Source organism: Corylus avellana, chromosome 9 (assembly GCF_965113065.1).
Source record: "Corylus avellana chromosome 9, dhCorAvel1.hap1.2, whole genome shotgun sequence".
NCBI lineage: Eukaryota > Viridiplantae > Streptophyta > Magnoliopsida > Fagales > Betulaceae > Corylus > Corylus avellana.
In genome coordinates this window covers 17007770-17064960 of record NC_142498.1, presented here as the reverse complement: position 1 = coordinate 17064960, position 57191 = coordinate 17007770, and the positions used below count along the sequence as shown (strand labels likewise).

Below are 57191 nucleotides of genomic sequence, written 5' to 3'. Positions count from 1 at the left end.
TTGAACTACTAAGCGATTTAAAAAGATTTTCTAAATTTTAAAATCTTTCAATTTTACTTCATGAACTTTCAATTTGATACAATCTACACCCCTCTGTCCGTTTTTGAACGTTAAATGTGATGAAATAGTCTTTATATCCATTAAAATTTTATTAAAATTCGAATTTACCCTTATTTCAAATTGAAAATTAAAAAAAAAAAAAAAAAAAAAAAAGTGAAGGGTCATTTGATTTTTTAGTGGTTTCTGTTAAGGTTTAATGACAAAAATTGACTGAGGGAGTCAATTGTATCGAATTGAAAGTTCAGTGAGTGAAATTGAGAGTTTTTGAAATTTATGAGTCTTCTCGAAACGTGTGATAGTTTAAGAATCTAGGTGAAGTTATTAAAAATAAAAATAAAATAAAATAAGTTACTAATGGGCTAATAGGATATCTGCTTTACAGGTTAACGCCTAGGCTTGGACAGCTGGACTTGCCATCACTTGGGACAGGCCTCTTATCCAAGCCCAGCGATAGAAACCCGGGCCTATCAGTTCGGATCTGTCGAAAAAAAAATAGTTAAAAAAGTTCAACGCACGTGTTTGAAACAGAAGGTTTGACCCAAACAGTCCGCTGATTCGATTATCTGCGGGCGGTCGCAGCATGCGTTTGCCCCACACGACTCTCGAGTCTAAAGTCTCGAGGTCTGACTCTTCACCGCAAAGTTTGAGTGAGCTGCTAAACGACAAAGGGGAGCAAGCATATACAAGGTGGGACCCATATGTTAAAGATGGGACTGGAATCTGGCTATGAGTTACTTTGTGGGCCCCGGCCTCCTGACGTTTGTCTTTTTTGTTTTTTAGCCAGCAATGTGAAGTACTTGAAACAAACAAGTATAACCACGTCGGCCATTAAGCCCTTAACCCCTTCCTAAAGATGCATGACGTGCATCACTGGGTCCTGCTGTGCCATTCATAATAAATAATATTTTAAGGTTTAAAGCTCAGATTTTCTTTTTTCTTTTCTTTTCTTTTTCTTTTTTTAAAGAAACTTAAACTAAGTTATATGTATAACTTTTATATATAGTCATTCCACCACGTGTCTGTTGGGTAGGTGATCATCGGTTTAGGGATTGTCAGTTGAACCATCTTGAAGAAGGGATGACCCAACAAGCGTAGAGATGACCAGTCGAGTGCAGACCGTCTTGAGGGCTGAATAGATCTTCCAAAGGTTAAGAGATTACAAGCTCTATTGAGCTTGACTAAGTTTTTGTGGGCTCGAGGACCTTAAAAATTAGCGGGATGTGGAAGTAGTCGTTGAAAAGAGGATAATGGTGTTGATTGCCAAGTGCCTACCACCTCCAAAAAAGACTTAAAAAGAGAGGTAATATAATCAGTTTTAACATTAATTAATTAATTAAATATGCAACGAATTACAAACATGTTCAAAGTAAGATTAGTAAAGCCTTTACTGATAAATTAGGATCATCTTTATTTCATTTAAATTAAAAAATATCTAATTAATTATAGTAAAGAGGCATTTTTATCCCTTTTCAATTCATTTTCAAATAAACAAGAGAAGATCTTATTCCTTATAATGACTGATTGCCCATAGCTCATATGCATTGCATGTCAGCAAGAAATTCTCCGAATCGGAAGACCTTCGAATCCTTTAGTGTCCTACAAATATCTGCACATTATCCTAAAATAATTAATCCCCAATTTGTAGGACATTAGGATAATTAGGATAATGAATATCTGCAGGATAATGTGCAGATATTTGTAGGACACTAAAGGATTCGAAGGTGTTCGGGAGAATTTCTTGCTGACGTACATTCAATGCATACTAGAACTCTGGGCAATCATTCATATAGTACATATCAACGGCTCACAATGCATCCTTACACAATCTGATTAATTATCCAGGTAGTGGGTACCACAACATGCATGCTAATGTCTATGAGAAATGCTAACAGATCAATACTAACATGAGGTGAGGATTATTTATTAGTATTATAGTTCTATTATGGTTTAATACCCGCTTTCCGCTTCAAACTATCACATAATTGATAATATTTTTTAAACTTTCAATTGTAACAATGTCCCTCCAAATTACCAATCAATTGTCAATACACCCACTAATGACGAAAGAAAAATGTTAGTTTTACAAATAAATGTTACAAAAAAACTTTTACAACATGATGTGGCACAATATGATTGGGTTTCTCAAAAATTAAATTTATCTCATTTCTAATCATGTTGTAAAAATTTTTTTGTAAAATTTATTTGTAAGTCTAACATTTCTCATGAAAAAAATACCTTTAATAATTTTTTAATAAAAAAGAAAGGAAAAAAAAATTGAAGCTCGGCTACTTAGACAAACTCCCCCTCAAGATCATTCACAAACTCAATGAAAGCAAAAAGAAAACAAAAATCACGTCGGGTACAGTGCTTAAAGATTTGTCTGAATTGCCAATTAAAGCAATCTATTCATTAGTTAGTGTGATTGAACTCAATTTTCTTGTGATTCAGTTTGTTCAATCCATTGAATTGATGAAGAAGTATTCAAACGTCTTTTTTTTGTTTTTTGGATGGATCTCTGCTATAAATTTTGGCAGATTATGAAGAAATTTTCATTATTCTCATAGAAGGATACAATTACTTCTTGAATTTCGTTGATTTCTCATGGTTGTTTTCCGAATTTCAAAGCCAAATACATGAAAATTGTGAGCTTTTCTTGATTCAAAACCATTTCACCGAATGAGGGTGATTCCCCACCCTTTTTTTTTTTAAGTTTTTAAATTGTTGTTTCTAATTTATAATGATATTTTTGTCTTATAAAAATATTTTAAGGCCATTTTTGTCTTTATGCTGGCTTTAGAGGGCAAAATGACAATTGATTGATAGTTGGGGGGGGGGGGAGGTGTCAATTTTTTTTTTTTTTTTTTTTTTAAATTTGGGACATTGTCAATTGAGTAGTAGTTTAAGAGTGAATATATGAACTTTTCCCTAATAAATAATATTTTAAGGTTTAAGCTCATTTTTTTTTTAAAACATTAAACTAAGTTATATGTATAACCTATTAGAAGTACCTTTCCTTTTATATATGGTCATTCCACCACGTGTCTGTTGGGCTAGTGATCATCGATCTAGGGATTGCCAGTCGGGCCATCCAGAGAGGGATTGAGATCCCCTCCAATTACTCAAAATTGAAGATTTTTATATTACGAAATCATGTCCCTTCATTTTAAATTTAATGGTCTATAAAATCATTTAAACCTCGGTAAAACAAAAGTCAACTTAAAATCAAAATTTAATGCATTAGTTATACAAAAGCAGCTGGCATTTTATAGACTATTGGATTTAAAATGAAGGGCCACGATTTCATAACATGAGAATCTATAATTTTGAGTAATTAGAGGAGATCTCAATCCTCTTGAAAGAGGGATGACCCAACAAGCATAAAGATGACAAGTTTGGCACAGATTGTCTCGACTCTCGAGAGCTAAATAGATCTTTCAAAGGTTAAAGGGTTATAAACTCTATTGAGGTTGACTAAGTTTTTGTGGGAATAGGATCATCTCCATTTCAAAATCCCTCTATTTCCTCCATTTAGTGTATTTTGAAGGGTATTGCATTTAATGCACTACTATCATTAAAAATTTTGGACAACACTACCCTTCAAAATGCACTAAATAGAAGAAATTGAGGGATTTTGAAATGGAGAGGATCCTTTTCCGTTTTTGTGAGGCTCCAAGAAGCTTTGAATAAATGGTATCATTAATATTTGTTACTTTCCCTAAAAGGAAAAAAAACAAGGATAATTTGTCTTAGAAGTTCAAGAGGATTTGTCTTACGAATACAAAATTTCTCCTAAAAAGGAGAGATATAGGTGGCGTTTGATAACTTTCTTAAGAGATTATTTTTTGTGTTTTGGTTGAAAAATATTTTGATACTACATAAAGATGAAAATAACTTTGAATTTTTTTGTGAAAAAAGTTATTTGTTAGTGTTGACGTTTTTGAATAAAAAGAAAAATAGAAAGTAAGCACAAATTAGAGATTTAAAGATAAAAATGTAGCTAATAAAAATGGTAATAGGAACCAAAATCTTTTATTTATCCGTTCAAATAAATAAATATTATTTATTTATTCATTCTCAACTGTCCTTAAGATGGCATTGTTTCCTTTATATTTCATGTTTATGTTTATGTAATTCCTCATTTCTCCTTTCCCACATTAAAAAAATAAAAAAGCACCCAAGTGGAAGCTACGTAGTTGTTCAAAAGAGGATATCAATGTTGATTGCGAAGGGCCTACCACCTCCAAAAAGACTTAAACGAGAGGTAATATAATCAGTGTTAACATCATTTAATTAATTAATTATGCAACGAATTACGAACGTGTTCAAACTTCAAAGTACGATTAGTAAGCCCTTAATTGCCCACATGCGTTGAATGTCAGGAATAAATTCTCCAGAAGACCTTCGAATCCTTTACAGTATCCTACAAATATCTGCACATTATCCTAAAAATATTAATCCCAATTACAACTCTGGCCCTCTGGGCAATCACTCATATAGTACAAATCAACGGCTCACAAAGCATCCTTGCACAATCTGATTAAATTTATCCAGGGTAGTGGGTACCACAATATGATATTATCTATTGTAGAAAATTCAAACTTTTATAAATTGAAACTCTCAAGAATCCACACAATTCTTGAAAAATCGAACAAACTCTGCAGAGTTCAAGGAATATTATATTTCATTAGATGTTATTTTTCAATTGTCATGTTCAAATAAATTCAGCACCGTTTCCATCACCAATTTATTTTAGGGTTAAATACCTTATTTATCTCTAAGGTTTTATAATTTTATTTTTTGATTCTTATGGTTTAATTTTTATTACATGAGGTTTTTCTTGTTTGCCTAAAGACCAAGATGATCCTTCCATCCATCTGCTATTAGTTGACTTAATAGAAAACCACATCACTGATACATGGACTAATTATATTTTGACATATGTCCTAATTGCCAAATCATCAAATATGACTGAATTTACTGAAAAATACTTAAAAAAAATAAAACTCTCTCTTCTGCGCCCCACAAAATCCCCAAACAAGCTTCATCGTGGCCGGGGAAGAAAGCTCGTGACCGGATATGGGGAAGAAGGCTGTGGTCAGAGATGGGGTTGGGTTCGAATGAGGTTTGGGGATTTTGTGGGGCGCAAGAATGGAAGAGAGGGTTTTATTTTTTTCCAAGTATTTTTCAGTATTTTAATTTAATACATGTGGAAAAATTTTATTAAGTGGCAGATGTGTAAATCCAATCATATTTGATGATTACTAAAAAAAAAAAATCAACCCTTCGATTTTTCCTTCTTTTTTTTTTTAAAAAAAAATATTTCATTTGAAAATTAAGGAGAAATTTGGAATTTTATAAAAAAGGTTAATGGGATAAAGGTCATTTTATCACTTTTAACATAATTTGACATTGGGGATACATCGCATCAAATTGAAAGTTCAAGGGTGAGATTGAGAGTTTTTAAAATTTAAGAGGACCTTCTCAAAATGTGTCCTAACTCAAGGGTCTAAAGTAAAATTTTTCTTAATTAATTTGTTCTTATTTTGAAAAGATAATTGTAACGACCAAAACGAAGGGTTAGGCTGTGCTATCACCCAAAAAAAACTATTTAATTCAGAACTTCTTCTTAAAATGGGATTAGATTATTACAAACTCTCTTTTTAAACCCATGACGTCCTCGTTAAAACCAAGTCATGTGATGCTGACAGTACGCCATGACATTATAACTTGACTCTAATACAATTTGTAATGAGTTAGTAAAACATTAATCATGTTTGTGCTATTTATATACAGTCAATACTATATGAGCAATTTCTCTTTGACCGTAGTCTTGTAATAATTGCGGCCTCTCATGCGAAGAATAGTCAGCATTAAAATTAATTATGAGCATTTTTTTTTTTTTTTTTTTGGTATATGGTTGGTTAAAAGTTTTAAATGAAAAGAAAGTCATTGTCGAGAATTAAAGAAGGGGATGGCGGTCCAACGCAGAAAACGGCAAGTGATTCAATTGATTTCATTCCAGGGGGGATGTGCATCCATGTTTATTTAGCTGACACCAACACAACAACTTGGTTCAAATGGGAATGGGACACCAAACCAAACAAACTCAGAATAAAGCAAGTTGACAAAAATGACCCTTGCAAGTGGGGGGTGCCACTTGGCGGGCCTCATGGGCCTGGCCCCCACGCCACGCAACTTCCTCTGCGATCCACACAAGAACAAAAAGTCAATTTTCAACGTCACATGTTTTAGAATTCAATGTTGTGTGTCAAAGACATGACTTCTTCCTCGTTCTTACTTTTCTTCTTTTCTTTCCTTTTTTATATGTTTTTTTTTGGTGGAAGGGTGAGTAGGAAAGGATTAAATAATAATAATAATAATAATAATCAGTCGACCATCAAAAGTATATTATATATATATATATATATATACGGCCGCTCTAGTGGGCACGTGCTACATTTCACCACTAAAGTCGACCTCCAAAAGTAATAGTGAGTTATATAATTATGTTGCTTTTCATATTTCTTTAACATATTTATATTATACTAGTTGGCGTAAAATGCTTTAGAATGATGATTATTTTTATTTTATAGTTAAAATTTAAAATTAATATATCTAACTGTGATGTGATAGGTTATAAAGACGATAAAAAATTATTTTTCTCCTAAAAACCCTCTTAACTTTTGAAGAGATGGTTATATATTCTTCAAAAAAATTAGAAAACAAGACATATGGTGGCTCAAAACATTTTTACAACATAGAGAGTAAGAACTTGATAAAAATATATTCAATTCTTATTGGTAATTATTAAAGATAATATGTGGGTTGTCTCACATTGCTCAAGTGAATAGAGGTTTTGGTCATTGGTTTATATAAAAGCCTCATTCTCTTGTCCCATATTGTTAAGATATAAGGAGATCATCTCCCTTTAGCTTCTATATAATGAAACTATTATCAATTTTATGTACAATCAAATTATTCAATAAAGCAAGATGTAACCTATAGGGTTTTAATGTGTGGATGTAGGCATATTGTCGAACTACCTTAATCATTGTGTTTCAATCTCTTTTATATTTCTTATTAGGAAAAAATATAAAAAAGCCTCCCAAACTACCAGTCGATTTTGATTTAGTCCTCTAATGTTCCAAAAGTGATAAAGTAGCCCCTCAAACTACCAAATTATTGCATTTTAGCCACTCCGTTAATCAAAACCGTCAGTTTGGACGGAAACTGCAAAATGACGTCGTTTTGTTATGGCTAAGTTATTACAATACTCTTTTATGAAAAAAAAAAAAAAAATTACGAAAAATATAAAAAAAGCTCTCCAAACTACCAGCCGTTTTCATTTTAGCCTTTTAATGTTCAAAAAGTGATAAAATAGCTCCCAACAAAATGACGTCATTTTGTAGTTTTCGTCCAAACTAACGGTTTTGACTAACGGAGTGGCCAAAATGCAATAGTTTGGTAGTTTGGAGGGCTATTTTATCACTTTTGAAACATTAGGGGACTAAATCGAAAACGACTGATAGTTTGAGATTTTTTTTATATTTTTCCCTTCTTATTATTTCGCAGAGACCTCATCCTCTTGAGCAGTGTGGGACAATCCACATATTATTTATAATAGTAATATACACATTTTTAATAAGTAGCATTTTTTAAATCATTCGATATAATAAATTGTTTGGATTTTGTAAATTGAGAATTCATAATTTTTTTAAAATTATAAAAAACCCGTAAGAATATAGGAATGTGAACGTGTGTAGCATTATTCTTCTGCACCACGTAACCACCTGGCTTAGTAAAAACAAAAATAAAAATAGTTGAGTGTAAGTCCAAAAGTATATGTATACACGGCTGCTCTAGTGAGCATGTGGGGTACATTTCACTGATAAAACATGCAGCTTTTGAAAATAAAATAAAGAATATATATATTTGGAGAGAAAAGAAGGAAAATTTATTCAACGGGGCGGACCAAACCAAGTTTAATCTAACAGCACGGGGATTTTGATCCTTGCCTTGGAGCAGTACAGCCTGTAGTTGACGTGATGGCTGTTAAAGTTGGACGTTGCAAATTGGCCTGTCAACTGTCAACTCACCCTTCCTATTCATCATTCATGAATCCATTTTCGGCCGACTAAAATATATATATTATATTATGTATATTTAAATAGTCATGCTAGTCATAATATATATATATATTAGTTTAAATATAAAAAATCTAGAAGATATTTTATAGAAGATAAACGGTGGACATGTGGAGGGAAAATCAAACATGTGTAAGTTGAAATGTTTGAACCTTGGGACTTGGTACTTTTGATATTACTAACATTACCGACTTAATTTCTCTAGATTAATTATAAATTATAGATACAAAAGGTGTTCCAAAAAAGAAAGAAGGAAAGAGAAGAAGATGGATAGATACAAAGATATTATTAGGGTTCAATGGTGGCAATATCTCTGTCATAAATGTATTTTTTTATGAAGAATTTTGAAGGGGTCCAATATGCTTCAAGACTTTAAGTTTCGAGATAGACATTGATTCCTAACAGGATACACACTAATAACGATGTTTTGTCTAGTGCTCGCGGACGAGGTTCAAAAGATAGAATTCGATCGCTATCTCAAACCAATTACTCTCTAATTAGGGACGGATCTCTCCCACAAAAAATAAAAAATTGTTAAAAATATATATAAAAAAAACTTGATTATGATTGCTTCCTTAAAAAAAAGAATCAATTAATCAACCACTACAGTCTGACTCATCTAAAAAGAGAAAGAAAGGAAGAAGGAAGAAGAGAGAAGATGAAAGCAGCTAAGAGCTTTCGAGATTCTAGTAAGTTTTATGTCGAAAATGGAATAAAACTAACAAAGTTTGTTTATTACCAAGGGAAATCAAGTCAAAATTTTCTATGATCTTGGTCATTTTGACTTTAACATCTTTATTTTTCATTTTATATTATTTGAGATATTTTGGGTTTACTCCAAATTAAGAATAGAGGATGGTAATCTAATATTTTCATAATAAATAATAAATCATATGTACTCATTTTTCAAGCATAGTCTATACTATTGAACAAGAAACCAGGTTGCTTTTACTTTTTAAATAATAATCATACTGTCTCAAAAAATAAAAAATAAAATGCTGATGGTGACATTTTTAGCAAAAAAAAAGAAGCTCTCGTCACTATTAGAGTCATCTCTCTATCTAGTTCACTAAGACAATTATTATTATTATTATTATTATTATTATACTATAAGAGACAGTTTACATTTGGGATGACGAAAATTAAAACATAAATTATAATTATTTAGGAGCATGATAAATTAATAAAACTAATTAATATATCCTCTTTAATTTCGTCATCGCTTGCGCTGGAAGTATCCCGGAAAGTGATTAGTTCGGGGAATGGACCCTCCACAATTGTACCCAGCGATACCGACAAACAAACATACGTGAGATGGATAAGAAATACGATGCTTCTTTCCTCCATCCGGGAACCCGATGAGAAAGCCCACCCGGCTCCTTCCCCGCCGCAACAGAAGAACAGGACTCTTCCCCCCCTACCATTATATATATCCATCTCACTCCCTTCTTCCACTCAAATTCAAAGTCTTCTCCTTCCCATCTTTGAATTTCTCTCTCATCACTCTCCCCATCGATGGCATCTCGAGAGGAATCTTCAACCTTAGATCTCATCAGGCAACATCTCCTTAACGACTTTACCTCCATGGAGAGCTTCGTCTCCAGTCTCAATCTCTGTTCCTCTGACAACTCCCAAAACCAATCCACAGGAATTTCGGACCTCAAAAATGGTGGAATCTTTGATTACTTGCTACCCAAAGAAGAACCCATCACCTGTTCTTCCAACTCTTCCAATTCTTCCGATTCTACCAACCAAACCAAGCCTAAACCTTCCAACTTAAGCCACCGCCGGCCATCCATAAACGTTGCAATACCTCCGACAAGAACAACCTTCGGCGAAAATTCACAGCCGGCGCCCATATTGGCGGCGACTAAAAGTAGCCTGAATAACGTTTCGGATGATTCTGCCGAGAGTAAGCATTACAGGGGCGTCCGGCGCCGGCCCTGGGGGAAGTTCGCTGCTGAGATACGCGACCCCAACAGAAAAGGCTCGCGGGTGTGGCTCGGGACCTTCGATACCGCCATAGAAGCGGCGAGAGCTTACGACCGAGCTGCGTTCAAGTTGCGTGGCAGCAAAGCCATTCTGAATTTTCCTCTGGAGGTTGCTGGGAATTCCCTGGAGTATGATACTCCTGCACTGAGTCATCTCGGTAGGAAAAGAAGCAGAGAGATCGAGAGTGAGAAGGAAGAGAGGAAAATTCAAGCTGTGGAGAGTAAGGTGTTGAAGGTGGAGTCTGCGGAAGCAGTTCAGATTCAGAAGGTAAAGTCGTCGGAGATTGCTTTACCGGCGGCTGGTCCTTTGACGCCGTCAAGTTGGACAGGGGTATGGGATTGTGATGTTAAGGGAATTTTCAGCGTGCCTCCATTGTCGCCGTTATCTCCATATCCTTCAATGGGGTATTCTCCGCTTATGGTTATATGAGACTACAGCATACTCAATTGGAGGTGGTTGACGGAGTTCACTAAATTCGGAAACTTTGCCGGAAATCATTGGAAAATATATATATATATGGTGTGTACTAAATGTAAATACTAGAGAGTAAAGAGGTTGTTTTGGATATTGTGATGTTGAATTTGTTTATTCATTCATCTCTTTAATTTATAAATTAGTGAAGTACTAAGAAGCTAAATAAATATACTTAAAAAATTTATAAACTGAAGTGACTGACTCGTGAACGTTAACTTGAAAAAAATTTTAGGTTCATTTGTTTGGCGCTCTATCATTCCTCTATAAATTAAGCGAAATGTTTTTTTCTCACCGGCTTGTATTCTGTTGTTTGATTTCTTTTTCTCATTTTAGTTCAAAATATATTGCTGATTTCTTGAATTCGGTTTTTGAAATTCAAAAGATTTCATTTTGTCTCGATCTTTTCCATAAAAGCAATATAAACCTTTGAATTATCATTTTTTTCTTTCTTTCTTTTCTTCTCAGTTCTCACTGATAACATGAGGAGGAACAGGTGGTGCCACTAAGTAATAAACAATATTATCGTGCCAATAATTTTATTATAAATATTTTAGTTTAGTTTGTTGACGTAGTGGCAAGAATCAAAGGTTGAATTCTTTCTTGAAACAGGAGTTGATCCAATGGATCAGGACTGCCACGTCAATAAAATATGATTAGAGTATAGTATATAACATTTTTCTTTTATTTTAGTACATATAACAACTCAATTAGAGTCACTTAAGAAAAAATAAACTCAACCATAATCAATAAATCCTCAAATTCTCAAAGAATTGAACTTAAAATCCAGTCAAATTCGTCCGAAATCAAAGGCCAAAACAAAAGCATTAGGTTTTATTTGGTAGCAGGGAGCTTGATTTGGAGAAAATCAAGCGGTGCCGAACTTGATATCGGACAAGTTTGAGGCTTAAATCGAAAGGACAAGGCCGAATCGATAGGAAAAAGCAAGTTTATAGAAAACATGTTTAATATAAGCGACAATAATTGGGAAACTAGGATGCAGATTTTTTATTTTTTTGTTAATTGAATGAGGATTAATAGATATTATGTAAGTTTAACATTTAGGATATGCGGAACTCAAAACTCTTGAAAATTTTAAATCAACTGTGGTACTCGAAACTTCGAATGACTCGACCCGCATAATTAGGACAAGGCTTGGTAGGGTTTAAAGTGAAAGATAAACCAATCTGTTCCAAATTAGAAATTGGGTTCAAGTAAAAGCCCTTGTATGAGAAAAGTCCACCTTGTTGTGCACATGTGATATGATATGATAAACTTTGAGATGGCCCCATCATTTGCTTACATTATTCAAACAGTAGAGATGACAATCGATCATTTGGCTTACATTTTCTTGCACGCAAGAAGATTGAGTTTGTTATGATCGCCTATACGTTAAGGAATTGTTGGTTTTGTCCATATATTAAACTTCCCTATGAGATGAAATCAGAAAAGAGAAAAAAAAATTAAAATAAATATAGCCGTTACGTGTGGAGACCATATTGCATATCAACAAGCTTTCAAAGTCCGATCGTTAAAAAAGTTCAAGACCATGGCAGGATCAAGCTCAATGGCTAAACCTACACAAGGTCCAAGACTAACAGCAAGATGTACCTTTATCTCCATGGAATGCACCATAAGTTATCTCCTCTTTAGCCTAGGATTTCAAGCACTCTCCTGTATATACTCTCACACTTTTACCTTGTATCGATTTAATTTTACTAGCTTTCCTCTCCCTTTTGATTGATTTGGACGTCAAAGTGTCTCTGCCTCTGGTTTCTTGGTTGTCGGCCTTCTGATGACTCATCCCTTATTTTGCAGACAGAGCTTCTCCATAAAAACGGCTTGAAATCACCATGGATCTTCCTTTTTTTTTTTTTTTTTTTCCAATCAAATAAGGAAAACAGGTTACAAAGGATCATACTAAGAAAAAAGGGTGGCCAACCCAACAACTAAGCCCAAATAAAAAATGCAGTACAAATACAGTAACAATAACAGACAGTACACTATGGATATTCCTTGCATCAACATCGTGCATTCAAGGGGTAGTGGGGTAGTAGAGTATGTAATGTAAATAGTGTTGTAAAATTAAATGGATGGTGCAAAAATTCTTATTGATGCTAAATAATATTAATCCAAACAATTAACAATAAGATAAATATAATACAATAAATAAATAAAATAGAGCAAGGAAAAATCTCACAAAGCTATAGAATCACGCAAGAGCGTTGTCCTTAAAGGTTGATTTTGTGCCTCCCGGAGTGTATAACTCGGTGCGATCGGATCTCTTGACACGCAACCTCCCAGGATTAGACTATAGCGTCTACCTTCGTTAAGAACGCACTTTCAAGTAACGAAGATCAAATGAACAACCCTTTCTCAAGTTGAAGAGGATGAAAAATTGAGTAGCATGTAAAACATAAAATAGACATAACATACTATAACTTCAAGATCTTAACTATCATGAATTTCACAATAAATTGATAAAAGAAAACATACCAGAATCCATTACTTCTTTAATTCTTCTTTAAAAGCCTAAACACCAGAAATCGGTTTCTCTCACTTGACCCACTTAAGGTACACGAAGATGATGAAAATTGCGTACATTTATAGGGCAGAGAGAGGACCGGTTTCCTTTATTCCTTTATAACTCAACTTCCCATCAAAGTAATAGTTAATTTAATAGGAAACCACTTCTCTTAATTAATTAACCAACAGTTTATTAAGGATTAGGATTAAATAATCTCATAACTTAAGAAGCCTAATAAATACTCATATGTGCCATGTCATGTGGGACATTAAATTCTTACATTCTCCCACTTGGCCCATATGACTAATATTGTTTTAGACTCAATGAGGTTAACGTTAGGTGCGCAAAAATCTAATCCATCCTTACTTTAATTTGGTCATCATAAATACCACAATCAAATAACCTACTAGTGTGAGTCATGGCGGTTGTACATCAAAAGGCGACATAGTCCCTTCCATGTACCACAACACTAGCAACCTGTTCAATCATGGTTCATAAATGAGAAGTGTCTAAAAAATGGTCCACAAAAATGTCTTTTTTCAAAGACTATCCCTGTTGTCATTCATCCAATCTTATATGTACGTACAAAATGGAAAACAGGAAAATCAGAAACATATTTAATGAGATCTCAAAAATGTCTAATAACATAAACAAACATTATGCAATCCATAAACATTATGGGCACAACGGGTTACAATTAAGACCCATTCTGTTAACGTGTTCCTTAAATGTCTTTGGTGGTAACCCTTTTGTTAATGGATCTGCAATCATGAGCTCTGTATTAATATGTTCTATAGACACTCTTTGTTTCTAAACTTCCTCCTTAACGACAAAATATTTAATCTCCATATGTTTAGCACCATTAGAATATCTGTCGTTCCTGGAGAAAAACACAGCTGCAGAATTATCACAATAAATTTTCAGCGGCTTGGCAATAGTGTCGACAATTCCAAGTCCTGAAATAAAGTTCCACAACCATAAGCCATGAATAGTGGCCTCGAAGCATGCCACAAATTCAGCTTCCATTGTGGATGAAGCAATGATGGTCTGTTTTGCACTTTTCCATGAGATTGCTCCTCCAGCTAACAAAAATAGATAACCAAAAGTTGATTTTCTACTATCAACACATCCGGCAAAGTCTGAATCGGAGTAGCCAATCACCTCTAAGTGATTAGATCTCTTAAAAGTGAGCATGTAGTCTTTTGTTCCTCGTAAGTACCTCATCACTTTCTTTGCAGCTTTCCAATGATCCATTCCAGGATTGCTTTGGTATCTCCCCAGCATACCAACTGCAAAACTGATGTCTGGCCTAGTGCATGTCTGTGCATACATCAAGCTTCCTACCGCTGAAGCATAAGGAATTCTTTCCATTTGTTTACGTTCCCATTCATTCTGTGGACATTGCATGAGACTAAACTTATCCCCTTTTTGAATTGGAGCAACACTAGCTGAACAGTTCTCCATGCCAAATCTCTCTAAAACTCTTTCAATATATTGTTTTTGAGACAACCCTAACAATCCACGTGATCGATCTCGGAATATTTCTATTCCTATCACATAGGTTGCCTCACCCATATCTTTCATTTCAAAGTTCTTAGAGAGAAATTCCTTGGTTTCGTGCAATAAACCAAGATCACTACTAGCAAGCAATATGTCGTCAACATATAGAATTAGGAACATAAACTTGCTCCCACTAACCTTCAAGTATATACACCGATCAACAGTGTTTTCCTTAAAACCGAAGGAAGTAATGGTATCATTGAACTTAAGATACCATTGTCTGGAAGCTTGTTTAAGTCCATATATTGACTTATTTAATTTGCAAACCATGTGCTCTTTTTCCTTTATTAAGAAACCTTCAGGTTGGTCCATATAGACTTCCTCCTCTAAACTCCCATTCAAAAATGCAGTTTTCACGTCCATTTGATGCAACTCTAAATCATAATGAGCTACCAAAGCCATAATGATTCTAAGTGAGTCCTTCTTAGACACAGGAGAGAATGTCTCCTTATAATCAATGCCTCCTTTCTGAGTAAAACCTTTGGCCACAAGCCTGGCTTTATATCGTTCAATATTGCCATGTGAGTCGCACTTGGTCTTGAAGACCCATTTACACCCGACTGTCTTAAATCCTTCAGGCAATTCAACGAGATCCCAGACTTTATTTTGGTCCATTGATTTCAACTCATCATTCATGGCATCAATCCATTTAACAGAATCATTACTTTCAATGGCTTGTGAAAATGAAACCGGATCCTTACTTGTCCCTATATCAAAATCAGATTCTTGTAAATAAACAACATAATCACCTGAAATAGCGGATCTTCGTTCTCTTTGAGACCTTCTTAATGCTATTCCTTGTGATTCTTCTATAATTGGTTCATTGGTGATAATCTCATCATGGAGTGATTGATCAATAACTTGTTGTTCAACATTGTCAAATGATTGTACAACTGTAGGAACAACAGCTTCTTTAGAAGTTATGGGTAGTGGGACTTTTACCCTAACTTCTTGAATAACCACATTTTGTGATTTATCACTCCCACTGATTTCACCATTCTCAAGGAATCTGGCATTACCGGTTTCAACAATTTTCGTACTATGTGTAGGACAGTAAAACCTATACCCTTTGGATTTTTCTGGATAACCAATAAAGTAACCACTAATGGTTTTCAAATCCAATTTCTTTTCATGTGGATTGTAAATTCTAGCCTCCGCAGGACAACCCCAAACATGCAGGTGTCTTAAACTTGGTTTCCTTCCAGTCCACAGTTCAAAAGGAGTATTTGGAACTGCTTTAGAAGGGACTCTATTCAATAAATATACAGCGGTCTTAAGGGCTTCCATCCACAATGAAATGGGTAAAGAGGAATTACTTAACATACTCCTAACCATATCCATTAGAGTACGATTACGCCTTTCAGCTACTCCATTCTGCTGAGGCGTACCTGGCATAGTGTATTGTGCACAAATGCCATGCTTTTCAAGGAGTTTAGCAAATGGGCCAGGGCATTGACCCAATCCATCATACCTTCCATAATACTCGCCACCTCTGTCTGATCTGACAACTTTCACTTTTCTATCTAATTGTCTTTCAGCCTCAGTAATGTATACCTCCAAAGCATTTACTGCTTGAGATTTTTCATGCAACAAATAGATATAACAATAACGTGAAAAATCATCAATAAAGGTGATAAAATATTTTTCTCTACTAAAAGATGGCGAGTCAAAAGGTCCACAAATGTCTGTATGGACAATTTCAAGAAGTCCTCCACTTCTTGTAGCACCTTTCTTTGTGTGTTTGGTTTGTTTTCCCTTAATACAATCCACACACACACCAAAATCAGAAAAATCTAGATTCTGAAGAATCTCATCTTTTACTAATCTTTCTCTGGATATATGACCCAGTCTTTTGTGCCACAAGATGGAAGAATTTTCATTAATCAGGCTACGTTTAGTTCCAACATTATGATGCAGAGTTAGAAGGCTTTCAGCAAAATGGCTATTAAGATTCAATTTATAAAGACCATCACATAGATTCCCTGAACCAACAAAAGAGGTGTTTTTAAATAAATTGAATCTTTTATTGCGGAATGTAAAGGAATAACCATCAAGATCAAGTTTAGATAAAGAAACCAAATTTCGAGAAATAAAAGGAACATAAAGAGTCTGAAACAAATCTAGATAACAACCAGTATCTAGAAACAAACGAAAGGTTCCGATGGCAACAACTTGAACTTTAACCCCATTTCCCATGACTATGAAATTTTCATTTGGGTTTAAATTCTGGATTGTAAGGAAGCCCTACATCGAATTAGAAACATGAACAGTAGAACCTGAGTCAATCCACCAAGTATTGGAAGGAACAACAGTAAGATTTGATTCGAAACATACGCAAGCTAAAGGCTTACCTTTCTTTTCGAACCATGCCTTACGTTTGAGGCAATCTTTCTGAACATGCCCAAACTTTCTGCAGAAATGGCACTTAACACTGTTTAGTCCCTTTTGATGAACCTCAATTACTTGAGGAGGTCCATTAACTTTAGGTGACTCTATCTTTTTGCCTTTCTTAGGTTTCTTCCACTTCTTTTTGGCTCCATGACTTACAAGATGAACAGAATGATATCCTTGTTGCTTAAGCCTTGCCTCTTCTTGAACAAGCATACTGGCCAATTCATTTACATTCCACTTATCTTTAATAGTGTTGTAATGAATTTGAAATGGCCCATATTGAGAAGGCAAGGAATTCAAGATAAATTGCACAAGAAAAAATTCATCCACATTCATCCCAAGAGCCTTTAACTTAGCAGCTCGATTTGTCATTTCAAGGATATGCTCATGCATCCCACGTGTACCATCAAATTTCATGGTGGTAAGTTCAGCCATCAATGTCCCAGCAAGAGATTTGTCAGCTGAACGGAAACGTTCTTCCACAGTTGTAAAGAATTCTTTAGCACTATCACATTTAGGAAGTGTTGACTTAATATTATTCGCTATGCTCATTCGCATAAACATAATGCTCAATCTGTTCGATCTTTCCCAAGACATGTATAATGCCTCTTCTTCCGCACTGCTTGAATCAGTAATAGCAGGCGGTTTCTCAGTCCGGAGTGCCAAATCAAGATCCAGAACACCAAGGTGAAACTGAACTTGTTCAGACCAGTCGGAGAAATTTGTTCCATTAAGAATCGGAACAGATGAAGCATGCGAATGTAGCGAAATAGGAACTGACACTGCAATAAAATAAATGTTCACTATATTAATGCTATGAGTTATAAAAAATAAAATAATATTTTAAGTAGTACTACCGCAATTCACCTTTGGGTGGAAATTACGATATACTAAAAATATATATATGATCATTATGGTGATTCCCTTTCACCTATAGGAATAATTAATAATGCATCCGTAATTCGATAGGTCCGTTACCTTTGGGTATCCGGTTCCAACTCTCAATTAAGGATGCACATTAATTATCCTATCTTAGTTTATCAATCACTTGAAAGGTGGTGCACCTTTGGGCCTATCCAAAATATTCATGTGATTAGAAAAACCGTCAAAAATTTGCAATGCCATTATCTTAATACCTTGGATATGGGTATTAAGTTTCTAACATACGACTTGAAATCTATGTATCCTTTTAGTTGGGTCACTTTGGTGATCACCAAACTATTTCATAATATAGATCTCAATTCGAAATAATGACAATGCAAACCGAATAGTCATAATATGCCTTTTTAACATTGATTCACATAAATATTCATGTTTATAGATAACAAAAGTAATACATGAAATAAAATAATCAATCTCTTAAAGACAACATTTACTGTCATAACATTAATTCAATTCTTTAAAGCAACAGTAAATTTGGAGCAATGAATTTTGCGAATAGCAAATATATTTACATAAAACTTTTGCATTTGTCAATATTTATAATTTGCATTAAATGATATTTCTAAACTGTGCACTAAGAGTTTTGCATAATAAAAGAAAGAACTCGATTAATCATATAGAAATAAAGACATACATGTGTACACAATAAACATTGAGAAGGTTTATCGTTCATACGTACACAATAAAGACTGAACTAGCCTTTATTGCACATAACATCCACGAGTTCATGCTTTTAATGGTGCATATGTTTTGTAATTATGCACTTTATGCCAAACTCAGAATCATATATGCCAAACACGTACCAAAATGGCTTCTGAATATATTAGCAAAATGACATAAACCGTAACAGCAAAATATTTATTTTATACCATAATAATACAAACAATTAATAGCAAGTGCAATTCGTGTAGTAAGGTCCCAATTCTTTATTGTCCACGCAATAACTCTTTTAGAAATCATAACCTAAAAGAGATCACCAATATACCTATATGTTGGGACGTTTCATGAAGAGTATCATTAATCAGTCACATGTCATAAATCATAATTACGAAATAGGTGTACATGACATGCATAAATAAATATAGATTCCAAATTCAATGTACTATAATTATAGAAACCTCAATTTAGCATCTAGTCGTTTTAGTTTTGCATACACAAGTGACAAATACAAAAACATCACATTGGCATATGCAAAAATAAATTACGATAGATACGGATTTAATTAAGAGGTTAACTATTAATATTTAACATATTTCTTAATGGAAAATCATGAAAGTTACAACTAAGGCTCTGATACCACATGTAAAACATAAAATAGACATAACATACTATAACTTCAAGATCTTAACTATCATGAATTTCACAATAAATTGATAAAAGAAAACATACCAGAATCCATTGCTTCTTTAATTCTTCTTTAAAAGTCTAAACACCAGAAATCGGTTTCTCTCACTTGACCCACTTAAGGTACATGAAGATGATGGAAATTGCGTACATTTATAGGGCAGAGAGAGGACCGGTTTCCTTTATTCCTTTATAACTCAACTTCCTATCAAAGTAAGAGTTAATTTAATAGGAAACCACTTCTCTTAATTAATTAACCAACAGTTTATTAAAGATTAGGATTAAATAATCTCATAACTTAAGAAACCTAATAAATACTCATATGTGCCATGTCATGTGGGACATTAAATTCTTACAGCAAATAACTCTAATTTTTCTCTTTGGTAACAAAGAAAAAATTCTGGAGCATGAAAATGAAATCTCACTAAAAGTAATATTTTTTGATGATATATTTTTTGTCAAATGAAGACTTGCTTATATAGACATGGGGAAACTTTTTTCTTTTAAAACACATTATTATGCAATCTATGTATTAAAGAACAAACGGTCATGAGATTAATGTATAAAACCAACGGTCAACATATTTAAGATAAACGGTCAACAAATCATCAAACGGTCAAAAAGGCTTGAAGACAAATGGGTTATAATCTAAGAAAACCAATGGTAAAGAATTAAAGCCAACAGCTAAAAGAATTGTAAATATTGAAGACAAATGCTTTTAACAAAAGAAAACCAACGGGTAAAGGGATTAAAACCAACAGTTAAAAACTTGTAAAAGGTTTTATTACCCAACGGTCAAAACTCATGAATATATTTTATGTTGAATGGTCAAAAATTAATAGGTAAATAAAATCAATATTTGTAACATTACAACAATCCCCCACATGTTACAAATATTAGAATAGAAGGAGATTAAAAGCATGCATCGATGTGGTACCTGAAAGTTTTAACCACAACTAGGATAAATAAGTAGGAACTTAATGAACTGTGGTAGAGTTAGACTCTTTTAACCAAATTCATAAAGTAAGCAAACTTATCACCCACATAACTTTCTCCAAAAGAAAATTAATAAATAAATAAGAATTAACAAAAAATAAAAAATTGGGTTGTTCTGCGGGTTGGCGCCTTATACAGGCCATGCGCCCCTGGGTTTCATGAGTGCTCTAGAGACCTACCCAAGTCTCATAGGAAGCGGCACCACCTCCACACTCACATAGATGGTATCCATCAAGAGTGTGTGCAGGTACACCCCATCCCAACAGGTAGGGACTATGGAACCATTAAGAGTTTTAAACTCATCCTTAATCACCCTGCATCTTTTTACTGTCTTACACCATAGGGATGGACTCATCAACAATCTTATCAACAAGATAGTGAAATAACATAGAATGACAGTACCACACCATGATCACTTGTGACTTCGTTTCCCATTAAACCTCATTCATGGGATCTCCAATCACAGAGGTTGGGTATCCATCACAGTGTCATCATTTTGGTATCAGTCCTATCCCCCTCGATGTTTCACTCACCAGCCTTCTTGCTAGTGGCTTGGTCAAAGGATCTGCCAAATTCCTTTCTGACCTCACAAAATCCATGGATATTACACCGGTCTCAATAAGCTGCCTCACAATATTGTGCCTTAATCGGATATGTCGACTTTTCCCATTATAGATCTTGCTCTTGGCTCGAGCTATGGCAGCCTGACAATCACAATTAATACAAATAGGTGGAACTGGGTTAGCATATAAAGGCAAATCAATCAAAAGGCTCCTTAGCCATTCAGCTTCAGTTCCAGCCTTCTCCAAGGCAACTAACTCTGCCTCCATTGTGGATCTTGCTATGCAAGTTTGTTTGGAGGACTTCCAAGATATAGCTCCTCCTGCTAATGTGAACACATAGCCACTGGTAGGCTTTAGTTCATCTAAATCAGAAATCCAGTTAGCATCACAATATCCTTCTAATATAGCAGGAAAACCATAATATGACAAACCATAATTAATTGTGCCCTTTAAATATCTCAACAATCTAGAGATTGCATCCCAATGCTCAATACTAGGATTATGAGTATATCTACTCAATCTACCGACAGCATATGCAATATCAGGGTGTGTACAGTTTGTCAAGAACATTAAACTACCAATGATTTGTGCATATTTCTCTTGTGAAACACTATCACCATGATTCTTAACCAAATGTATTTTAGAATCATATGGTGTAGACATAGGTGAATAATCAAAGTCTCAAATCTTTTTAGCATCTTTTCAACATAATGTGACTGAGATAAAGTAATACAATTATTATCTCTAAGAACTTTAATGCCCAATATAACATTAGCTTCACCCATGTCTTTCATATCAAAATTAGATGAAAGAAATCTTTTAGCTTCATGCACAACATTCATGTTGGTTCCAAAAATAAGCAAATCATCAACATATAAACAAATAATGACACCTTCATTATTACTAAACTTGCTATAAATGCATTTATCTCCACCATTAATAGAATAAGCATTAGACAACATCACTTTGTCAAATTTTTCATGCCATTGTTTAGGAGCTTGTTTTAATCCATACAAAAGATTTCACCAATTTACAAACTTTGTGTTCTTGACCGGGGATTACAAGTCCCTCGGGTTGCTCCATATAAATTTCTTCTTCTAAATCACCATTTAAAAAGGCAGTCTTGACATCCATTTGATGTACCACAAGTTTATAAATAGAAGCAATAGCAAACAATATTCTAATAGATGCAATTCTAGTAACCGGAGAATAAGTGTCAAAATAATCAATATTTTGCTTTTGCTTGTAGCCTTTAGCCACCAAGCGTGCCTTGTATTTATCTATTGTACCATCTGGTTTGAGTTTCTTCTTGAACACCTACTTACAACCAATTGGTTTGGTCTTAGGAGGTAACTCAACAAGTTCCCATGTATGGTTAGACATAATTGAATCTAATTCATTATTAATAGCTTCTAACCAAAAAGGTGCATCAATAGATTTGATTGCTTCATTATAACATATCGGATCATCATCAACAATATAAGTAATAAAATCATTTCCGAAATTTCTTTCCGTTCTAGCTCGCTTGCTCCTCCTCAATTCTTGCACATCATCAACAATTTCATTAGAAGTAAAAGAAGGTTCATGCAATAATTTTTCCTTATTTTTCAAAGGAAACACATTCTCAAAGAAAATAGCATTTTCAGATTCAATAATAGTATTGTAATCTAAAACATCACTCTTAATAACAAGAAATCTATAACATGAACTATTGCAAGCATAACCAATAAAAACACAATCACAAGTTCTAGAGCCAAGTTTCCTCTTTTTAGGCTCGGGTAGCATAACCTTTGCCAAACACCCCCACACTTTGAGGTATTTCAAACTAGGCTTACGACCTTCCCAAAGTTCGTAAGGAGTTTTACCGGTTTTCTTATGAGGCACTTTATTTTGAATGTGACAAGCCGAAAGAATGGCTTCCCCCCACATGTTAGTGGGTAGCCCAGAACTAACAAGCATAGCATTCATCATTTCTTTCAAAGTTCTATTCTTTCTTTCGGCTACTCCATTAGATTCCGGTGAATAAGGAGGTGTAACTTCATGTATTATGCCATTTTGTTCACAAAATTCCTTAAAAGGATTAGACTCATATTCACCACCCCTATCGGTCCTTAGTCTTTTAATCCTTTTATTCTTTTGATTTTCAATTTCAATTTTGTATTTTATGAACATTTCTAAGGCTTCATCTTTGGATCTTAATAAATAAAGTTTAGTAAATCTAGAGTAATCATCAACAAATATCACATAATATTTTTTACCACCTCTAGTCATTGTGTGCTTTAAATCACCCAAATCACTATGTATTAACCCAAGAAGTTCAGTTTCTCTTGTAATAGATTTACAAGGTTTTTTAGTGATTTTAGTCTCAGCACATACTTCACATTTATCCATATTGGTTTTACTTAGTGAATTAATAATTCCAGTTTCTTTCATTTTCTTGATGTACCCAAGATTTACATGTCCAAGTCTACCATGCCAAATATAAATAGAATTAACCAAGTAAGCACAAGAAGATGAATTTTCATTAATAATATTAGCAACATTTAATACAAAAAGACCTTGATCTTCATAGCCTTTACCAACAAATGCATCATGCTTAGTTAAGGTAACAATGCCACCATCAAATAAAACCTTAAGTCCTGCCTTACCAAGCAAGTGTACCGAAACAAGATTGTGTCGGAAATGAGGAACATGTAGAACATCGGAGAGTGAAAAGGTTTTACCCGAAGTCAGCTTTAAGAAAGCTTTCCCTTTGCCTACCACAGGCACAGATCTATTGTCTCCAACAATTACCCGCTCAGTATTTTCCTTTATTGGTGTGTAGGAGGATAAGTCTTCTTTATTTCCACAAATGTGCCTAGTAGATGCGGAATCAATCACCCATCCTTTTACTTCCGTGGTCATGTTAGCTTCAGATACGACAGCTGCAATGATCTCTTTCACTTCCGTCACATTTGCCTTGTTTTTTGATATTGATCCTTTGTAGTTGTTGGTGGTCCTCTGCTTACATGCCGCTGCATAATGACCTGATTTGCCACAAGCAAAACAAATGACCTTTTTCTTTTGTATTAGAGAATGAGATGTGTTGAATCTTTTCTTATCATTCCAAGGTTTTCTTTTGGGCTTATGGTCAAATTTCTTGTAGTGTTGTGGAGGCCTAATAGATCTCTCTTCTACTAAATTAGCTTTGGAAATAATTTCCTTAGCTTTGTTAACCTTTTCCAAAGACCTATTCCTTTCTTCTATTTTAATATGCACTATGGTTTGTTGAAGACTCATGAAAGTCTTCTTTTGTTTGAAATGGAGTTTATACTCCTTCCAAGAGTCGGGTAATTTTTCAACAAGACACTGGGTCATAAAACTTTCGGGTAGACCATTACCCTCTTTGGTTAATTCAGCAACTATGTTATGAAACTCATGAATTTGAGAAGTAATACTCTTTTCATTAGTCATTTGAAAATGTAAGAAATTGCTTGCAGCAAATTTCTTAGTACCCTCATCCTCAATCACATATCTACCAACTAATTCATCCCATAAATCTCTAGCAATAGTAAAATGGCAATAAACATCAAACAATTCATTAGATAAAGAATTTAATATAGTATTCACACATAATGTATTAGCCATTTCCCAATCTCTTAATTCTTTGGATTGTTCTTCAGATTCCTCATCCGGTCTAGGCTCAGTTAGAACACTAGAAATTTTTGTAAAATCTAAAACTGCAAGAACCTTTTGTTGCCAACGTTTAAAATTATTTCCATCAAAAGATTCAATTTTTGTAGCATCTGGAAGAACTTTAGCAGCAGCAAGAATTTGTGCATCCATAATCAACCTTTAAGATTGTTGTAAAATTAAATGGATGGTGCAAAAATTCTTATTGATGCTAAATAATATTAATCCAAACAATTAACAATAAGATAAATATAATACAATAAATAAATAAAATAGAGCAAGGAAAAATCTCACAAAGCTATAGAATCACGCAAGAGCGTTATCCTTAAAGGTTGATTTCGTGCCTCCCGGAATGTATAACTCGGTGCGATCGGATCTCTTGACACGCAACCTCCCAGGATTAGACTATAGCGTCTACCTTCGTTAAGAACGCACTTTCAAGTAACGAAGATCAAATGAACAACCCTTTCTCAAGTTGAAGAGGATGAAAAATTGAGTAGCAAATAACTCTAATTTTTCTCTTTGGTAACAAAGAAAAAATTCTGGAGCATGAAAATGAAATCTCACTAAAAGTAATATTTTTTGATGATATATTTTTTGTCAAATGAAGACTTGCTTATATAGACATGGGGAAACTTTTTTCTTTTAAAACACATTATTATGCAATCTATGTATTAAAGAACAAACGGTCATGAGATTAATGTATAAAACCAACGGTCAACATATTTAAGATAAACGGTCAACAAATCATCAAACGGTCAAAAAGGCTTGAAGACAAATGGGTTATAATCTAAGAAAACCAATGGTAAAGAATTAAAGCCAACAGCTAAAAGAATTGTAAATATTGAAGACAAATGCTTTTAACAAAAGAAAACCAACGGGTAAAGGGATTAAAACCAACAGTTAAAAACTTGTAAAAGGTTTTATTACCCAACGGTCAAAACTCATGAATATATTTTATGTTGAATGGTCAAAAATTAATAGGTAAATAAAATCAATATTTGTAACATTACAACAAATAGTAAAAGATGTTTATAACTAAAATATATTTTAATTATTATGTTCAGTTAATTAATCTTAAAACACTTTGTATATTTATATTTTTGCATGTATGCTCTAGTGTTTTCTTTTCTTTCATTTTATATAAATTCATATGTATCCATTTCTACGTTTTATTGATATTTTGTGGTTTTGTTGTATCTATCCCCCCCCAAAAAAAATCTTTATATATATATCTTTTGTGGATAAATCCACAAAATAATCTTAATAGTTATAAGGTAAGGAATGATAGAGGCCATTGAACCACGGATCTAGCTTAGGTGCAGTAATGCAAAACTACTGCACTATGCAGTAGCCCAAAATGACCTAGTTTGGGATTGTTTTGGGCAATAAAAAACTATTGTTTTTAAAGTAATAATATAATATTTATTAAATATTAAAAAAATCAACAATTAAAAAATAAAAATATGAAAAAACTAAAAATATTAAAAAAGTAAAAGCAAAAAAAAAAAAAAGAAAGAAATGGCTCCAGCCACTCCCTTGTCCACAAATGGGGTGGCATTTGTGGCCGGCCACCCCATTTGTGGCCAAGGGAGTGGCTGGAGCCACCCCCTTGGCCAAAATGGGGTGGTCTGGCCACCCCATTTTGGCCTCCAGCCACTCCTTTCATTTTTTATTTTTTTTTGCTTTCTCTTCTATTTTTTTTATAAATATTTTTAGTTTTTTAATATTTTTATTTTTCTTTAAAAAAAATAATCTTTTATTGCCCAAAACAACCCCAAAGGGCTACTGCACGGTGCGATAGTTTTGCAATACCGCACCTAAGCCAGATCCTTGAACCACTCCCCCCTCTCTGTTGGAGCCACTCATTCATTACCACAAAAAAAGAAACATAGAATTAATTATCATATTGAAAAAGGGTTTTTATTTTTCAATGTTTCCATTAATTCTCATATTCTTAACTACGAAATGGAGAGGATCCTACTAGCTACTAGCTAAGAAGAAAGGTACCCATATTTCATTTATTGTGATGTTGAATTCAATCATAGCTCTTTATTGTGCCTCCAAGAGACTACTTGGCCAGAACCAATTTTACAGTAAGAATTTAAATTTATTGCATTTAAAGATATAATTGATCTAAATGAGTCGAGCTTGAGCGAGCTTCTCTTGTTCAGGCTTGGCTCGTTTAAATTTTACTCGAGTTCGAGCTCGAGTCGAGCTCAAGGGTGAGCCAAAAAAATCGAGCTCGAGCTAATAATAAGTTGAGCCGAGCCAGCTCGCGAGCTGGCTCTTATATTTAATATTTTTGTTTAAAAAAGAAAATTAACTTCAAGTACTCTTAAACGGCTTAAGAAGTTAGTTTGTATATGAGTATTTGCTTAACCTGGCTAGTCGAGTATGGAACTTGAGTCAATATAGCAAAACATTTGGTTTCAAAGAGAGAGGATACGCATCCTTTTATAGATAAGCAAACTTGGAGATTAATGTTTTCTTAACAATGTAGGACAAGTTAACAGATTGTATTTAGACTGCATTGGGACAACGCCCCCTACAAAAAACTATTTTTTCAACGTCTCTCTCTCAATCCCCCTCACCAGTCACAGCACATCTTCCACCTGAACTCTCATTTCCCACTCTCTCACTCTCGCTCATCAAACAGGTAGTGATAGTGTTTGGGTCTGTATGATTCTTCAATAGTTTATGCCTTTTGCAATCTCTCTCAATAGTTTCTGCTTGATTCTTCTTCCTTTCGTTTGGGTCTGCTCTAATTGAATCGAGGTCTTTTTAATGATTGCTCTCTCTCTCTCTCTTTGATCATGAAGGGTTTAGAATTTTTCATTCTCTAACGCTTAAATATAAATGCAATTTTAAGATTTTAATAATTATGAGATTTATAATTAATTATGTATTACTTAGTTTATATATATATATATATATATATATACACACACAACACACACACACACACGAGCTTATACGAGTTTGCTCACGAGCCTAGCCGAGTCAAGCCGAGCTTACTTCGTTTAATATTCGAGCTAAGATTTGTGTTCATGAAGTGCTTCATTTAATATTCGAGTCGAGCACGAGCCGAACCCGAACTTGCTCGCGAGACGCTTCGCTCACTTAACAGCCATAGATATAAATAAAGTCAATATTAACACATTTTTAAAAAAAATTTAAATAATGCAATATCATACGTACCGTTAGATGCATCAACTAACCATGAAATCAAGCCTATTTAAAGACGAGTAAAAATGTAAAATCAATATATAATACATCAGAATTCAATAATAATAATATCAAATTAGCCGACGTCCACCCCTTTTTTCCAAAAGAATTTATTTTTCTCTTTTTTTTGGTTATGTATCATTTTCTTCCGGTTGAACAAGTTGATGAGAGGTGGGAGCTAAGGGACAGCTTTCCATATAGCTAGCATCTGATCACTTTTCAGTTCTCATAGCTTTACTTTCTTTGTTTCTTTCTTTTTTTTTTTTCTTTTTTTTTTTGTCTTGTTTTATCAGTCGGTTAGGGCCCCCTATAAAACAAGTTGCAGATTTCTTAGTACCCAAACAGTCACTTGTGTGTTGGCAAATAGCCAGCTACATGCCATGCCGAGTACCCACTTGTTTATTCACTTTTTGTTTCCAGTGTGGGACGCTTCGCTTTCATTTCAATTCAGATATTATAGACACTCCCCTTCATCTTCTATTTAATGTCAAAGAGGATAAGATTATTATTATTATTATTATTATTATTATCGTTATGCACTTGCAACTTGGTGAAAACCTCCTGCCCAATTTGCTTGCATCTATTGTAGGCTACACCATAAATTATGGTGAGTCCCACGTCACAGAAGATGCTTTTTTCCTTGGACATATATATTATTTTCAGCAATTTGGATTTGCACAAAAAATGATGAAATGACGATATTACCATTGCAAAGTGCAAACGGGAAAGAGATTTTATATAAACCCCCCCTGCTTTTAGCTTACGAATATTAAAATAGTACTATCTATCTATCTATCTATCTTTCTTTTCTCTGAAATGGCAACACCGAATGAATCCTCTGCTCTGGAGCTAATCCGGCAGCACCTTCTCGGAGACTTCACCTCCACGGATTCCTTTATTACCAACCTCTGTGTTAATACCTCTAAACCCTCTTCCTCCTACCTTCCGCTCATCAAACTTGAGCCGGAAAGTTCCCAGTCGGAATCTGAGTCCCACTCTCCCATTTCGGATCCGAGCTGCCATAACCCAGAATTCGAAGCCTCCAATTTCGAAACAAAACGGTTGCTAAAGAAGGCCAGGCGGTCCGAATCGCCTGAACCGGCTAAAGGGTCGGAGCAGAAGGCGTCTGATTATGGCGGCGGTCAGGGCAGGCACTACAGGGGAGTTCGGCGTCGGCCGTGGGGGAAGTTCGCGGCGGAGATCCGAGACCCGACCCGGAATGGGAGGCGGGTTTGGCTTGGAACGTTTGACACTGCTGTTGGTGCTGCCAAGGCCTACGACTGCGCCGCCTTCAAGATGAGGGGTCGTAAAGCCATACTGAACTTTCCTTTGGAGGCCGGCCAGTCTGCGGTGAACACCTTTGGGGGACGAAAGAGGAGGAAAGAGAACAGAGAGGTGGCGGTGCCGGAATCCGACGAAGTGGCGGTGGAGAGTTGGATGGTTTGGGATCAAGCGGAAGAGGTGGAGGAGGAAGAGGAAGAGGAGATTACTGTGCTTGATGATGCAGATCAACGGTCAGGGTTGTCTCGAAAACCAGTTGTCACCACGTGTTAATATGCTATTAGGTGTATTTTGTAACAAAGTTAAATGTTAATTATGTTATGGTTCGTGTGGAGGTTCACGTTGTTCAAATTGCTAATAATTCGAACAGTAAAGGCAAGCAAGTTAATATAAAAAATCTACATGTTCATATAAGTGATTATATTTTTCTTACGTTTATTGTCCGAATTACTAACAATCTGAAAAATAAAATTGCTAAAACAAAAGGTTAGGTGATGCTAAGGTGGAGGGTACAAATATGTTACTCCATTCCCACGAGCTACGACTTTAGGGAATAAGGGTTGGTGTTGGTCAAGCAAATGAGGTTGGCTGGAAAAAAAAAAAATATATATATATATATATATATATATATATATATATATGTATAAAAATTAGCTGGAAAAAAGAAAGGAGTGAAGTAAACTATGGCCCAGTGTTGTGCTGTACAAAATTAGAATTTGTAGTACAATTCCTCCACTATCTGCAAATTATTTGCAATATTTCAGACCCCCTTTTTTTTTCACATAAGTGAGTTCATTATGGTAATTTTTGGTACATATATTTTTAAAAGAAATGCTATAGTGTAATAAAAAAAAAATATATATTTTTGACCTATAAAAATATTAGGTAGTAAAAGGTCATAGGTCTTATTCATAGTTGCTATAACCTCACACACTGATGAGACTTGTGACCTCTTGCCACTTAAGATTTTTATGAATAAAAAATAGTCTTTTTATTGCACTATAACATATCTCTATTTTTAATTTTATGTTAAGTTAGTTTACCAGGGTTTAAGACTGGTCCAATATTTACCCTTTTCCTTGCCGTCAAAGTTAATTACCGAAAAAAGTCTTTTGACTTGTATTAGAAATTATAATAATTAATTATAAGTCAAAAAAATTTTCTCGAATATCTAGGGCCATTTCATTGAAATCACTCAACTATTATTAGACATCATCATCAATAGTTTACGGACAACATTTGACTTTAAGCACATAATTTAAGGACCAAATCTATGATTGATTGCTGATGTCGGCTGAATAGTTTCTCTTCTTTTATTACCTTTTTCTGTTGAGAATAAGGTGTATAGGAAAGTTACACAAAATGTGAGTTTTGTGCCACCAATGAGAATGTGACACCTAAGCTAAATTTATCAAACTTAACTTTTTTTAAAAAAGCCTAACTACACCAGATTATAAATACAAATTAATTATAAAAAATAAAATAAAAAACAAAATTGAAGGGGTGGCTGGCTAGCCACCCCTCCCCCACTTGGGGTGGCTGGCCGCCAGCCCCAGGCCATGGGGGTGGCCACGCAGCCACCCAAAGTGGGGGAGGGGCCACCCCTTCAATTCTGTTTTTTTAAAAAAAAAAAAACAAAAAAAAAATTAATTTTTTATTTTATTAAAGTGTAATCTGGTGTGGTTGAGTTTTTGTTTTAAGTATAAGTCTAATAAAATTAGATGATGTGTCAACTTTTTATTGATGGCACAAAATGTGACTTTTGTGCAACCTCCATATATAAGTTATTCTCTTTTCTGTTTACCCGAACCAAATCTTTGATGTTAATTATGTAGAGACAACAGAGTGGATGACATTGATTTAAAGATCATTTTTTTCCTACTGTTATTTTACCCTATTGATTTGAAGTAGTTACACGAATTTTTTAGGTTGCACTTTATTTGTGGGAATTAAAAATAAGAAGAAAAAAAAAAAGCAAAATTAGCCCATGTGATTTACTTGATTTTTAATTAACTTCATGTAGTATCAAAATGAAATCAAAGGTACCTAAGGTATACCAAAAAAATAATTTAGTCCCTACAATCAAATTTTGTTCACTGACTTAACAGATTATGATAATATGAAATGTTAGAACCAATAAAATTGTGATACTTGTCATATTTACGTCAGTGTTACACTAACAAAATCTGCTAAATTAGTGGATGAAATTTGACTTAATGGACTAAATTGTTTTTTTGGGATACTTCGGAGATCTTTGGGTTCATTTTGATATCACAAAGAGCTAATTGTAAATTAGGTAAACCAAAAGGACTAATTTTTCACTTTTCCCTAAAAATAAAGCCTAATAAAACGAAATAAAGGGTAATAAAAAAAGAAAAACAAAAAAGGCTAGGCATAAATCTATAAATACTCCGAAATATTAAACAAAAATAAGGGCCAATAAGATTTAATAGAGATTTTATATTAGATTTCAAAATAATTGAGATGAGCCATTGTTGGAGAATACATTGAGATATCCTTTGAATCTAAGAAATCTTCCAATAAAATCATTTATAATCAAATTATCTTGGAATACTCAAACTTAAGATGACAGCAGCCAAGTCATAATATCTCATACCTTGACTTTGAGCCACCTTGTGTACTCAAAAGATATTCCATGTAAGGAGAGCAACCAGAGAACCTTTCAGAATTGCAAGATCAGGAGCTCTGACCACAAATGTAAGAACCAAGAAATGGTGCCATCCGTAATATCTAGATTGATGTAATCTTCATGCCTTCGATAGTTCTTGATCAACTTTTTCTGGGATCACCTCATCACGGTTCAAGAAACTAGGTTGATTTGTTGAAGCCAGAAGTCTAGCCCACATTCTATCTGTCAGCTTCACTGTGTTTTGTGTCTCAGTCACATGCTGCAAAAGCCACGTTATTCCATTCATACCAAGATTTCTGACTTAACAATGTAGCAGAACGATTATCAAAACAAAAAAAGAATGAAAAAAAAAAATGTGGAAGAACATACTGCATATACTATAGTGAAGTTAGAGTATAGAACAGGGGGAAAAATTCACTCAAATACACAGAAGAAAAGAAGCTACTAGCTCAAAATCATTGGCCTCCAAATCAGACCCATTACAATTAAGAGGAAGAAAAAACAAGGGACTCTTCTTCATGCAGGAAATTTGGTGACCACTACCCTTAAAAAAGAAGTATATTTTCAGATCTTAAGTCCTCGTATGGTCAAGCATATCAGCTAATGACATATTCTGGAGATGGATAGGAACAGTGAAGTACTCCACCATCTTCTAATTATATCTATCATGGTCTAATATTTGAAAGTTCAGTAACTGCCAACCTAGGCTCCTTGCATAAATGTAAAACCTAATGATTCAAACTGAACTAGTAGATAATTGACAGCAGAATGGCTGGTAACAATTCTCTGATGGGCATCAGCCATAACCAAAATATGACAAGTTACGGTTTCCAACTTGCACCCATGTCTCAAACCAAGGACGTAATGTAAAGAGAATTCCAAGGCTAGACTGTGCAAGCCAGCAGCAGCAAATTAGTATTTTTCCTGTAATAGTTTCTTATACTATACTAAAATGAGATTGAATATTCTCGTTTAACCCATCTAGTCCAAATCACCCTTCTCAAACTCACAGAAACCTTATATATTCTAATCGTAATGAGAAAATACCAAATGATATTCACACTCTAACCCTATGTATCAGTGTCCTTAATGTAAATGGTTGTATCAACACCCACCATTATATAGTCCCACCGATCTTGTCTACACTACCATTACTGTTGAAAAAATAGTGACTGTTGAGTCCAGACTTCTATAATATCTATTCAAAGAACTTTACAAATGAAAATATGAAACTAGCCAGAATTTATGAGTCTCCAACTGAATTCTAAAGTTCAATCACTCTAAAGTTCAATCACTGACTAGATTTATAAATACGAGAAATATTTTCAAAGATAAACTCGAAGCTTGTGAGCTCTAGCTCAAATGGAACTTTCTCTGTCCACAAAGAATGGGTGGGGAAGGTGAGTAGTGGATTCAAGACTCATTGGGTTCGTCTGTAACTTACCCGAAAGAGAGGAGTAAAGAAAAGCAAAAGAAAAACTCAGAATGTGGAGAGACGCTTACAGAAATTGGAATATATGCATGTCTGCTGTTCACAGGTCCAACGGTGAAACCAGTGTATCCAGCCATGGCCCCATGAACAGCACTATGAGCAAGAAGGGTACAGTAGACATTGTCTGATGCATTGCTTGGAATAGCTCGAATCATGTATGTTGGATCTGTAGAAAAAAGGTATACAAGTAAAAGATTAAGACATATAAAACTTAAAGTAATTACAATAAGAGACTAGGATGGAGATGGTCCCATCTTGGTTGCTTAGCAGTGTAAAGAGACTTTCAAGCAACTCCGTTAAAATGTAATAAGCAGTTAAAGATATGAGAAATCTTGGGAGCAGTATAAAACAGTTACTAAAGGTATTTTTGTAACAACATTTTTCTAATTATTGAGAGAGGGGGACATAAAGTTAAAATATAAAGTGAAAAGATATAAACAGATAATTTCTAGAAGGTTACATAAGGCTATCAGCAACAACATTTCATGACATGTACAATGTCATAACCTTGGAAAACGCTAGTGATATCAGAGCTATGCTCCAAAAAGACTAGATGAAATTATAATTGGAACTCCCTTAAGTCACTTATATAGTCTAATCTTACCAAGTACATAACCAATGTGGGATTTGATACATACACACCTTCATAACTTGCCCACCTATTATGCGATTATTTTTCACAATTTGAGATATGACATATACTTTCATGAATATGATTTCAACAATTAACAAATTCTTGGGCAATGATCATGCATCATTTTCTTTCTGATAAAATATATAACACATGAAGGGCTAATATTATCAAGGTCATCTATGCTTTTGTACAACAATATCTAAAATGACATAAATAATTTGGTACAGAGAGAGATCTTAGTGCAATGCTTGTAAGACAATACAAAATAAAGCATAACTCCCACTATAAGTGAACGTAGAGAGATCACATGATCAATGGGTGTGACATAACAATGAAGAGCGAATAAAATTGTATACTCTTAGAGTACAGAGTTGTACCCCTTGGTGTTTTCTTCATTGAATTTGTGTATCAGAGAAAAATAAAAAATAAAAAATAAAAACTAAAAAGAAAAAGATTTCCAAACTTCTACAAACCTAAACAAGACTCGTTTTGAAGGAACTTTATTTTATTAGGGAATTATCTAAATACTAGTTGTATGTCAGTCAATGGTCATGGTGTCAGCTCTCATTACCCCAACAAATGCGTGCAAAAAAAAAAAAAACTGTTTTAATGCACTTACAACTCCACAATTTTCAGTTTTCCATCATTAGAACCTAAAGACAAACCACCCAATGAAAATTATCACAGGGAGCATTGCTAATTCTTGATGCATATGGGTAAATTTTCAAATGTGTTCTAACATATGGAAACTCATGCACGGCTAATGAATCTGTTGTATATAAGCCGAATGAAAAAAGAACAAAATTTTCAGCCAAAACCTGATAGAAATTAAGCCATATTTTGCCAACAATAGATTATTATGAATTTAAACTAAAAAACCTCGTTTTGAAGGAACTTTATTTTATTAGGAAATTATCTAAAGTTGTATGTCAGTCAATGGTCATGGTGCCAACTCTCATTAACCCAACAAATGCGTGCAAAAAAAAAAAAAAAACTGTTTTAATGCACTTACAACTCCACAATTTTCAGTTTTCCATCATTAGAATCCTAAAGACAAACCACCCAATGAAAATTATCATAGGGAGCATTGCTAATTCTTGATGCATATGGGTAAATTTTCAAATGTGTTCTAACATATGGAAACTCATGCACGGCTAATGAATCTGTTGTATATAAGCCGAATGAAAAAAGAACAAAATTTTCAGCCAAAACCTGATAGAAATTAAGCCATATTTTGCCAACAATAGATTATTATGAATTTAACAAGTCAGATTTCCAATATCTATTTTCATACTCTGCTGAGTTCTCTGCAAATGATTTTTCCAGATGACCAGCTCAAACTTGTACAGCGCTACAGCTGTCCAACTTCTGAACTTTTCACAAAACTAAAACCATTGCTGGCAAGCATATTTTTGACTCTCCAAATTCCAAAACCGTTAATATATAACCATACAGCAAATAGTATTAGGAGATGTGAAAGTCATTTACGAGTCCAGTGCACTGCAGCGAATAAGCAAAAATCAAATACCACTTTGGAAGATACCTATATACTTCATATTTATCGCCATCTTCTTAACATCTGTAAAATGTTCCTGTAACATGTGTGAAATACACAGACCAAAAATAATTAATAGCATGAAACAGATTGTAGGAAAAGAGAAATCATCTTCATTAAAATAAAAAGAGGTTTTGAAATCAAACAAAATAATGGATGAACTGACCACACTTACTCATCAGGTAAAAGAGAACATGCAAGTTTGAGAGTCGGTGCATGACAGGGTCAACACGGTACCGTGAATAATTTTTTTTTTTTTTTCCAATATTTACATTATTCTTAAAAAAAAAAAAGTAACAGTCAGGCATTCCTTTTAGCAATTATCATGTTAGATGGGCTGCTGCGATCATATTGGCTTTGCAACATTCAGAAAAATAAGTAGAAATCAGTCACGAAAGGCCTAGATCATCTCTGGAATCCAAAAACTAGTGGTGTCAAAACATGAAAGAAAATGATCTAGGTCCAGACTCTGTATTAATATGATTCTATTTTATACGGGCACTGTTACTGAATTTGAAATGCAATGATCAAAAAGTTTCAAGCTACAACTATTTGATGCCAAGTAATAATCAATTTCAAACATTGATGGAAGTGATCCCAACGAAATGGTTCTATAAACCTACAAAGTCTCCTCCCATTAAATCAGTTTTTGAAACTAAATGTACAAGTTCATACAAGTTCATAAACAGAACGAAAGAAAATATACAAGGTTGGGTGTCAAGAAAAGAATTCTAAACAATCGCTATCCACTACAATGCCAACAATGTGCCCCAAAAGCCTCATGCATAAAGTCTTAAATGAAGATAAAAAACACAAGGCAAACAAGAACGTAACAATTTCAACTGCACCTTGATCTTATGAGATAACCATAGACCAACATCTAGTAGGAGCCTGTTTCCCGATGCATCTTTCTCATCAACCGGATGCGAGTCCTGAGAAACATAATCCTGCCCTGCTCCTTCTGCTAACACAATAACCATATGTCCATTTTCTTTAAGTCTCTCTTCAACAAATTCAAAAAGCCCACCGCGGCCTTCCAAATAGAATGGAGACTCTGGAATCAAGCAACAATCCTGTTACATCCCAAAACTGATCATTAGATTTTGCAATAACATTTACACTACAAAAGCATCCAACCACCATATCACCTGTTTACTTTTGAAAAAGCAGCAAAAATTATAGTGGATAAACAGCAAAGCAATATGTATTAACATGACACAAAAATGAAAGTGAACTCTAATTAATGAAAAATCCCACGACCTGGAATTTAGAAAAAATAAGCACACAGCATCACTCACTGTACAATGAAAGGTTGTAGGAAAATGAGCCCACAACTATAGTTAATTATTTGTGAAAAGTACATTTACCCTGTAATTACCAAGCAATTTGCAATGTCCCTCTGAACTTTCAATTGTTGCAATCCCCTAAACTATCATTGGGGTTGCAATGTCCCATTTTGTGCAAAAAATGACAAAAATACACTTGATAAAAAATTTAGAAAAAATGAAGAAAAAAAAATTCCTGAATTTTTTTCTTCTTTTACTTTTCTACAATTTTTTTTTTTTTTTCTGATTTTTTTTTTTTTTGGCCCTTTTTTGTTCTAAATTTTTTTATTGTGGATAATTTTTTTTGGGGTCATTTTTTGCTCAAAAGAGGGACATTGCAACCTCAATGGTAATTTGGGGTGACATTACAACAATTGAGAGTTCATTAGTTGCGAATTGCTTGGTAGTTAGAGGAGGAGGGGGTAAATGTACTTTTCCCAAATTATTTCCGCAAACTGAAATGAGCATGCAACCACTGATTTCCACAATCCAGTACTATTTTTTCCCCGCCCAGTACAATTTTTCTATAAGGAATATGGATACAAATTGCAATAACCCATTAGGATGTCTGCCAAATTGGTCCAGTTCCAAAACTTTGCCAAATTCTACGCAACTGGTTTCCTTCTTCAACAATTAATAAATAGGGTGGTCAAATTTTTCAGATAGATATCCAACTTCTTGAACAATCTAATAAATACATAATTCATACCGCAATTTAACTTTTGCAAAATATCTGATTTTTTTTTTTTTTAAAAGCCAACGATTTCTCTTCTCCCAAACCTTTCATTCCTATTGTTTATTATCTCACAGAAAATCATGATTTCCTCAACAACAAATGATGATACAATTTCAACCTTAAACAGTTGCCAGGCAAAGAATTTTGAAGACTAAAATTGCTTTAGAAAATAGGTTTTGACTGTATGATCTTACTTCCTAATAAAGCAAAAGCCCAATAGGTAGGTTTTGACTGTGGGATCTCACTTCTTATCAAGCAAAAGCTCAATTGTCAAACATAACTTACAAGAAGTACGCCTGGTTCTCAAAGGAAAAAAAAATTACAAAGAAAAACAAAAGAAAGAGAGCAATAAAAAGAAACAAAAAATTGCTTTTGCTTCATTGATGCATATCGATAAAAAACGAAGAAAGATGTTTTCTAGAATTTCTCCTTTGCATACTCATCTACCCATGTTTCTCCATTACAGTTTCTTCAAGAAAAGGTAGACAAGATTGTCTCAGCAGCACTTTGCTCTTTTCCAGCAGAATTCTCTCTCTCCAAAAGAGTTTCTCCCTTTTCTAGAAAATTGTTCCTATTAGGTTATATGTCCCACATTGTATTGTGGTCATTATATTGTACTGCGGTCCCATGTTGGTTTATTGTATGTAATGCTAGGTTAGTTGGCCTCTATATATAGATCCCTCCTGTACACATCTATATACAATCATATTCTCAGCATTTTGAGATGAAGCATCTTGGCCCTCTTAGCTACTTTCTCGGTCTTAAGATTTCTTCTTCTTTTGATGGTTATCATTTGACACAAGCCATGTATATCTCTGATCTGCTCTCCTCAATCCTCATGATGGTGAACCTCTTCATGATCCTACGTTGTATTGGCAGTTGGTTGACAGTCTTGTCTATTTTACTGTCACTGAGGCTGCTATCTCATATGTTGTCCATCAAGTGAGTTAGTTCATGGATGCTCCACATTCTGCTCATTTTGCTGCCATGTTTCACTTTCTTCGCTATTTCAAGGAGTCACTGTTTCATGGTCTACACTTCTCCTCGCAATCCCCTCTTTAAGTTGCACGCTTATTTTGATGACGATTGGGCAGGTGATCCTACATATCATCGTTCTATCACTGGTTATTGTTTCCAACTTGGCACTTCTCTTGTCTCTTGGTGAAGTAAGCAACAGACTAGTGTTGCTTGATCTAGCACTAAGGCAAAATATTGTGCTCTAGTTGACACCACCTTGGAGCTTCTTTGGTTGTGATGGCTATTAAAAGATATGGGTTTCTCTCTCCTCTGCAACTCTTCTATCCTACAACAACAGGAGTGCTATTCAGATGGCCCATAATGATGTTTTCCACGAACGAACCAAACATATTGAGATTGATTGTCACTTTGTCCGCCATCATCTTCTTCATTGCTCACTACAACTTCATTCTATTGCGTCTCATGATCATCTCATGGACCTCTTTCACAAAGTCACATCCTCCAAGGTGTTTTTGCGATTTTGTCTCCTTACTCAAGTTAGTCTCTTGAACTTCACCTTGAGTTTGAGGTGGGGATGATGTCTATATGTCCCACATTGTATTGTGGTCATTATGTTCTATTGTAGGCAGAGTATTGTAGGCCCATATTGATTTATTGTATTTACTGCTATGTTAGCTGGCCCATATATAGGCCCCTCCTATACAGTTTTATGTGTGTTTCAATATACAGTCCTATTTTCTACAGTTCCTCTTGATTTTGTAGTGAATTCCAACTCTTTTCCTTAAATGAACTTCTCTCTTTATGACAGTGTATTCCTTCTTTTCTTCTTCTTTTTCTTTTTTCTTTTTTTTTTAAAAAAAAAAAAAAAAGATTTCTCTTACTACAGCATAATTTAATCTTGGATTTCTCTCCTTTTGCTGGCAGTTCAGTCCTGTATTTATATGGAAGAAGCTAAAGAACTACTCAGGTTTCAACCCCCCCTCCAAATCAGACTGCTTGTGTCAGCAATAGTTTCAGTCCATTTAATTTATACTTCTTCTTTTGTTTTTTTATTAAGTATGATAAAGAATTTCCAGTAGAAGACATTGAGATGGGGAACAGAAAACAATTTGAAAAGGCTATTCCTTAAGATCCCACATGCCATCAGTCCATTTACTCAATAATTTAGTCAAAAACTCATTTCTTTATGAAATCAAACCAATATCTCAAAATTGTGTTCTTAGCCAAGTTTATCATTAGTTGATTGTTATTATCTCCTCAATGATTTCTTCATGTATATTCATCACATTGCACGATGCATTTGAATAGCACTAAAATTTTATGCAGCGACCATTAAGATCAAAAGTAAATGGTTGTTTACTGTGAGATGGGACTGGGGTATTACCACGTCTCGACTTGCTAAAGTTGCATACATGGCAATGAAACCTGCAAAGAGAAATTTTATAAAGCTCAGAAGAAATAAAATCGAATGCTCAGAATCCTATAAAATGCTTTATGCTAAGTGCAGTTCAACAACACACATACCACTGTATCTGCCCATGAGTTTAACAATTCCAACTCCGTTTTCCACACTTTCAACCTCCACATGTGCAGCATTAATAGCCCTTTGAGCTTCTTCAACAGCAGTATCAAAACCAAAAGATTTGTCTATGACCTAAAACAAATCATGCAAAATTATGCCACCAAATTAAAATGAAGAACCCATCTTCTTTTAATGTAATGTCCAAAATTGATCAGATAATTGTCCAAAAAGTAAGATGAAAAGCAACATGAAAACATTGATTTGCCATATCAGCATAAAAAGGCAAAAGTACGTGATTTTAGATGGGATCAACATGATATCATCAGGATTGACTCAAGAAAGATATGAGATTCTGTCAAACTCACAAAAAAATATGCCAAACATAACCAGATTCGAAATGTTTTGTGTGTTTCCTGAAAAATCTGAGTTTAGCTCCTAGTTCTAGAGACCCAAAAATGTAAGGTAGAAAAAGGGAGGACAAGAAAAGCAAAAAAAAAAAAATTGATTGGAAAAGAATGCTATTTTCCCAATAGAAAAGTGCATGCAAATGCCATTCAAATTCAAAAATAGTCGAGAGAGATTCATATGTGATTCAGAGATGTAGTGGCTTGTGAACCACTTTTTCTTTCAAGGAAGATTCAGAGAAATCCAAGTTTGGATACAAGTGAAGAAGATTTATCCAAATACAAAAAGGCTTTTTATTTAGAATGCAAAAAGAGGTTATCTAGCAGCTATTGCAGGCTTGATTCTCTTCTTCCAATCCATCTTCTCATGAGTCAAAGGATACTCAATGATCAATTAACCATTAAGAGTAATAACCTTTAACAAACAATGACTATAAGATGAAGATAATTTCGACAAAGTTCATATAACCCGTTTATTAATTTAGTGGAACCATTAAAATTCGGACACTAAATCTAAGGCTTCAGCTACTCATTTGACATCATCATGAGTATATGGCAACATGCATAATTACCAAGATAAGGATTGGTTAATATAACTTACAGCAATATCATTATCAATTGTCTTGGGAATCCCAGCAACTGACACTTGAAGACCACGCTTCTCAACTTCCTTGAGAAAAATACGCTCATGTTAGATCATATGCTGAACATATCCAGATAGACAAGCAGAAAAAGAATAGAAGGAAACCATGTTAAAGGAACCAATTACCTTGGAAATCAGAGCTGCTCCTTTTTGGGTACCATCTCCTCCAATAATGTACACCTAAAACCCCATAAGAGTTCAAATTTTTTCTTATCAAACTCCTCTTCCTTTTTTTTTTTTCCTTTTTTGTTGGTTTTCCAATCTATCAATAACTTAAAGCATCCCAGATAGTGAAAATAAAAAAATAAAAAAAAATAAAAAACAGATCATAGGTCCACCTGATTTATTCCCCGGTCCTGAATGTTATCAACTATCTTACTGGTATCATGACCTCCTCGTGAAGTGCGAAGAAAGGTGCCACCACGTTTATGAATATCATTGACAACTTTAGGTGTCAATTTGATGGTATTCTTAGAATAAAAGCCTCGATATCCTCCCTGTTTCAACAATAAAATGGTATGCATATTGTAAAGTGCTAATACATTAAATGCATAAGCACATAAAAACAATAAGGGTAAAGTCCACTTAACCCCCTCAAACTACCACTCTAATAACAATTTACTCCCCAAACTATCAATTGCAACAATTTACCCCCTAAACTACCAAAACAATGACAATGTACCCTTACTTTTAACAAAATGACGAAATTACCCTTACTAAAATAAAAACAAAAATACTAATTTTTTTTTTCTTTCAAAAAATTAAGGGTATTTTTGTCTTATTGAAAATTATATAGGGGTAATTTCGTCACTTTGCTAGTATTGGGGGGTCCATTGTCATTGTTTTGGTAGTTTGGGGGGTAAATTGTCCCAATTGATAGTTTGGGGGGTAGATTGTCATTGGGGTGGTAGTTTGAGGGGGTTAAGTGAACTTTATCCAAACAATAATTAGTTCCTTTAAAGCATACCAGAAAACTTTTATTTGAAAATTTGGATAACCTCAATGAAATCTTTGTTGGTAATTATACTGATTGAAATCCACAAACCAAACACATAATTTTCTCTACTTTTAATTTCTCACCACCCAAATGAATCAAACAAGTAAATTGCATTCTTTCACAAAGAAGCATCCCTTACACCATCCAATTTTTATTTTTTTTATTAAGTAATTGAGATATCATTAAAAGCGTAAAGCGTCCCCCAGTACAAACGAAGTATACAAGAGAAAACATATAACTAGAATGAGCAAAAATAACAAAGAAATCATGATTACTAATTGCCAAAGGAGAAATAAAAGCAGCTGTCCAAGATAAAAAATTTTGAAGAAAAAGAACTTAATCTCCTCCAATGTCCTCCTACAATCCTCAAAACTTCTGTCATTCATTTTCTTCCATAGACACCATAAAAGGCATGAATGCACCATCTTCCACACAGCAACACTTTGAGTACTGTCAGTAGTCTACCAACAAGCATACAAGTCAACTACTCGTCTATGCATAACCCAAATCGACTAAAGAAAACATTCCATATTACCTCACAATGGAGAAGAAGATAGTCCACGGTCTCCCCATTCCTTTTACACATGCAACACCTGTCAACCACAATACATGCTGCTTCTTGAGATTTTTATGGTAAATAGCTTTCCTAAAGCTGCCGACCAAGTGAAGAAGGCCATCCTCAAAGGAACCACCAAACACTCTTCCAAGAAAAGCGGAAGCCTTCACTACAGACCAAGGCACTGTAGAAGGACCTAACCTCAAACTGTAAAGACAGCATATCAAGGAGATCATGCAATCAACAATAAAGATCCCAAACATCATGCAATCAGTTGATTGCATGATGATTCTCAATCCCAAGCATCATGGCCCAGTGATTGTGCAATTCATTGCACAATCACCAGCTCACCAAATCTCCTAGATATTGTACAGAGTTGCCTTGTACAGAGCAACGGTCATATGATTCTCCCTTATTATCATTTCCTTTGATACTTTCCTTTGCTGTATAGGGATACATTCATTGTAACTTACCTTACTAAGAACCATTGTACAACTATATAAAGGAATATACATTCATGCTTGGATCATTCATTCCAAAGCAGTTTTTCATATCCTTTGTATTCTTTGCACAAACAACCTCTTCTCTTCTAGAGGGGACCCACCATAGCTTATCTTCACTTTTCCGCCTCACCCTAGCTGAAGATAACACCATGAAGAATGAGGCAAACACATCCATCTCCCAATCATGAGCCAATCTAAAAAAGTTCATGTTCCATTGATTGGAATTAGCACAAAGTTCTAAAGGGGCCACAACAGAAGCATCATTTACGCAAGTAACACCAAATAAATATGGAAATGCCTCTTTATGGGCCGTATCTACTTGGCAAATTTAATCGTGTTCAAATAACACGCATATGTAATTGGACCCTTGATCATCTTTGAATCTAACTTTAGAGTTATCACCCACCTCAAATCTGGTATGACTTTGAAAACTTCCTCTTAACCCCTCCTAATATTCTTTCATAGCCCCACCCCGAACACCCCAAGAGGCTCATTAGAACACCACCCTCCCACTGAAATGTCATATTTAGAGTCCACCACCACTCTCTACCAAGCCTATTTCTCATGCACATAGCGTCACAACTATTTTCCTAAGAGAGTGGCTACCAAATGTGATCTCTACTCAATAGTCACCTTTTTTTTCCTTGTTGACAAGTGTGTAACATTAACAAATAAATAAATTCGTTATCAAATTTAATTTACCTGTAGACAAATGCATAACATTACCCAAGTAGATATCCATCAAATGACCAGTTGATCAAGTAAAGCAACTACCTTATGTCAAGGATTGGCTACCCTATCCTAGGAAACCAAGGAGGCCATACACTTACTGCTCAGATCAAGCAAAGTAATCACCAAGATTAGAAAAGGAATACAAACTGAAACCCAAATGAATCAATTAGGTAGAGTTATGATGAACCAAACAAGGAGCAAAACAGATATTAAGAACATTAAAAATTAACCAAAGTCAAAGACATCATATCATGGAAGGAGGCTCTAGATCTAGAGCCTAGGTTTCAGTTCTTAATTTTGATAACGAAAAATGAAGCATCTACAAGAGGTATATAATACACATAGGTAATTGGGTTACAAGCAACAAAACTAAAAAATCAGCCCTGCGCCCCCAATGTGAGGTCTATTGATTGGTCTCTCACCCTCCACAAAGACCAAAACAAGTCAACAACTTTCTTACCATTACTCAATACAATTATACAACGTTCATTATCACTTTTGGTTTATCAATTAGATATCTTTATTTATTAATTTAAACTTAATATTAATATTATAATTCAATTACTTTTTATTGGTTTCCCTTCTATGCTTGTATCATTTCTGTTGATCAAACTGGAATTTTTTTTTATACACAATTGAATCACACTGTGATAGAAAATTAGTGATTTTTTTGTGTTTCTCTCGGCATATAAGTATTTCGAAGTTGATATATTTATTTTGCAGGCAATACTAACATATAAAGATCTTGTTTGAAACTTTTTCTTGAGCTCTATTTCTAGTAATATTATGAAAAATAAAAAAATAAAATAACTCAATTACTGGGCACAGTGAGTCACTAAATTAATTCACCTGGATTCCAAGTATGTCCTCGACGCCATACATGCTGTTCAACCCGCATACAATCTCTCGAATCACCGTATTGATCCCTGGGCATAAACCCCCACATGTCACTATGCAGGCACGCGCTTCATCCGACTTGAAATAAACCTGAACATTACAAAAACACCCTTTTTATCAGCTTACTTTGTGATCCCACAAGGACATGGTGGTTTCAGAGGAGAAAACCCACACCTTTTCTTGAGGCCCTGCACGCCGAAAATGTATTCCTCTCGGACTATCTCTTTGAACAACAATCTGGAGGCAATTCAAGATAATTTAGTAATTTTTTTTTATTTATTTATTTTTTTTTTTTTGTAGTTTTTGGTTGTAAGAGAAAAAAGGCTCACTCACTTTCTGCGCAACCACATCTTCAGGTCTCACAAAAGTTTCCCTATAAAAACAAGAAATTATCGCACACAAAACACCAAGCAACCATTAACAAATACAAATGAACATATATATATATATATACCTGACAATCGCGTAGGCTTTGCTGCTTTGCAGTGGATTCGGATACGACTGAAGAAAATAAAAGAAAGAGAAGATGAATTTAGAAACAACAACTTATGTCTTCGTTTTTGTTGAAGAGTGAGAATTAAAGGGGAGGGGTACCGGCAAGGCGGGGAGGAAATCGGTCAAGTGAGGGACGTCTTCGAGGACAAAACCGTCATTGGGGGTAGTTCCGTTGGAGGATTGAGCTCTGATTGGACGGTTTTGGCGCGAAGTCAGCGGCTTGCTTTGGAAGTTTCTGGATTTGGAATTGAAGCTGGGGGGATTTGGGTAGTGCGTGAAAGTGCGGGATTTGAAGGGGGTTGAGATTGGAATTAAAGACGACGAAGAGAGTGAGAGATCCATCAACGATTCAACAGCAACCTCCTCCCAGTATGTATATTTGTTCGTACTTCGTACAAAGAAAGAGAAGAGACTTAGAGAGAAATGATCTAATTAACTATCCGGAGATCAACGGCAGGATGAGATCAGTGGTCGTCTTTGACTTCTTTAATAGGCCAATTGTTCATTTTTAGTAGGGATAACTGCAAAAATTGGTTCATTGGTTGCAAATCATTTTCAGTAATATAAAAAATAATTTATAGGTCCTTATAATTGTCTTAAATTATAAATCACTTCTTTTGATATAAAAAGTAATTTATTAGCCCTCAGGGTAGACCAAAATAACAGTTTACTCCATGAAATCAATTTTTGTTAAGTAACTTAACCGAATCTATTACTTTGTCCCCTCATACCCAATAAAAACGTGACACTGACATATGTTATTATTAATTTATGACTTTAAAAATTGACAACTAGGATTTTTCACATCATTTTAGGACACTAGCTAAGATTACACATTAGCCCTTACTCCAAGTCATACTGCTTTAGTAAATTAACATAATCTCTTTTATCCCTAAAATTTTACTCTTTGCGTAACCCTCTCTCATTTTCATTTTCCTCGCAATGATTTCGGAGCATTTTGCGGGAATTTGACAGTAACATCTTCTAACTATTGAAAAATAAATAAAAACAACATTCAAGTTAATAAATTGTGACAAAATTTTTCTTCAAATTAAGTTTGAGAAAATTATATCACTCTTTTTATTAAATTGGCATTTGTCTTTAGAGCATGGAAATTGATTTTAAAGAGTAAGCTGTTATTTTAGCATACCATAAAGACTTATAAATTATTTTTATACCACATGTATAATTTATAATTTACGTCAACCGTAAAGACTTATAAATCAATTTTTATACCATAGAAAGTAATTTATAATTTAGAACAATCATAATGACCGATTTACATTTATCTGCAAAACATGACTCTACATTTTGGGCACAGGCGTTGGTCCAATTGCTATGTACTTTTTTTCTTCCGAAGCTTTGAAGAGTCGTGATACTAACGTTGACATCGCTGGGTCAACATATTTTATGTTAATATTTCACACGTGCGTATCGAAAATGCAATTTTATTTTTTTTTTATTTTTTTTTTTTTTATAACGGCACATTTTAAACTAACAAACCAAACCGATCCTTATACAATGCTACAATTTCACTCGTCAATTATGTTGAATTGTAATATTCTAATTGACATTAACTACTGTAGTAATAGGCTTTTATGAGCATCCATTGGAATATATATTCCGTGACAATTCGAATGGAAACCTTGCTCAAGCTTGAATTGAGTTGCTTTACTCATTTTGATTTTTCTTTGATAAGTATAAAATCGTACGCCAGTATTCACAATAGGTATGACAGCAAAGGTTAAATCAAAATATAATTTTAATAGAATTAATGGGGATATGAAATGCACAATTTATGTTTATTGATTGTGCCTGTACATATACATTGAGAAAGGAATCAAAGGATACCAAATAAACAAAATTTCTTTAGCAGCTTGCGTAGCACACTTTTAAGTAGACCTTGCAGTGTAGTGAGAGAATTAATCGCCTTCAACCTACAATCATATGGAATTTCAGACACAAATCAAGGTGGCAAAAATTAGGGATTTTGGCAGCATATCTCTTGCCGCTTACCTGAAGAACCTTGAATCTGTGTCAGCCAAGCGTTTTACTTGTAGGAGTCAGGCTTCTATTAGAGAAAATGATCGATCATATGCTGTATGACATCTGCACCTTCTATATGCATGCTTTGGTCTTTGACCTGTAAAATGCACACAGAAAGGATATTGCTCCTTTTTAATGATCAACGTTTGTTACAGTTCTTTGAATTTTTAACATGGCGTTAACTGTTAAGTGAAACTCAGTGCTTCAAAAAACAGCTGATAAGCTGATTTAACCAGATACGAATCACTTAAAACCAAAAAAAAAAAAAAAAAAAAGAGCTACAAAAGACCAACATTGTCAATTTGTCATTGCAAAATCAGCCCTTCAGCAACATTACTAATATATAGCATATAATTATATAGGCATAAATTATATAGATAGATATGTTGGAATGAAGTTCTTTCTGGATAAAATCATGTAGATCGATTGCATGGTTTGACTTTCCATAATTAGTAATCCAGTTGTTTCAGCAAATCAGTGTAATCACTGGCTGCCTTTTAAACTTGGATGACAATGGCTCCCTCTCTCTTCCCTCTCCTTTCATCTCCACACGTTTAGGACAAAAAAAACCTTTTTTCTAAAAGGATAGTAAGACCTATCAATGAAAAGCTTGCCAAATATAGAACTTCCATTGTTGCATATAAAAACTGACAACATCTTATATTAAAAGTAATTCCAACAGTGACACATGACAGCCACAAAAGTCAACAGAAAATGTTAACATGTTGTACCTAGACTTGCACACATACCCACGTATGCATTGCATTTGTGTGCGTGCGTGTGGTGGGTGGGTGGGTGGGTGGGTGTGGGTGTGTCGGAGAGAGAGAAAGACCTGAATGACGCTATGAGCAGCAAACCTCTGTCTGCAACTGTGAAAGCTAACATCTACTTTTTCCCATGACAAGCGAGATAGGCCTGTCACAAGTTCTTCTGCACAATGTACCACCGACCACAAACTTGTAAGGCAGAAAAAACTGAAAGAAACTATTACAAACCAACATAGAAAAAAAGCCAAGCAAGCAAATGATTATATCATAGCTGGGAGCTGGTTCTGCAAGTATCTAAGCAAAAATAATTAGGAACAGAAAATCACTTTATTTTAGCAGAAATGATTGAGCTAGAAAAGAAGAAGGAAACTTAGCCTTAAAGAACCTAAAATGTTTCCATGCATAAAATGATGTTGTCTCCTCCTCCCCATTTCCTCCATTAAAGCAGGTTCATGGTAGCAGCTTTTGTTAAATAAGAATAGCGCTAGATTCAAACACATGCATTAAGATTTGGGTACTCCTGCCCATATATTGACAGAAGTACAAAATTTTAATTCTTAGTTCCTGAATACATTTTTATGAAAACAAGGATATATCCACTGGAACATACTTAGAAAATCCATAAATTCTCTGAAGGAAATGAAGCTCAAATATTTCAAGTACTGCAGCAATTTTATAGCTTTGTCTTTCATAAAGTCGTAAAAAGTCAGGATTTCTCAGAATAGACAACAGAGCAGATGTTAATGTACACATAGAGAAGGTGTACACTGTCAGATCTCTAGAGAGGATATGTAAACACCTTGTGTAATTATTTCCTTTTGTTCTAATAAAATTTCCAGTACTTCATTAAAAAAATACATGTTTTCAGGTGAAGAATAATTTATAGCTCCCTCATCAAAGATACTATCCAAGCCTTTCCTACCTTTTGTTTTTTTACTGACACTAACTCGCATCTTTCAGCATGACTAGTTGATTGTTTCTTTGAAGGTGTCCAAACTATCACAACAGGCACTCATTTGTTGTATTCTCATCTGAGGACTATATATAAATGGTTCCGGGACTTTTTATGCTTCAATGGGCCAGCGAATCATCCATGGAGCTATCACGAATATATTTTATTATGCTGATTATATCGAAAATTGTATGATATATGAGTTAGGTAGCATGAAATAGTCTAACTATGATGTGAATTGGTTCCAGAACTAGCCTTTAATCATCCTTCCTCTATCTCTCTCTCTAGTCAGCACGTGTTAGAGCGTGCCGGCAGTTGTTTTTGGAATGGGGTTGTTTAGAGGGTGTCACATAAAGTAGGAGTTGTTTGAGTTGGTAGTGAAGGGTAGGTCTCCAGTGTGCAGGATTTTCTGAGAGGTGCAGGGGTTCTGTCTGTTCCTTATGCTTGGGCATTACCAACGTCTCTTGATTGATAGCCACCGTCTAGAGGAGGGGAGGAAGGAGTTTTGGAGATGCTCCGGTGTTGGTTTCCAATATTTCTCACCCAGCGATGCTCCAATAAGCATGGGTGGTTCTTGGTGGTGACGGAGGGGCCACATCTTGGTGCCGGAAGGGAGACATAGCGGGGGCTATAAGTCCTTTGCCGCAAAGCTTCGAGTGGTTCTGCACTTCTTCCAGTCACGGCATGGTGGTGGGTCAACTGGGCGTCACTCCAGTAGTCCTATAGCGCCAAGTGCGGATTAGGCAAAGATGGCCCTTAGACCTCTGTTGGAGGTGGGGGGATTCCGTCATATGCCAAGGCTCTAACTAGACCGAAAAGATTCCTGCCTTTCCCTCGTCGTTGAAGGGCTCATTTGGTAATTTTGAGGTATAGGCATTGATGGGACGAAGCTCTTCCTCTGGGTTTGCGTCTGGGATGGTTGAAGACCCAAATTTTCAGTTGAGGGTGTCAGCTTGAGCAAGGGTCTTCTTGGTGCTAATCTCGATCTCTGCTCCTTCAGAGAGACATTAGTGAGATTAAAAATAGACACAGGTTTTTTCTTCTTATGTTTTGAAGTTGTTTCAGGCTTGAAGATCAACTAGGCTAGGTCAAAATTGGTTCCTTTGGGAATGTTGATAATGTGGAGGATGGGTTGGCTGGTATTATGGGGTGTGAGGTTTCTTCTTTGCCTTTGAAGTATCTTGGCCTTCCATTGAAGGCCTCCTATAAAGTCAAGCATATTTGAGACGGTGTTATTGAGAAAATAGAGCGACAATTGACTAGTTGGAAAATTACGTATTTTTCTGAGGGAGGGTTGGAAATTTGGAACTTGCTAATGTTCAATCGCGCTTTCTTAGAGAAATGGCCTTGGTGCTATGGCCTTGAGAGCGAGGCAAGGTGAAGAGTGGTGGTAAACTTTAAATTTGGCAATTCATGGGGTGAGTGCTGCTCTAATGAGCCTCTTAGGAAGTATGAGGTGAGGTTATAGAAGAATATTAGAAGGGGTTGGGAGAACTTTTCAAGCTATACTACATTTGAGGTATGAGATGGCTCCAAAATTAGATTCTAGTATGATCTATGGTGTGGGGATATGGCCCGTAAGGAAGCTTTTCCAGTTTTATATGGTATTGCTAACATAAAGGATGCTTCTCTGGTGACTCACTTGGAGCTTTCAAGTGGCCCCATTCAATGGAATGTGAGCATTGCTAGAGCAGTTCATGACTGGAAGGTGGATGTCTTTGTCTCGTTCTTCAGGGCATATGGTATTTAGTTAGAGTGAGATAGGAAGGTGAAGACAAGTTGTGGTGGGTCCCCTCCAAAAGATGGTTGTTTGTTGTTACATCCTTCTACAGTGTCTTGAATTGTAATGTTGGCTTTCGTTGAGGGCAGTCTTTTTTGCTTGGTCAGCAATCCTAGACAATGGTTGATTGAAAAGCATGCTTATCGAGCAAACTAGTGAACTAATTATAAACAAAAGCTACTAGCATAAACAACCGAACAGAAATTTCTCTAACAGTGAAGATACAAACCTTCTAGCTTGTCTTCATTTGAAGGAGGCTCACACTGCTCATCATCATCATTAGCCTTGCAGTGTTCTTCATATACAACATGCGGATATTTTTCATTAAGAGAATCCTCCCACTGATTAACCAAAAGGATGCTTTGTTTATTAAATTGCAATCAGAAGGTCCAGTAACTAACCACAAAAACAAAATTCAAGCAGATAACAATACCTTTGGCAGATCACTATTACGCCTAATACATGATGTTCTCCAGCCCACGATATCTTTATAATGTTTCATGATGGAAAACAATAAAGGTAAATTTAACAAAAATCTTCAGAAGTATAAATCAACAAGAGCCACATGTACTGTAAAAAACAGGATACGGTCATAGCCCACATTTGAATATGCCACCCGACGTTTGAATGTACGCAACGCAGACCTGCATAAATAACTTAGTTGTCATTCTATTACTTACATACTCAGATTGACTGATTAGGGCATCTCATGAAACTTGGTATGGTATCATTCAAGATATCCACATAAGAAAAGGGGTGCAAGTGACATACATGAAATAACAGTCACCATAATCTTCTATCATGCGTTTAAGCAATGGAGGCTTCCCTTCATCATCATCATTGAGAAAAAGATGCCGACCTGTTCTCCTAAATATCAAATGAATAACACAATTTGCAGCTTTCTCAAAAGCAGGTACACCAAAAAGAAATGGCACCTGCAAAAGACCAAGTTTTTAAAAGAACATAAATCAGTCAACTCAAATTTAATAGAGTAATCAAATTTAATAGAGTAATAGCTGTTAATAAGGAATATCAACATAGAGCAGTTCATACACCAACAAAAAATGAATATTTCTCTTTATGATAAAAAAAAACTATTGGAAAATCTGGCAGGTATGCCACCAAGTGGATCATAATTAGATTATGTTTTTTTTTTGATAATTAGATTATGTTCACTGCTGATGTAAATCCAGAATCAAATAAACAAGTATTTCATTTCTACTTCATGTACCACACAAATGAACGTCATACGATGACCTATGTTGATACAACCTAATATGCTTTCATTTCTCCCCTTAACAAAGAAATGGCTACAAATTTAACTCAAAAATGATGCCTAATAGTACTAATCCCCACATTCTTATTTGACTAGGAAAAAAAAGAAGAGTTTTTGCATTGACTAGGTCAGCTTGGGATGAAAAGGTAATTACTCTAGTTTTCCATGGAATGTTCACTGACGGTTTTAACACCTAAAAGCATGTACTTTTGACAAGAAGTCGAAATTTTTTCCTATGACTACAAATTATGTAATGCAATCAATAAAAGGTTCTGAAAAATTGAGAATTTTAACATTTCATGTCCAGTGATATTTTATGCCACAAATATTGGAATAAAATTAGCTACTTAAAGGCCTTCCTTAATGCAATCAATAAAAGCATGCCCTTTCAAAAGTTGGCTTAGGTAGAAATAGTATTTATAATTTTCTAAAGTTAAAGAGTATTTGTTTTTTTTTTATAAGTAATAATCAGTCCTATTAAAAGTTATAGAGTAATTGTACCAAAGTTAAAGGAAAAATAAGCATATACTAAATAGGAAATAATTTAAAGGACCTAGAAATAATTTTTATAATTTTCCAAAGTTATAGAGTAATTGTACCAAAGGCAACATAAGTATATACTAAATAGGATAGAATTTAACGGACCATCAAAAGAGCATAACTAAAGAAGAAGTTAACCAATGGTTTTCTATGAACTTCACTTCTTTAGTTTTGCTTTCTATGTTGGCCTTTAAGTTCTACATCAAAATGAAACTAAAATTCATATCAGATATGATCCTTTTCTTGACAATACTAAAACCTGTACTTTCAATCAAAAGAAACCTTTTTTTTTTTGATAAGTACTTTCAATCAAAAGAAACTATAAAATTGCCAAAGAGAGAATTCCAGCCAAAACTCCAATAAAAGAAATAGGATTAAAACACACACCAGACCCCCACAGATTCCAGAAAAACTAGAAAGTAATGAACATAACCATTTGTGTTGAGAGCTCCTTCCCACAAAATGCTCCTCAAAATTTTACGATATAGTAATGGAAGAACACTTGAAGAGAGCTATATAGACCAAAACAAACGAAATATAACCCAAGCTCCATAGTCAACTTAAAAAAAAAAATTCAAACCAAAGGTATTTCTTTTACATATTTTCAACCTTTGCTTCAATCCCACATATTCAACCAAGGAGAGAATGAATATGAGTCACGACTTGCTCCCCCCAACCCACCCACCCCACCCCCCCCACCAATCCTTAAAGGACATACCCAATTCCCTTTTAAGAAGGAACCTGCTACAATGGTATTAACTGCATATTGCAACTGGGCCACCATTTTAAACTTTTATCCAAAGACAGAATATCATACTTCACCCCATGCCTGGACTTCTGAATTTTTAGACATTTCTCAGCTTAGCTTTTTCATTAATAAAGTCAAGAGCCTGACCAAAAAAGATTCCCATCATCCAGTGATCCAACTTCTCTAAACTATCCTGATGGAATCTATTATTCAACCACCACAAATGCTTTCTCAAGCAGATTAATGAAACTATAATTTCTCCATCTCACCCACAAGTCAAGGATTGCACTGCAATAACAACATTGTCTAGTTTACTCCTGATCAGAAAAGCACAACAAAAACTTTAAAATTATTAACTTCAGCAAACATAAAGTTCATTTTAGCATTGGATGTTGATAAAATTTGAAACTCTCAGTTAACAAATTTCTGACATGAAAAGGATTTGTTACCTGCTTATTACCCCTTGAACCAAGATGAGGTGTAGCAACTGTGATGAAGTTCATAGCCTCCAAACCTCCTATTGTACCCTTTGAATCCTCTTCACATTTATTAGTAGAAGAATCCTCTACATTTTCTCTCTTAGGTGGTCCATACAATCTCCCAATTGCATATCTTGCCACTAGTCCTCCCACAGAATGTGAAACAAAGGAGATCTTTGATAGCTTAGGCTTTCTCTGAATCATTTCCAGGACCTAGAATTCAAAAGTTCTTTTAATTACAATATGATGTGCAGTCAAAGCTTCTTGTCAGCAAAACAAACAGATTTTGTTAATTTCAAAATATCAGGTAGAACCGTAGCAAATCTGTGACTACCAACCTCCACTGCTAATCGCTCTCCCATAACATCCACACCATCAAGAGTCAATTTAGACTCATTTCGTTCACTACCTGCAAAACAAATCCAACCAACTTAAGTATAATTGGGCAAACATTTTTCATTGCTGCAAGACATCCCATGAACTTGCTAACTTAAAATATCAATATTTTAAGTTATATACAGTGATAGGACACGAAACACCTAAAACCTCCAACTTTTGACCAGTCAAACAAAGCAAAGCACTATATTAACCCTAGTTCCATATAGTAAGCACAGTCAATAAAATTACAGAAACTAAAGTCAAATCTGCAAGCCTCATCAAGGATAATCACAGGACAAGGAAATATTCATGTCTAAACACAACAATTTTGGGTCTAAAATGGTCCATATCATGAAGCTATGCAGTGGCCAAAAAAAAAAAATCAGTGATTAGTAACAGTATTATACCAATGAAACTAGTAAAAAGAGGATGGACAACAATCTTTGTTTTTTTCACATTGAAAGCATTACAATGAGAAGAAGAGCTACTTACAATGAACAAACACTTTATCTGGGAGCACTCTGACAAACTGCTCCGCTGCAAACTTCCAATCCTTGGTGCTGCACAAGCAAATATAAAACCACCATCAGCAACAAACAAAACTTAAGAGAATTTCCAAATAAGAAGGATTTTTTTTTTTTTGGTTGCAAAGGAAAGATAGGAAGAAGAAAAAGAAAGTAAATTTCAACTTAAAGAAGTTACACAATATGCAATAACAGACAACAGCAATATTAAGCATGATTGAGTAGACTAATGCAACCACGTCAAGCATTATTGAGTAGAATTTTTTGTTCCTCGGAAACCAAAACATTATGAAATACGTTTCAAATTCTATCTTCATTTCTTTCTCTCTTTTTTTTAACATTTTCCTCTAATTTTTTACCAGCAACTAAACAAAGAGAAGAATAAAATTCAGGGGTTTTTTACTAGAAACTTAAATGGAAAAATGAATTCAGTCGAAAATAATACTGGAGAATCTGATCTTCAAGTTCGTTAAGTCCCAAATTTATGTCTTTTTTTGGGGGGGGGGGGAAACAAAATCTTCTCTTAGCTTCCTCTTTCCATATTTCTGTTTTTGGCAAATGGATAAATTTAAATTCGAAGTGCAACTCACTTTCTCCAGTATCAAGTAGAAAAGCGGAGTGTACATTCAAACCATCAAGCTGACCGGCCCAACCCAAACTCAAATTCAAGAGAGAAGCAAAATGGAAAACCCAAAAAGACATCAACTCAATTCCCCACCATAACTGACAAAAACTTAGCAAAATCCTTTAAAGTTTAACGCATGTCCTGAATTCAAGTTAACTTCAAAAAAAGAAAAAAAGTTTCAAGTAATAATAGAAACGAGAATTCATCAATCATATAAGTCAAAATTGGCATCCCCTACCAAAATGGATATAATCAAAGAATGATTTTCAAGTATGTAAAAATGACACGCTACATATATCTACAAAATTAAACACTGAAATTCAGAGTTATGATTCACCAAAAAAAAAAAAAAATCAGAATTGTCCCAAATCTCTTAAAATTCAGAAATGATAGGTTTCAGAATGAACTTATAAAACTTAAGGAAAAAATTGAACAAAAGTAACGATGACAAAGAAAAGCAATTCATTAGGGAGAAGAAGAAGAAAATAAAAATAAAAAAAATAACAGAAGAACCCTTCAATTTGGAAAATTGAACACTTCAAACAAATGTCCAAACTGAAGCAAAACAAAAAAAAAACAAAAACAACAGGACAACATTAATCTATCATCGAACAGAACAGAATCAAAAACAAAAACCAGAATTCCATGAAATTCAAGATCATAAAGCAATCAAAAATCGAAATAATAACAAGAAGAAGAAGAAGAAGAAAAGAGTCTGACCTGCCGAGGATTCCATGAACCATTACAACGAGATGATCAGCAGACGAAGAATCAGAACCGTTACAGCTCCATATGTCGCGGCCTCCATTAACCAATTCGGAGGAGCAAACTCCATTCTCTACGTGGCCGTTTTCCATAGTTGAAATCCACAGCTCAGCTCAGCTCAGGCAAAGTGCATTGATCCGGACGAATCGGGAATCGGAAGTGCGACGGAGATCGAGTGAGGAGGAGAGGAGCAGCGTTTGGGTCGTGTCGAGATTCTCGTGAAAATTTGGGACAGAAAGTGAGGGAACGCGAAAGATGGGTGCGAAAGGTGGGTGAGACTCTTGACAGGAAATAAGAGAGAGAGAGAGAGAGAGAGAGAGACCTTAGAGGGAAGGAAAGAAACGAACTGAAAGCACTTCTTCTTTTGCGTTCCGGGAAAGGATTGCTTCGGTGCTTTGATTTCACATTACGGTGTATTGTAGTGGCTAATTACTTGTCACCACGTCACTAATTATACTCCTTATATTATTTAAATCTACAAAAAGCATGATTTTGTGGGTTTGTCAATGTGAATATTAAATAATGATATATGCCGTGTTTTTATTTTTAAATTTTTTTATCAAATATAAATATATATTTTTTTTTAAGTACATTTAACCAACAACAAAAGCACAAAAACAAAGAACAAACTAACCAAAGGGGGCGAGGAATAGATGGGAGGGAGAAAAATAGATGGAAATATAATCGGAGTTAACTCTTGCCATAGCTCGATAAGTCGAGTAATTTTAAAAATTATTTTTGTATTTCTCTTATATTATTTTAAGAATAATGTGACTTTTAAAATTATTATTTGACTAAAACAAGCCCAGTAATTAATTTAAAAGCCACATCATTTTAACATTACTCTGAAAAGCGTATGAATTGACATTTATGCGAATCTTTTTAGCCTTATGAAAGAAAGAGGTTGAATAAAACCATCTAATTTAAATATAAATAATAATACTTGTCAAACTTTTCACAAAACGTGTGTAGGAGTGAGAAGTCACCCGTGATCTGTTGGGGCCATCTAACACCGGATAAT

At 34.6% G+C, this 57191-nt stretch overlaps 5 protein-coding genes across 5 annotated transcripts; 2 read left to right on the top strand and 3 right to left on the bottom strand.

Annotated features, from left to right (window-relative positions):
* The first annotated feature begins 9554 nt into the window (after window positions 1–9554).
* On the top strand, window positions 9555–10788 carry LOC132175070 (Integrase-type DNA-binding superfamily protein). The gene has a single exon (XM_059586884.2). It carries the CDS (start codon window positions 9720–9722, stop codon window positions 10623–10625), a length of 906 nt encoding a protein of 301 aa, XP_059442867.1. The 5' UTR covers window positions 9555–9719; the 3' UTR covers window positions 10626–10788.
* Window positions 10789–16963: 6175 nt separating this feature from the next.
* LOC148583874 (uncharacterized) lies at window positions 16964–21653 on the bottom strand. Its single transcript, XM_088510803.1, has 4 exons — window positions 20961–21653; window positions 18972–19050; window positions 17106–17927; window positions 16964–16998 (listed from the first exon to the last, which is right to left on the bottom strand). The coding sequence occupies exons 1-4, from the start codon at window positions 21651–21653 to the stop codon at window positions 16964–16966; spliced, it is 1629 nt and encodes a 542-aa protein (XP_088366929.1).
* Window positions 21654–28651: 6998 nt separating this feature from the next.
* On the top strand, window positions 28652–29505 carry LOC132182330 (ethylene-responsive transcription factor). The gene has a single exon (XM_059595542.2). The coding sequence runs from the start codon at window positions 28707–28709 to the stop codon at window positions 29442–29444; it is 738 nt and encodes a 245-aa protein (XP_059451525.2). The 5' UTR covers window positions 28652–28706; the 3' UTR covers window positions 29445–29505.
* Window positions 29506–31613: 2108 nt separating this feature from the next.
* PFK4 (phosphofructokinase 4) lies at window positions 31614–45714 on the bottom strand. The gene is made up of 14 exons (XM_059605632.2): window positions 45390–45714; window positions 45250–45296; window positions 45129–45168; window positions 44970–45032; window positions 44748–44885; window positions 41449–41607; window positions 41237–41290; window positions 41069–41137; window positions 40066–40195; window positions 39926–39966; window positions 36351–36575; window positions 35491–35539; window positions 33325–33479; window positions 31614–32080 (listed from the first exon to the last, which is right to left on the bottom strand). Exons 1-14 carry the CDS (start codon window positions 45630–45632, stop codon window positions 31940–31942), a joined length of 1554 nt encoding a protein of 517 aa, XP_059461615.2. The 5' UTR covers window positions 45633–45714; the 3' UTR covers window positions 31614–31939.
* A 1320-nt stretch (window positions 45715–47034) lies between these two features.
* LOC132190598 (alpha/beta-Hydrolases superfamily protein) lies at window positions 47035–56527 on the bottom strand. The gene is made up of 11 exons (XM_059605633.2): window positions 56126–56527; window positions 54749–54816; window positions 54217–54287; window positions 53849–54091; window positions 51607–51770; window positions 51424–51479; window positions 51269–51321; window positions 51065–51176; window positions 48169–48266; window positions 47307–47433; window positions 47035–47227 (listed from the first exon to the last, which is right to left on the bottom strand). Exons 1-10 carry the CDS (start codon window positions 56260–56262, stop codon window positions 47365–47367), a joined length of 1071 nt encoding a protein of 356 aa, XP_059461616.2. The 5' UTR covers window positions 56263–56527; the 3' UTR covers window positions 47035–47227; window positions 47307–47364.
* Window positions 56528–57191: the final 664 nt, after the last annotated feature.

Coding starts and splice junctions, on each gene's coding strand:
- LOC132175070 (XM_059586884.2), top strand. CDS start 9,720: ATGGCATCTCGAGAGGAATCTTCAACCTTAGATCTCATCAGGCAACAT.
- LOC148583874 (XM_088510803.1), bottom strand. CDS start 21,653: ATGTCTACACCATATGATTCTAAAATACATTTGGTTAAGAATCATGGT. Junction 19,051..20,960: donor AGCCACTAGCAAGAAGGCTG/GTGAGTGAAACA, acceptor GATCTCTTTTAG/GTTATGATTTCTAAAAGAGT. Junction 17,928..18,971: donor AATTGCACTTGCTATTAATT/GTTTGTATTATT, acceptor ATTTTATTGCAG/TGTCAGTTCCTATTTCGCTA.
- LOC132182330 (XM_059595542.2), top strand. CDS start 28,707: ATGGCAACACCGAATGAATCCTCTGCTCTGGAGCTAATCCGGCAGCAC.
- PFK4 (XM_059605632.2), bottom strand. CDS start 45,632: ATGGATCTCTCACTCTCTTCGTCGTCTTTAATTCCAATCTCAACCCCC. Junction 36,576..39,925: donor CTTTAGCAAGTCGAGACGTG/GTAATACCCCAG, acceptor GGGATGTAACAG/GATTGTTGCTTGATTCCAGA. Junction 32,081..33,324: donor ATGCATATATTCCAATTTCT/GTAAGCGTCTCT, acceptor TGGCTTTTGCAG/CATGTGACTGAGACACAAAA.
- LOC132190598 (XM_059605633.2), bottom strand. CDS start 56,262: ATGGAAAACGGCCACGTAGAGAATGGAGTTTGCTCCTCCGAATTGGTT. Junction 54,092..54,216: donor GAGAGCGATTAGCAGTGGAG/GTTGGTAGTCAC, acceptor TTTGAATTCTAG/GTCCTGGAAATGATTCAGAG. Junction 51,322..51,423: donor TTCAAATGTGGGCTATGACC/GTATCCTGTTTT, acceptor AACATTATAAAG/ATATCGTGGGCTGGAGAACA.